Genomic DNA, 72,089 nt, shown 5'->3' with positions numbered 1-72,089 from the left:
CAACAAAGGAGCTTTAGTCCATGCTGGATGTTTTGAAGGGTGTATTTGTGAACTGGATCTCGGCATTCCCACTCGCTGCATTATCTGAAGACTGCTACCTTCAGGTGTCTAACGCCGGTCTGGAGCTTTGCCAATCAAGGTTCAAGAGTTTTATGAACTGCAGAGCACTTAACTTTCCACTAATGTACATTCTTTCCAAGTGAGGTGCACTAAAAACCCCATATAAAGCAGAGTTTGCCCCTCATGAACATTTATAGCAGTGGGTTTAGGCCATTCCCATGTACCTGCCATAGCTAGACTTTGAAATCCATCATGTATTTATAAATAAGTGGTATAGCAAGTTCTTCCTTGCTCTTTTTCTTTCTTCTTTTTAACTATTCTACTTTTAATATATATTAAAATATATTAAAATTTGAGGGGAACTGAAATACCAAACTGTTGTTGGACCAGATCCAAAGATGCATGTTCAACAGTGATTACTGGTGACCTGCATGCACGAATGACCCATCACAAATGATGCACCACTCTGAGAAATGTGCCTTGTTAGGTGCCTCCCCTTCATTACACCACTACACTGAAGGATGGGCAGGGAAAAGAAAGCCTTACTGAGGCCTATGGGACTCCATCATGGGCAGGTATTGTGCCCACAGGCAACTGGATCAAGCCACTACGGCAGAGGTGTTGAACTGCTTTCAGCCTGAGGACCGAATTCCATTTCAGAGAAGCTCTCGGAGCGGGGGGGGGGGATTACAGGGGTAAGAGGGTTGAAAGGCCCCAAAATACCAGCATATTTTAGAGTAAAGCTCTTATTGCCGTAACTAAGCCTTAGGAAAGGCATTGCCGCATTTCGGTCTTTTAGAATGGGGAACAAACTGCAGAAAAGCCAGGAAACCACCAACGGATCAGTGATCAGGGGAAAGGGTGTGTGGCTTTCTGGGGAACCCCAAAGGGTCAGTTTGGGACCCCAGGCTTGAGGCTCTGTACCCCCTGCCCTAAGGAAATTGTGGAGGTTTCCACTGAGAATGTTCAACGTTGTAACCACGACACTAAACACTTGGCAAATGTTTCCAGAAGCTATGGAGAGACATCAAATTAAAACTCTTCAAGTGAACATGCAGGCACTGATTTGCTGCCAATCCAATATAAATGGGAAATTTCACCATGGTGTAGTAAAAGCCAATTGACCTCTGATGAGCAGGCCCCAGCAGTGTGTCCTTTCTGGTGTTATGGAAGAGCATCTTTCATACTATCACACAACTAAGCTCTCCTCTTTTGTATCATATACTTAGTGCACCCAGAATAGTAAACAGATGGCCCTTTTCTGTGAATATGGAGTGGGCAGCTGGCAGAAATGTACTACTGTTTTTTCAAAGCTAGTATTTTTAACCTTTGCTATCATGCCAAAACATCCTATATCTGGAAATCATATAAGCTATTTTAAACAATCTTGTTGCCATATGTCTTGCTGATCAAAATGTTTCACATGATAATGATGTTTTTTACAATAACACTATGTGGCTTGGTTGGGCAACTGAAAAAGTCTAATTTACCCAAAATGGTACATGACATTTCTTTCTCTTAAAACTAAAAAAGGATGGGAAGGCCTAAAATAAAGCTTAGAAACAAGTATTTAAATTATTCCAGCTCAGCCATGCTGCTTCTAAAAGAGGTTTTGAATAATGAACCTTCCCTTTCTCCCAGGAGCTGCTTTTAACTTTTAAATGAAGCATGACTAAATTTGAGCAAAGAAGATTTGATGTTTCCAATTAGCTTGGAGAGTTGAAAATGGGTTCTGATGTTATCACAGTCAATGCTGTGAATGGGAACCACATCCTGATATGGTTTTCATAGTGGTAAAAAATTTAGAGGGGAAAACTCCCATAAGTGACTTAATATAATTGTGAATTCAGGCCTTCTTTTTCCTGAGGAACTTCTGCTCAGAATTGTACAGCAACACTAGATTGTTTGACTATGTATTTGCAGACAATTAGTTGGCAATAAATAATACACTCTATTAAAAGCCAGTCAGTGCCAGCTCTGTGATGTTTGGAGCCTTTAGGCATTGCAGCCTCATTAAGCCCTCATAATAGACCAAGCAAACCAAGAATTCTCTCTGTTACCTCTGACCTCCTTGGGTGTTCTGTCCAAAGTGGGAATGGCATTGCAGCTGGAGGAATGGACCCTTTCCCTGCCTTCAGACCTTAGTAATTGCCCATCCAGCCCCAACTGAGTCCTGAAAGGAAAGGCACACAGGTCACCCAGTCACACTCTTCCCTACTATGGTGAGATGTAGTTCTATTTAAATTATAGTTATTTCTAAATTTGCACCTATAATATAAATTTGCATATGCATCAGTTACGCAAATTGATGCCCTCTTTTGTGGTGATGAATGTCCTCTTTTTTGGCATTTGTACATGGCCACCCTAATCTGAATTTGTCGGAACAACAATATATTTTCCTTGGTTGAGTAATATGCTGGGTAAAGGCTCGGTTATATGGATTCATCATTCTAGATGTTCTCTAGCGTTCCCCAGTGAGTCGCCACTTCACACATTACATTTTAAAGTGTATGCCTAAGAATATCAGGGCAGCAGACTTGAAAGTATAACATGTGAAACTGACCCAGAATGTGGTTGCACATAGGTGTATCATACAGGTATATTCACCAGGGAACTGTGATTGGTGACAACACCCTGCTGAGTGTACACTAGGTGAGAATCCAAGGTTTGCCTCTGGGTAATATGTGAAATTATCCGAATGGGTATACCCCTTAATGGAAAACAATCAATGTCTACCAGTGTGATCAGAGAGCTGGATGATACAAATATACTGCCACCAAACTTCCACTTCTAGCCATTTCAAAAGGATGCTGTTGAGAAGAAATGGTCAACTTCTTAACATTCGTGGTAGTGGTGGTGTGTTCGTGGCAGGGGGCGGGATTGTGGTCGTGTTATGCATATTGTCTAGCTGCTTGCAGATTGGTTCATTGAAAGCAGTCATACAAATTTAGAGCTGAAATAAAATGTTGCACGATTTCAAAGTCTAGGCAATTTCAATATTCAGCTTTTACTTTTAGAATTTCAAGCTTTCCCAAATTTTGCTTTTTGTATTCAATTCAAGACCCACATTAAAAAACTTAAATATTAGGCCCAGCTCAGACAGTCAGTGGCTTCCACATGATCCTCACCAAGTCACTTGGCAGGCCCAAAACAATCATGTGGGAGCTGCTAAACACCTCAACTGGTTTTTAAACTCCCACTGATTTTAAGGCAATCATGCTAGTTAACAACTTGCTAAACTTAGTTGTTTACACCTTGCTCTCCCCCTGCGCACACCATGCTAAAATCCCTAATCTGAGAGCATTCTTAACTAGGAATAAGGGAACATATTTAAATCATAATGGGTTGGATCCAGATTTATGTTGGGTCAACTGTGCTGGTGGAAGTGGACTTCTCCACCCCCTTGTTCCCATGGGAGCCCCTTCAGCCCTCTGCAAATAATACATAGAGAGTCAGGAGACCCTGCTTAATGGGGTGAGCTGTGGTGTATGTGGGGATCTCAGGTAGAGGCAAGCAGAGCAGAGGGTCCCTTCCTCTCATGGAAGCAGATCCTGGATCCAAGCCAATATAAATATAAAAGTGGTAGAGGCAAATGTAGTGTAGGCGAGTTTGTTCTAGAATAAACCCAAAGCAAAACGTAAGAACATTGAAACAATAGAAGGATTTGTTAAAAAATATAGAGAAAAACATAATTCCCATTATCCCATTTCCCATGGAACAATCCCATTAACTCTACTCATTACTAAGTCCAGCTCATTCTCACAAATGAGAACTCATCAAACTAGCTGGAAATGGAGGCAGAGCTGATCTCAAGTCACACATTCCCCTTGAAAAAAAATATTGATTATCTCACCTCTCCCTATTCCCTGCCTATCCATGTTTACAAGAACTGCCAATTTTCTACCACATCAGTATATGAGAGATTTGGTCCTCCTTACCCAATTTACTCATTTGAGTGAGTTGCTTAAAGACTGTACTACTTACAACAGCAATGATCAACTGGTGGCCAATGGCTTGGATCTAGCCCCTGAAGCAATTTTATCTGGCTTTTGGTGGCCCTAATAAATTTTAAATCAAAGGCACATTAAAACATTTATTCTATTTTCTTGTCAGCTGCCCTCGGAACCATCTGGCCAAAGGGTGATTATAAATATATAAAATAGTATATAAATAAATACATTAAAAATGATATCAAATATTATTGGTACACATGAAGCTGATTATCCCTATCTGATTAGACTCCAGGCCAGGTTGTTTCCATATGGAAAGAGATCATGGAATTAGAGCCCATGCATTAGTGGAGGAGGCATTTGCGGTAGTGATATATCAGCGTATTTAAATCTGAAGATCTAACTGGATGAAATTATAAATACAGGGCTTTGTGGTACAGATGTGGGTGCACATCTTAGAATCTGAGCGGGGTGGATGTTAAAGTCACTGGGTAAGCCAATTATGGAAAACAGTAATTGAATGCAGTGTTGCAGTTAACCCTTACTCTCTCGTGCGTGTGCTATTTCTCTCTTTTAATGTGGCTTTCTTGCAGATGTATTGTGTCATCATTCATTAACTGTTCCTTCATATCAGTTGGCCATTTATGGCATTTATTTTTCCCCAGCAATAATAGTTTTATGTGGTCTGTAATATTTGAAGTCATTGTTTTCATGAATATTTCATGCAATGCAGGTATGCAAGGGGTGGGCTCAGAATATTGAAAGTACTTTGTATGGCCATATTTATGGCCAGTGAGGGCATTTTTGTTTTCTTCCAAAAGTGCCCCTGGGAATGTCACCACAACCACCATCACCACCATGTCTTTCTTTATATGCTGCTTTACCTAATTATCCTCAAAGTGGCTCAGAAGAACAGAATAGCATTGCTCCCAGTGGGCCATTTTTCTCCAGCCCAACAAGGGAGGATGCATTACATCCGTACTCCCTTCTAGTCCTGAAGAAGGCTGTTTGCCCTAAGCACACACAGTCTATGTAGTCATTAGACAAGACTCCACCCTCCAGTGTCCCTGGTTCAAGTTCTGAGGCCTGGTTTCTATGGAGATGGTAAACCTGTGTCTGGGCTGTACCACTTCAGAATGCAAATGGGGCTGTCGCATGATTGAATACTCCTCCATTTTCTGTTGTTGAAAAATCTTTGCACATAGTAAAGCAGCGTGCTAAGAAAACCAGTATGTGGAGGGATTTGGGGGGGGGAGGGGGGTATAAAAAAAGCATTTGATCATGAGAACCACTCCCAATCGCAGTCTAAAGCAGTGCAGCCCAGACACAGATTTACTAACTCACTGAGAATCTAGGCCTGACACATTCACACTGTACGTGCAAAAACATGCCAAGTTTTGTGAGTGTGTCTGTGTGCTTTTCTTAGAGGAACATTTCACTAGGTGTAAACTTGACAAGTTTTAGAGAATAGTACTAATCTCAATCCTCTGACTCCAGAAGTCATCCTTTGGAGCTACTCTGCCAACATAGTTTTTTTCTATATAATAGCAGTGATGGAATAGAACTATTGAATTATTGAACCCATTGCCCTACAAGAGTAGGAAACACTGTCTCAAGAGAGATGACACATCAGGTAGTAAACTGATAACATGGCTGCTCTTGGCCATGGGGTCAGTTCTAATATTTATTGTACACTGCATTTTCTGTAATATTTGGTTGCTTTATCTTCAGTAAACAAAACCTCCATGCTGTGAACATGTTTACTTTCCCTTTTCTCACCCTGTGTTGTCTAAAATGACCTCAAATTGCAGCAGGTTTGACTTTCAAGTGAATGTAAGAGCTCAGGAAGCAAAAGGAGGGCTTTCTTATAGGTTAAAATTTCACAGTACTTCCATAAACATTAATAAAGAGATTCATGGGGCTAAATCAATATGCGCCCTATGAATTCCCCACCCCTACCCCCTTAGATTGGACAAGGGAAGGAATCTTTGCCTTTAAGAGCCTTCGCAGAATAGAAGGCACTGATATAATGTATTAAATATAAACTTCTGTTTAGAAAGAAATTGAAAACAAAACACAGCCAAATGAAAGCTGCAACGGGGGGAAGAAAAATATAATTTAAGACGTGGAATAACGAGAACAATTTCCACCCATGAAATATCTTCTGATAACTCACAAACGGTAAAGCCATGAATTTATGCATAAGATACAATTCACAACAAAGAGATAATTCATATTCAAATCTCATGGTCCTCCATCACACGGCCCTCTGTTTATATGTAGATAGTCTTATGAGAAAATGACACCAGGCACTACCGAAATTATGAGACAGCAAGTCAAGCCTGAAGATAATAATTACTTCGTTCACACAAGCACAGTGAGACTCTTCAGCTCACGATCTTCATGGCCTGCACTAGCAAATGTACCATGTGAAAGCAGTAAATTAAAAGGACACCCTGCCTTTCCCCCCCTTCCGAAACACTTAATGAACTAATAACGGGTTGACAAAGGCTGGAGGAGAAAAGGGGCAGTGGAGGCTGGTGGAAAAGAAGAGGAGGGTGAAAGATCTCTTCTTAATTTACACTGGCAAAAATGGAAAGGGGCTTGCATATTCCTTCAGATAACTTTGGATGCAACTCTATGCATGTTTAGACATAAGAAAAGCTCTACTTCTCCCAGCATGCCCCAGCCTTGCTCAGTCTGCTGTCCTGGTGCCGCCAAAGGGCAGCTTGAAGGCCCAGCTCTTCCTTCTGATTCTTTACCATTAAACCAGACATGGACTGGACAGCCCTTCAAATAGGAGACATCTTCAGAATCAAGGACAGTCTTCTGGGAGCTCTTCAAATAGAGGACTGTCCTCTGTAAAAGAGCAGATGTGATGTGGGCACCTACATCTGGCTTGGCAATGGCACTTGGAGAAGGGCCTCTGGCAGCGGCCTCAAGGTCTGGGTAGCAATGTGTGTGAGGAGCTGATCCTCCAGGTAACCTGGCTCCAGCCCATTTAGGTGAAGGTTAAACCAACACTTTAAATTCAGCCTGAAAACAGACTGGTGGCCGGTGAGTTGGCAAAGCAGTGGCATCTGTTCCAAATGTCCAGTCCCAGTTAACAACCTTGCAGCCCTATTATAGGCTGACTGAATTTTGTTGGATTGTTTTCAAGGGCAGCCCCATGTACCATTACAGTACCATAAATGGGAGGTTACGAAGCATAAATTACTGTAGCCAGGCTATCTGTGTCCAGGTACTGTTGCAGCTGGTCTAAGTGAAGCTCATAAAAGGCACTCTGACCCACTGAGGTGTCCTGTGCCTCCAGCACCAATAATTCTGGATCAAACTGCCACAGTGACTCTGATCCTTTAAGAGAAGTGCAACCCCCTCCAGAACAGGTAGAATGCCACCCAACTGGGCAGACAGATCAACCACTAACAGTACTGCTGTCTTGTCTGAATGGAATCTCAGTTTATTGCTAGGCAACCTTTTTGGGCCTGTGGGCACATTTGGCAATTTGAGGAAACTCTCATGGCCACCACCACAAAATGGCTGTCATGGGAGGTGTGACTAATCATAAAGGACAAGTATCCTGTCCAAATGGCTGCGTACAAGGCAGAAGTGAGGTCTCAGAGCCCAGAGGCATTCATGGGAAATGAAGATAGCAGAAGCTGGAGGCCCCCACTTTGCTTAGAAGTGATATCAGCTGCCAGTAAGAACATGTGTTAATTTTTTAAAAAGTGGGAAGGTTAGCGCACCCTTGGTGGGCACCAAGAAGGTGGTTTGGGGACACAGTGATGCTCACGGGCACCATGTTGCGTACATTGCTCTACATCAAGTCCATTACTCCATCCAAGCACAGATACAGAACACCCACTGCCTCTCCTAGATTTGATGAAAAAGAGGAATAGAGTTGAATATCATCTACGTATTGATGGCATCTCATACTTGAAATCTCCAGATGACCTCAACCAGCAGTTTCATATAGATGTTAAGCAGCATGGCAGATAAGATGGAATTCTGCAGGACCCCAAAACAGCATCCAAGGGACCAAACAGAAATCCCCCAGCAGCACCTTCTGGTATCAACCATCCAAGTAGGAGCAGAACCATTGCCAACTCAGATACCAAGAAGGCTACCGTGGTTTAGAAAACCACTAAAATGTGTTAAGATTATTAAAAGGGTCACACTTGTGCTCTTTGTTGTTTTTCTCAACGGAGGTCATCTCACAGGGCAACCAAGACAGCCTCAGCTCCAAAATCAGGCCAGAATCCAGAGTGAAATAGATCTAGAAAATCAGCTTCATCCAAGAGTGTCTGGAGTTGCCCAGCAACCACCCACTAATTTATATGTACAGATGCAAATTTAGAAATAATTATTTCAATTTAAATAAAAATAAAGTGTATCTCACCATAGTGTGGAAATGTGACCCATATACCTTGCTCAGTCTGCTGTCCAGGTGCTGTTGATGGTAGGGATGGCATGGGCACCCGATTCTGTCCGGGAATCCAGCAGAACCCCCCCTGCCCACACCCATGAGCCCAGCTCACCGAGCCTTGTCCCTGCTCACCCCCTGCCCATGCTTGATGCATGGCCTGCATTCATGGCCTCATCAAGCTCCACAGTCACCATTTTTTGAAAAATAAAATGGTGATCACAAAATGCACGTATTTGTGTATGCGTGAAAATGCACAGTTTGCTAATGCATGTGTTTGCATTATGCGTATTTGCAAATATGTTCATTTTTGCAATCGCCATTTTATTTTTCAAAAAATGGTGACTAGGGAGCTCAACGAGGATGCTGGGGTGAGTGCAGGCCGCTCACCGAATGCAGTAGGGGCTTGAGTGCGGTCCAAGGACTGGTGAGAGGGGGCACGGGCTGGGCGGGCACCCAGAGAGCCTGGATTGGGGTGGGTTCACACGTCCCTAGTTGATGAGTAACTTCCTCCTGATGGTTCTTTATCTTTAAACTTGCATTGGACTGGGCAGCCCTTCAAATAGAGGACTGCCCTCTGTAAAGAGGACACATGGCCACCCTAGCAGATCCCAGTCAGAGGCAACTTCTGCCTTCCTGCTGTTTGTTTTGCTGCTTTTAGAAGTTCATACCGTTGACTTTATAGAGACACTTTACTCTGCAAGGACCCTAGGTCGACAGCATCCTATTTACTGGGACTCAATGGCTGCAAACTCGCTATGGCTTATTTATTGGTTTAGGAGGTCAATGGCAGTAAAATCTACAGCGGACTTTCAGTGCTAAAATATGCAATAAAGAAAGAGGCTTGAGGCAATCTAAGTTTTGGAAATGTTTACAAATACAGCTTCAAATAAAATACTTTCATAGAAAAGAGCATGAAGATTAGATAGACGGGAAACAATAAATTTAATCGTATTCACTTGGCTCTTGGTTTTGCTTTTTTGTTTTTCTTTTATCTATGCCATCGCTTCCACCACAGCCTGGAATTTTCTCTATCTTTCTCTATCTAAAATGACTCTGATTACATTTCTTTAAAATGCAGCATGGCAGAATTGTTTTCATTCATCATTTAAATGATGATCATTTCATTCATCACAGCATCTCTCGAGTTGTGGGTACGGGCCGGCAGGGCTCTTTCCCCTGTTTCTGTCAGTAAAAATTAAAGGAGGAGTGAAGAAACATTTAAATGGACATTAGGTAGTGGACTGGGGCAAGACAGTCAGTGAGAGCCAGAAAATGCCCCCCACCCACCCCAGTATGTGTCTATTTCTTTATGATCTCACAGTCTAACATTTGTTTAGGGTGTCATCCTGCATCCCAGCGTGCAAGCCTTTCTGACGAGCAGGCTGCAGAGTTGCTTCCCATAGGAACCTAGCAGGATTCTCCCTTCTTCCCTCCTACCACTGCTGTACCCAGTAAGTCATGCTACTAGATCGCAGCCAAGTACTTCCCATGAGTTGTCCTCAAGGTCCCAAATGAACAGGCTGCTGGATCCTCCTAGCTTCTACTCCCACAGTGGGCCCCAGCACAGCCAGGTATATGTACGCCTCTGGCTTACCTGTGGCAGCAGCAGTGGCAGGGAGGGTTCTGCTTAGTTTCTATGGGGAGATGCTCTATCATCTGCTTGCCATGCATGCAGACATGCTGGGGGAACAGGCCTGTTTATGTATGCTCTTCTAGAATATAAGATGCACTCAAAGGGCGCAGTCCTATGGGGATAGTTGGCCTCCTCCGAACTCGGAGGCGACCAACTTTCCAATGCAGGGTGGGCGGAGCGCAGAGCAGATTTTCTCCTCTGCACTCCAGCCACCCTGCATTTGTGGCTAGATGGCCAATTTCGGCTGTCTAGCTGGGATGCCTTGGAGCAGGGGGAGGGGGGGAGAGGCTGGACAGCACATAGGAAGCATCATAACAGCACTTCCACCATCCCCTCCCCTCTCTCCCCCAGGCGCACCCCCTTTTCCCCTGCTGCACACTGCTCTTGCAAGTGCAGAGCTGGGGACAAACTGCGCTGCCTACAAGGCAGGGAAAGGGGTGGGGAGTCGGTTTTCTGGGAACCAGCGAAGCACTGGATCTGAGCTTGGTTCTCAGAAAATGAAAAATCCTATGGCCGCCTAGCCTCTGTCTAGCAGCCATAGGATTGCACCTTAAATCATTTATAATAACATCAACCTTGTTAGCATTTATTTTTATTACACCTATAAAGGTGCAATCTTATGCATGTTGCCTGACTCTGTTAAATGCCATATTTAGGGTGCAATCCATGGCTGGCTGGGGAATGCTGGGAGTTGTAGGACTTTTTTTCTGTTTAAACATGCATAGGATTGCACCCTAAATATGACATTTAACAGATCCATTTTTCTCTAAAACCCATGTTTTCTGTAGTAAGGAGAAGGACTTCCCTACTCTAGGTTTTATCCTATTTAACGTTTCACACAACTGTATAAATCTAACCATATTTTAAAATGCTCACCACTTTTTTTTAAACCCCTTGTGCCACTCTAATATAAGTAGTCAATTTACAGAGCAATTGTATGTGTGTCTACTCGGAAGAAAACCTATTCCAGCTAAATCAAGGGGACTCAAATTAGCATCACGATGTAGATGAACATCCAGACTGCATCCACATCTGTATTAACTACATGCTTTGAGGCCTGGATTGGGATCTTCCTACCTTGATTGTGATGAATATGTGCTAGTTGAAAGACAAATGGAACAGTTCCATTTGAAGCTATTCCAAAGTAGGAATTAAGGTACTCCATTAAGTAGGAATTATCTGAGGTTAAAAATAGCATATCAGTTATAGCATGTTAAATACACAAAAAAAGGAAAACAATTATATAGTTCTCCCAAAACTTTCTAGACTTTCTTCCCAACAGCCCTTTGAGGTAGGTCAAGCTGAGAGATAGTAACTAACCTATTAAGCTTCATAGCAGGGATCTGAATCCAAGCCCAGCTTAAATCCATTACACTGCACTGACTCTTTGGATCACGATGTAACTCCACCACAGAACAGATCTTACCATTGCTCAATCTTGAGCAAGGGCAAGGTTTATTTCTTCCAGGGTTTAGGTTGCCATTTGTTCCCATGCCATGGCTGAACCCTGGAACCCATGCCATGGCTGAACCCTGGTAGTAAGAAAGGGACCCTAGGTAGGTGCAAAGTGCATTTCCTTCACCATTCACAGGATTAGGAGAAAGCCTTCTAGAGCAGAGAGTGGTATTTCCAGAAAGATGAGCCCCAGTATCTCTTTTTCTAGAAACCAAGAACTGGGCAAGGCCTCTGTTTTGCTTCTTAATTATACATGAACTTTGGAATAGAAGGATCACTTCCCATGTAAATTACTGTTTCTACATCTCATTATAATGCTTTAGAGTATAATACTGAAATAATAAGACAACAATTACCCTCTGTGCACATGGTAGTTCGATAATTATTACAGGATTAATTGATCTCATTTGAATGCAGGCATATTTGGTTATGTTACGTGTGCTCTGGGTGATAAAGCGATGCCCAGTGTGTTGATGTGTCTCTTCTGATCCACATCACCTGAACACTAACTACTGTCTTGATTTTGTTTGTCTAGCCCAAACTAGATTTATAATGCATGGAATAGAAAGAATAACTGTTTAGATAATTGGGCATCAGGGATCCTTGGAATTCTTTATTATGCGCAAGAGCCCAAATAACATCTGTTCCTACATTCCTGTTATTCGAGGTTGCTTTGTAGTTCTCATGTCTTAAGGGACCGCCAAACTGTGAAAGAAAGAAATTCAGTTGAAAATTCACATTGTGGAACAACCTTTTATACCAATTTAATGTGAAGTGGTCAGAATTAGATTGAAAGGGCTATAATTAGGGATGTGCTGAATATACTTCAGTTTTGATTTTCAAGTGAAAAACTACTTCAGTGTGGTAGAGTCTTTTCCTGAAAAAAAAAGTTGTTCAAATACTCACTTTTTGATTCTATCCCCCAATATTTATTCAGCTGCTGTTGTTCAGCACCATTTTTCCCTCTGGCTGATGCATCCTTTTTCTTCCTGGATTAGTTCCATGGGTGATCCTAGCTAATCAGAGACCCTGGCACTGCCTAGCCAATCAGCTCTGGCTATGTGATGACTCCATTGAGGAAAATTAAAGCTAACTGAGACTGAGTTTGAGCAATGCAAATAAACAGGTGGATATTTTTTCAAGGAGTGCCAAAAATGTCAAATCAGAAAGTAATTTTTAACTCTTCCAAAAATGTTCAGCTCAGCCATACTCTTAATAAAATTAGCAACATGGTTCTGGTTTTATGCAAAAGGTTCAGTTTAAACAGGGGAGTTTGGTGGCTCCAATTTCGGTGGGGCAGCGATTCCATCCTGGGTTTTAGTTACAACCAGCCATAAGTCTAAAGGAGCTATCCAAGGTAGTAAACCCGATACCCAAAATGGGACCAGCACCTTGGGCAGCTCCTTTAGATGTTTATGGTTTAAACATAAGCATGCTGTACCATATTGGTTTTCTCACATTGGTTATTTCATAGCAGCAACAGGAAGTTATCATGTTTACTCATCATTATGGTAAAAGGAAAAAAGTGCGGAGAATACCAAATCCACCTGGTATATGCTCTCTCCAGAGAGAGAGAGAAGTTTAAGGACCAGTTTTCAAAAATAGCAGATGAGGGAAACCTGTGCCAGGACTGTACCACTGCAGGTGGGGGCTCACATAATGGAATGGCCCCGCACATATAGAACATTTGCATGTCAAGGAAGAAGTCTTGCACAGAGGCTTTTTTCACTGTCATCTCCAAGTTTGGTAGAACATTTCAGTAAGGTGTCCTCAGTAGGTCCCATCCTTGGGTGGACTCACCTCTTCCTCACCGCTGTTGCCTCTGCCTGTTCACTTCCCCTTTGGCCACAATCTGCAGAGCCACTGAGACAGAAAGGTCAAAGCGAATGGAGGCGGCTGCTCCTTCTGCTTTCTCCTGTCACTGCTAACTTGCTTGGAGGGGACAGGTGACCAGGCAACGACAGCTAGATGGAGGAGCAGCAGATCCAGGATGCTGCAGGACTTGGCAGTGGGCCCCTGGTCGAGGTGGGCCTCGTCATCTAGCCTGTGAGGTTTGTGATATGTATATGTGTCTATATCTTCAAGAAGCCTGCAAGTGTTAGTTTCTCTTTCTTTTCTGGCGGCGCTGTGTGTGTGTGGGTGTCTTTTTTCTTCTTTGTGCAGGCCTTGGAGCTGAGGCAGGCTGAATCTACACATAGCAGTTATACCGTTATCATAACTAATGACGCCCATTGGTGTCATGTGTATGAATAGTTATGATAATGCTATGCTAACGGTATAACTGCTGTGTGTAGATTCAGCCACTGCCTGCTGTGTGGCTGCTCAGGAGTTAGTTTTCTCAAGTATATAATAATAAGGAGTGGTGTTGTGAGAGTTCCTGGGTCTGAAGTGTGTTGCCTGCATAAATATCCCCTGATATTTATACCCCTGCATAAATACCCCTGGATATTTATTGCCCTGTTCATAGGTGGTCAAAATGGGAGCATTTATTGTTGGCAGACGGGTGGCATTGGTGGTTTCTCTCTCCTCCCAATTTTCTTTTTAAAGCTTTTGTCGCTCCCTGTGGTGGCAGCTGCAGAATTCACAGTTAAGGATGTACAAAACCACTTACCTGTTTCGTAAGTGGCATCCATGGTGTGGGGGGGGAGGCACTCCATCCCTCCCCCCGAAATCCTCCCTGGCTGGCTCTGCTCCACGGCGACTCCGCAGAGCCACCGGCCGGGTGCATCCGCAGCAGGGCATCCGGCTGCGGCAGGTCTGCGGACGCAAATGGCGGCCGGAATAGTGGCCGCCATTTGTGTCCCTTCGCTGAGCCATGATAGGCTACGTATATATTTACATAGCCTATCACAGCAAAAGTGGGGATGCAAACGGCGGCCGCTACACCATTGGCGTCCCTGTCTTTTGCCGTGATAGGCTACGTAAATATATACGTAGCCTTGCCTATCACGGCAAAAGAAAAGACAGGGACGCCAATGGCGTAGCGGCTGCCATTTGCGTTCCTGCCTTTTGCTGTGATAGGCTACGTAAGTATTTACGTAGCCTACCACGGCCTCCGCAGGGACGCAAATGGCGTCCCTGCGTTAGCTGTGATAGGCTACGTAAATACTTATGTAGCCTATCACGCCATTCAAAGGAAGGCGAATGGCAGCCGCAGACGCGGCCGCCATTCGCGGAGCACTGGATGGCCGACACCAGGGGAGGTGGCAGGGGTGGCAGGGGGGGTTGCTTCATTCCGCCATGGATTCCAGGGGGCCTGGAATCCGTGGCGGAATTCTCTATCATCCCTACACAGTGACTGTTGCCCACCAGCCATTGTTCTCTCTCAGAATGCTCCTGGAGCGATAATACACCTTGACATAAGGTCATTCCAGGGGCATTGTGGGAGAGAATAAGGAGCTCTGCCACAGGGCCAAGACAGATATTACTTTAAATCCTTATCTAGCACCTACATTTTTTTTCATTTTTGCCCTGAAGTAGGCAAAGGGGCCCTGCTCTGGATCAGGCCCATGGCAAAGAAAAAGGATAAAGCCCCCTCCTAGGATCCTGATTGAGGTTGGGCCACTTGTGCCTACTTTAGAGCAAAAATTGGGAGGGGGAATGACATAGCTGCTAGATACTGATTTAAAGTAATGTCTGTTTTAGTCCACAGTCACCACAGATAGCAGCGGAAAGTTTTTTAAAAGAGAAAGAAACTACTGATACTGCCCAGCTGCCAATGGTAGGCACACACCCTTCAAAACTCTTTAATAATTACCCTCCCCACCATCTCATTCCAACCCCCATTTTCAGGTTCCTCTTTTGGTACCTGAAAAAAAGAAAAGAAAGAAAATTCAGCCCTTTTGAAAACTTCTGAGACAGGGGTGATGTGAGGAGATATGAATGTTCCAACAGGGTTGTTAGGTCTGTGATGGCTCTTTCCCACATAGAAGTCATGACTTGATGTTTCAGTCATCAAGTGATGAATTTGTGTGTGTGCACCTGCCCTCTGTGTGTACATTCTTTCAAATCAGCTGACCATCTTCTGTGGAATGTGCATTTCAGGGCCATCATGTTATGTTTCTGGGGTTAACACTTTGACCTGATTCAGACACTCAGGCAGCAACAGGTTTTGAAGAGCTGGAGTATGCTCCACTATGTACATAGCAAAATTTCTGATGCTGGGCACTCTGTCAAGAAGCCCAATCATACGGCTGCTTGACTTGAGCAATTCTTCACCCACAAAAAAGGGAAAGAGAAAATCATCCAGTTCAAGCTTTCTCAAGTAAAGTGTGATGCATGTTACTCTAAGAGTGTGGTGGGTGGGAGGGACACCCTCCTCCTCTTCCACGCAAAGACTGTCACCCCCTCCCCCGATAAGTGTGTGAACGTTGCTGAGCATAGGAAATCAAGGACTTAAAAGTGTATGCAAACTCTGAGCTGAAGTTGATTTGCTCCCAGAAGAAGAGCATAATGTAAAATACGATTCTTCAGATGATCTCTGCATTTCCGCTACTTTAAAAACAACCAAACATAGCAATGCTACATCTGTAATGGATGTTAATTTTGGGAGGGTGGTTGTTATGTTTGCTGTTTTGTAAAGTAAACCAGATACCCGCAGACCATAGGAGAGAAGGAAAAAATAAAGAAGACAAAAATATATACAGCTTTAATCCTGCTTGGGTTGGCAATCTGAAAAGCTCTAAATAATTTAACAAAAGATTTAGCTTCTAACAGCCTGAAAATGACACGTACAGAAGGAACCTTCAAAGAGGTGAGAAAGCTTGCGATGAAAAGTAAAAAAATTGCATCCAGTCTCATTCCTTTTGTCCCAAACAGGGCTTTATTGGCCCATCCTCAAAACCAATCTCTGTCAAAACCAAGAAATGATAATAAAAAAACTCCACCCTTATAAACATTGCTTCATGCCAAACGTGGGTAAACCCATTGTTCCCACCACTGAAAATTCAAGCAACCTGCAACAACAGACAGAGAGATGTGAGAGTTTCAGCAAAGAGACATCACTCTCTTTGTCATCCCAATCTCACCCTTACACATTCGAAATGAATAAAGATGGGCAAAGTGCCAGAGTTCTGATTCTCTGAGCAGTTCTGAGAGCACCAGATATTGGATCGCTGGATCAGGAGAGGTCCCTCTCATTTCCAAAAGGAGGCAGCCAGATGACCAAGCCCTTTTGTTTGTGCTCAGCATCTGGTAATCTAAAATTCATACAGCCTATGGACATGGAGGTTTCACTGAGCTATAGGCCTATTTTTGAAGCTGTTTCTGAGCATGAAGGCAGTGATACAAACCAGTGCTGTGCCCAAAATTTCTCCCACATTTGTTTTCAACCATCCTCATTCAATTTGATAGAAAAGAAATAGCCTTTAAAAAGAGATTCAAAGGAGGAGAAATTTCAGAGAAATTCTCATGGGTTGGATTGCTTACCTTGCTTATGAGGAGTGTGCATGAGTGTGCTGTCTGTCATGGTACAGCAATCTCTGTGACAGCCAGTAGCCTCTTTGGCTTCTCACACTTCAGTTAAAGCTGTCATGAGGAAGACATCATGAGGCAATTCCTCCCATGGGGCTTTTTCAGTTCAAAAAGTGTAGGTGATCTGGGAGGCTGAAGAGCAGTGGAAAGATGTATAATAGAGAGAGAAAACATGCAGCTCCTTTGACCACCTTGCAGTGATTAGGTAAGCTCAAAACTACCACCAAAAGAAATTCAAAATTAAGCCTCAAAAAAGTGGAAGCCTCAACACAGTTGATGCTGTTGCCTCCTAGAGAAGCAGTGCAATAAAGCAAAAATTCTTAGGAAAAAAGAAAAAGGCTGGGCTACAAGCTCCGCCAATAGCGAGCCCCATCTGTGAGAAACTGCTGGAGGATTTCTCCTCCCCAAGGAGAAATTCAGTGAAATTGTCCCCCCAATTTCTCCACCCAGAAATAGACTGGAGAATTTTGAGAGGCCCTTTGTGCACAGCAGATACAAACATGCATCTGGATGAATATCCCCAACTGCATCATTATGCTCATGTGGGCCTCACTGCAGTGCAAGGATGTGCACTGTTGATGTGCATCCATGTCTGGATGGCAGAGTTACCCATGAGCTGCACCAGAGGCATTAAATTGGAAGAAACCCTGTTGAAAAGAAAGGAGTCTTGATTGTGCACATGAAGCACTCAAAACACACAAAAAAAGGGTGGTGTTTTAGTGCACATGATTGCACATGTGACCTGGCATACCTGGAGGGAGAGGGGAAATCATGCAAATGAATGGAAGGAATGGGACAAAAGCAAGCTGTATACTGACCATATCTGCAATTAATTATACAAAATCTCTCTGAGCCGCTGGGAGGCAAGTAGAGTGAGTGCAGCCAATCTGCTTAAAAGGGGATGGAAACATGGGGAAAGTCCATCCCCCCCTCCCTATATATCTATTACTACTAGAGCTGTGCAGCGCTTTGGGCCAAAGCCTGAGCTCCGAGTCGAAGCAGCGCACTTCCAGCCACTTTGGGCCACCTCCAAGGTGAAGCGGAGGGGGCCCAAAGCAGCCCGAAGCGAAGCGGGTTGTTCTGAAGTGCTTTGGTGCACTTCAGAGCAGTCTGGAAGGCCAGCTGCCACTGCTGCTGCCCAGCCCCCAGCTCCTTACCTGGGTCATCCGGATGCACACCAGCAGCTGTCTTCTTGTTCGGAGGGGGGAGCCATCTTTAAAATGGTGACTCCCTGTATTTCTGGAAATACAGAGTCACCATTTTAAAAATGTCTCCCCCCACCAGAAGAAGACGGCTGCCGGAGTGCATCCAGAGGGCCTAGGAGCTGGCAGCGGCAGCAGCTCCCCTGGTGGCACCAGCAGCGATGCCTCCCCTGGCGTGGCTCCCCCGGTGGTGGTCCCCATGGAACAAGGGCCCAGGTAAGGAACTAGGGGCTGGGTGGCATGTTGGTGGGGGGGTGAAGCAGGATTTGGATGTCCAAATCCTGCTTCAGCTTCATAGGCCGAAGGAAGTCAGCCCCCACCCCTGAATCAGCCCGAGCCAAATCAGGCCCATCTTGGAAGCCACGAAACGGCCTCTGAGTCGGATTGGGAGTCCATGCACAGCCCCAGTTACGACTTATAATCCCTTCTGTTGTAGCACTGCAGATCTAGGGATGTCAGAAAATTCCGCCACGGATCTCAGTGAGGCTGAATGCCAGTGCATTCGGCCCCCCGAAATCCGGGGCAGAATGAAGCCCCCTGCCCCACCACCCTGTGAAAGGAGCACGAAACGGAGCACTTACGTGGAGCCGTTTGCACTGCTTTGCGAATGGCGGCCGCGTCTGCAGCCACCATTCGCTTCCCCATTTCTGCAGTGATAGGTTACGTAAATACTTACGTAGCCTATCACGGCTAACGCACGGACGCCATTTGCATCCCTGCGGAGGCCGTGATAGGCTACGTAAATATTTACATAGCCTATCACAGCAAAAAAAGGGAATGCAAATGGCAGCCGCCACAGCCGCCGCCATTTGTGCCCCTGTTTTTTTGCTGTGATAGGCTATGTAAATATTTAAGCCATGTAAATATTTATGTAGCCTATCACAGCAAAAAAAACAGGAACGCAAATGGCAGCTACCGTACCTGCCGCTATTTGCATCCGCAGGCTCTGCACGCCTGCGAATGCACCCGGCCGGCGGCTCCGCGGAGTTGCCGTGGAGCGGAGCTGGCCGGGTTAGGATTTCATGAATCACCCCCTTCGAAAAGGTAAGTGACTTTTGCACATCCCTACAGTGCTGCAACAACAGCAGATCCCCTGGACTGATGCCATCAGGGAAGGGTGCCACTCAGGGGCAGAGCACCTGCTTTGTGAAGGCCCCAAGTCAGTGGAGGCTGGAGGCTCTGATGTCCGTGGGGCAGTGAATCCACTCGGGGTTTCAATCAGAACTCCAAGGGAGCTATACGAGGTGTTGAACCCATTTGGAGGATAGGGTTCAGCACTTTGGATAGATCCCTTAGAGTTCTGCCTGAAACCTTGAGCAGATTCACCACCCCACGGACATCAGAGCCTCCAGCCTCCACTGTCCCAGGTTCAGTCCCTGGGATTCCCAAGCAGGGCTTGGGGAGACCCCTCTCTGAAACCCTGGAGCTGCCAGTCAGTGTAGATAATACTGAGTTAGATGAACCAGTGGTCTGCCTCCCTAAAGTGCTCCATCTCCTGCTCCTCCTTCTCACCACCACTGTTGCTTGGACCAGAACAAGAGGCAGGTGGCAACAGAGAGGAGGAGGCGCCTGCCCAGGCCCCTGCTGGGGAGTGGCAGGTGCCTAACCAGGCATTCCAGTGATTCTGAGTAAAATGCAGAACACCTCCGTCTATGCAGAGGGAGCGGGGAATCAATGAGCAGAAAGCTAAGCAACCCTAAATTCATACAACTTTTGATCAAACAACTTCTTGTAATAGTTATTTACGGTATTTCACAGCTCACTGTTAACCCGTGTCATAAAATATAATGATGACTTGGACAGCACAAACGTCGGAGCTCTTTTTAATTTTCATTCCACTGCCTTTTTAACACTTGTATTTTCATTTCCAGAAATGTGTCATAAATTGCCAGAAAAAAATTAGAATTAATTTGTGTAGCAAAATCTGAACAGTTTTTATTTCTTGCCAATTTGCTTTCAGTCTTTACCATGTAAGGATTTTTTTTTTTAAAGCAGCCTCCCACCCTGTGAAAATGACGTATTATGAGCTGTGATCTTAAGAACTCTTACTTGGAAGTAAATTTTTACTGAATTCAAAGTGAGATTTGAGGTCCACTTCTCTCTCTTTCACACAAAACGCACCAGCAGCAGTATGGCGATCAGCCTTCTCCAACCGGGTGCCCTCCAGATGTCTTGGACTACAACTCCCATCATCCCCAAACAATGGCCTTGTCTCCTGGGGATTTGCTGGCTGATGTAGATAATGCATGAGGCCTGATGGGAGAGCAAGCTTCAGGCTTGTGCAAACCACCACCAGCAGCATGTAGAGCATCATGTGTGTGGTCTGGCCCAAGGGTTTTGCTGCCCTAGGTGAATTCAAATCCCCCCTCCACACACATACATATTGTCTCTTATCCTATGCTGAGCAATGTAACAGTTAAATCACAATTAATTGATCAGGTAGTGGTCATGATCCCCTTCATGGATCACTGCCTTGTTGTGGCGAAGGGGCTTGCATAACTCAGTGAAGCCATAAGCTATGCAGTGCAGGGCCACCCAAGACAGACAGGTCATGGTGGAGAGTCCTGACAAAATGTGGTCCACTGGAAAAGGAAATGGCAACCCACTCCAGTATTCTTGCCAAGAAAACCCCATGGAACCTATCACAAGGCTAAAAGATATGACGCCGGATGATGAGCCCCTCAGGTCGGAAGGTGTCCAATATGCTACTGGGGAAGAGCAGAGGGAATTTGCAAGTAGTGCCAGAAAGAGTGAAGCGGCTGGGCCAAAGCCAAAAGGACACTCAGCTGTGGAGGTGTCTGGTGGTGAAAAGAAAGTCCGATGCTGTAAAGAACAATATTGTTTAGGAACCTGGAATGTAAGATCAATGAACCAAGGTAAGCTGGAGGTGGTCAAACATGAGATGGCAAGATTGAACATCGACATCTTGGGAATCAGCGAACTAAAATGGACAGGCATGGGCAAATCTAATTCAGATGACCATCATATCTACTACTGTGGGCAAGAATCCCTTAGAAGAAATGGAGTAGCACTCATAGTCAACAAAAGGATGGGAAAAGCAGTACTGGGGTACAATCTCAAAAATGATAGAATGATCTCAGTACGAATCCAAGGCAAACTATTCAACATCACAGTAATTCAAGTCTATGCCCCAACCACTGAGGCTGAAGAAGCTGAGGTTGATCGGTTCTATGAAGACCTACGACACCTTCTAGAACTAGCCCCACCCCAAAAGATGTTTGCGTTGTCCTTATTTTCGCCGTCGTCTACGAAAATCTTAACGTAGACTACAGCGACCAAATAAGGAATGCAAATGGCGGCTCCCTATGGGGGCCGCCATTAGCCGTACGCGTTTTTTTTTTTCTTTCAAAGTCACCCGTCATAGGCTATGTGACGATTAACGTAGCCTATCACAGCTGACTTTGCAAATCTAGCCGTGATAGGCTACGTTAATCGTTACGTAGCCTATCACAGGGGTGTGTGGTTTTTTTTTACTTTTCTTGTAATGGCGGCGGCGGCCGGTCGAAAGACCAGCTGCCGCCCCTGCCCCTGACGAAGACCTGCTGAACCGCCGCCGGGACCCGCCGCCGGGAGGGACATTCGTGAAAGGTAAGTCCCATCCCGGGGGGGGGGCGGGGGGCAGAGAATTTCTCCCCAAACAACCTTCGGAGGACCGAATGCGTTGGCACTCGGCCCCCCGAAGTTTCGGGGAGAAATTCTCCCCCATCCCTAGTTAAAGTACTGCACTCAATATGCCAATAAATTTGGAACACTCAACAATGGCCACAAGACTGGAAAAGGTCAGTTTACATTCCAATTCCAAAGAAGGGCAATGCCAAAGAGTGTTCAAACTACCGCACAATTGCGCTCATTTCACATGCCAGCAAGGTTATGCTCAAAATCCTACAAGCTAGGCTTCAGCAGCATGTGAACTGAGAACTACCAGAAGTACAAGCTGGGTTTCGAAGAGGCAGAGGAACTAGAGATCAAATCGCCAACATTCGCTGGATCATGGAGAAAGCAAGAGAATTCCAGAAAAACGTCTATTTCTGCTTCGTTGACTATGCTAAAACCTTTGATTGTGTGGATCACAACAAACTGTGGAAAATTCTTCAAGAGATGGGAGCACCAGACCATCTTACCTGTCTCCTGAGAAACCTTTATGAGGGTCAAGAAGCAACAGTACGAACCGGACATGGAACAACCGGTTCAAAATTGGGAAAGCAGTACAACAAGGCTGTATATTGTCGTCCTGCTTATTAAATTTATATGCAGAGTACATCATGAGAAATGCCGGGTTGGATGAATCACAGGTCGGAATTAAGATTGCTAGGAGAATTATCAACAACCTCAGATATGCAGATGATACCACCCTAATGGCAGAAAGCGAAGAGGATCTAAAGAGCCTCTTGTTGAGGGTGAAAGTGGAGAGTGCAAAAGCTGGTTTGAAACTCAACATTAAAAAAACGAAGATCATGGTATCTGGCCCCATCACTTCCTGGCATATAGAAGGGGAAGAAATGGAAGCAGTGACAGATTTTATTTTCTTGGGCTCCAAGATCACCGCAGACGGTGACTGTAGCCATGAAATTAAAAGACACTTGCTCCTTGGGAGAAAAGCTATGGCACACCTAGACAGCATAGTAAGAAGCAGAGACATCACCTTGCCGACAAAGGTTCATATAATCAAAGCTATGGTTTTCCCAGTAGTAACATATAGCTGTGAGAGCTGGACTATAAGGAAGACTGAGCACCGAAGAACTGATGCCTTCCAACTGTGGTGCTGGAGAAGACTCTTATGAGTCCCCTGGACTGCAAGGAGGTCAAATCAGTCAATCCTAAAGGAAATCAACCCTGAGTGCTCACTGGAAGGACAGATACTGAAGCTTTAGCTCAAAGATGTTGGCCACCTAATGTGAAGAGAAAACTCCCTGGAAAAGACCCTGATGCTGGGAAAGATTGAAGGCAAAAGGGGAAGGGGACGGCAGAGGATGAGATGGCTAGATAGCATCACTGATGCAATGAATATGGACTTGAGCACACTCCAGGAGAGAGCGGAGGACAGGAAGGCCTGGTGTGCTATGGTCCATGGGGTCATGAAGAGTTGGACACGACTTAACAACTGAACAACAACAGTGGTCATGATATTCTTTTCTCACTCTTATTGTGTATGCTTGTCACTACTTTACAGATGTGTTTATAGGGATCAGGAGCTGATGGAGATCAGAAGGGTCTGTGTCACTGGAAAGCAGGAGACATTAGGGATGGCGGAGAATTTCTCCACAAATCTCGGGGAGGCCGAATGCCAACACATTCGGCCCCCCGAAATTGGCGGTGAAATTCTCCGCCACCCCCCCCCCCGGGATGGAACTTACCTCCCTCGAATGTCCCTCTCGGCGGCAGGTCCTGGCCGCGGTTCGGCGGGGGCGGGGGCGGCGGCCGGTCTTCCGATCGGCTGCTGCCGCCGCCATTACAAAATAAAGTAAAAAACAAACAAACATGATAGGCTACGTAACGATTTACGTAGCCTATCAAGGCTAGATTTCCAAAGTCAGCCGTGATAGGCTACGTAAATCGTTATGTAGCCTATCACGGGTGACTTTGAAAAAAAAAAGCGCGTACGCAAATGGCGGCGCCCATGGGCGCCGCCATTTGCGTTCCTTATTTGGGCCTGGGTAGTCTACGTAAAGATTTACGTAGACTATGGCGAAAATAAGGGCAACGCTATTTGCGTTGCCCTTATTTTCACCGTAGTCTACGTAAATCTTTACGTAGACTACCCGGGCCCAAATAAGGAATGCAAATGGTGGTGCCCATGGGCGCCGCCATTTGCGTACGTGCTTTTTTTTCCCCAAAGTCACCCGTGATAGGCTACGTAATGATCTACGTAGCCTATCACGGCTGACTTTGGAAATCTAGCTGTGATAGGCTACGTAAATCGTTACGTAGCCTATCACGGGTGTGTGTTGGTGTTTTTTTTACATTTTCTTTTTTATTTTGCGGCCAGGGAGACGTGGCGCTTCTCCCCGGCCTGAATTTCGGCCGGGCGAGGCAGGGCGCCTCCCCCCCCCCGGCCTGAACTTCGGGGGGAGAACCGAAGTGCCTCCCCCCATCGCGAAGCAAGCTGCGGGACCAGGTAAGTGACTTTCGTACATCCCTAGGAGACATTACCCAGTCCACCACCTGCTAAGATGGCCCTGTGTGTTTCCTCCCGAAGTGCAGCCACTGTCTCTTTCCTTCTCCCTGCTCCCTTTCTCTCTCCCTAAGGCATTTTCATAGTGGAGGCAGGCACCCCTGGAATTTGGGTGCCCCATGCAGTCACTTAGCTAGTCCCTGTGGTTGGGCCAGCCCAGTGCGATTGGCACATATGTGCATGCACATATCTGTACACATATACACTACTTTAATAAAATACCATATTTAAATTCACAAAAATATAACATCATCCATTCATTAGTAGGTTTGCCAACTTCTTATTTACGTTTAAAAAACACACACACCAAAAACACACACCTGCTGGTCACTTCTGTGAGACCATGCCAGGAAGAGCCAGGGTGGGTCATAGGAAGAGTGAGGACAGAATTTGGCAATCAAAAATAGAACAGATGTGGTTTATGGATAGAATTTGAAAGACTTTGGTGGGCCATGGGTGGATCCTCGTAAAATGATATCTGGAGTTTAATGGCTCTTCAAGCCCCAATACTGGTTCCCTGACGGAACCCCACTGTTTGGCAACCCTGTCCATTGTTATCATATTGGTCCATATGAGGATGATGTTTGGATCAATATCTTGCTGACAATTTGTATTCGAATACTGAATAAATCTGAAGATTTATTTTGTTACTTTTTCCATATCCAGGCCAGGTTTATCTATTTCAGCTAACTCCCATAACCTTATTAACTAACAATATATAAATGAGATTATCTCTTACTTAAGTTGATAGTCATAATCAATGCAGTATCTAGTGCTTTAACTTTATTTTTTACGATTTTTAGTTGATCAAAAGGCAATTTATAGCTCTAAGAGTTATATCTTAGAAGTTATAACTCGGGGAAGCAGAGTAGCAACTTGTGAGCCACCAAGACAACAGTGAGCAGCCCGTCGGACATATATTTTGGCCTACCAGTACTTGACAAACTCAGGCATCTTCTGCTTTTTCAGATGATGCCTGTGGCCTATGGGTGTAGGCTCAGTCCACAGCTGGGTTGATTAGATCAGGTCAGCTCTATAGGAAGGCCATCTGTTTCTTAGGAGTGAGTGACCAGATCAAACCAGCAAGGGAGTTTTGCATGGGAATTTAGCAGGGAAGTTTGAATGGAAGTCCAGGGAGACAGTATTCATCTGGAGATCCTAGCACCATGGACACCAAGCGAGCTGTTGTGGTGACCTGCAGAGTATGTGCCATGTTTGTCCTCCTTCCTGAAGACAATGTGCCATGATCTACACCTGCAGCAAGTGGAAGCTGTTAGCTCTGCTGGAAAAAAAGGTTGTTGTTGTTCAGTCGTTCAGTCGTGTCCGACTCTTCGTGACCCCATGGACCATAGCACGCCAGGCCTTCCTGTCCTGCGGTCTCTCCCGGAGCATGCTCAAGTCCATATTCATTGCATCGGTGATGCTATCTAGCCATCTCATCCTCTGCCGTCCCCTTCTCCTTTTGCCTTCAATCTTTCCCAGCATCAGGGTCTTTTCCAGTGAGTTGGAAACGAAGGTGGAGGGATACAAAGCATGCATGTCTACACTTCAGCTCACAAGAAAGGATGCAAGGTTTTAGATGAGAGACAGGATGCACTCTTGGCAGAGCACCAGGAGGAGAAAGATTTCAAGGAGGAGAAAGAGACAAGTGCGTGGAAGAATGTCACATACATGATGAGAAGAATACCAATATCATGCATGATACCAATTTCATGCTCTTCCTATAGAAGGAGATCCTGGGCCATCTGAAGAAGGATCACCACAATGGAGCATTAAGGAGGACACTCAGCTTCCCCCACCCCAAATAGGAGAAATTTAATCACCCCTCTCAGAAGATGTGTGCTGTTGGTGGTCAGAGACTCTGTACTGGGACAGAGGCAGCTGCATGCAGACCTGAAATGTCATCTCAGGAGATGTGTAGCCTTCTGGCAGCATGTATCCAAGATGTGATGCAGAGGTTGCCATGACTCATCAGACTCACTGACTGCTACTCCCTCCTGCTGATTCATGTGGGAACAAATGATACAGCTCAAAGAAATGTTGAATGGATCTCCAAAGACTATGAGGCTATGGTTAGAGAAGGCATCAGAAAGGGGAGGTGCTTGCTGCACTGCCAAGCAAGTTCACAAGAGACAGTGAACAGGTTTGGCTCAGCCCTATCTACAGAGAAATCCCACATGCTTCTGCCAACGCTGCAAGGCAAGATGCTTCCACTGGACAACAAAGCCTGATCACGCCAAGGGCGAGGTCCTGATCACCTTGGCAGTGCACTGTGATCAGAAAGGGAAACAGAAAGGGAGGTTGCTGGGGCAATGTGGATGATCTAGCACCAGGGTAGAATCAATCTGGTGCCCTCCAGATGTTTGAACTACAACTTCCATCATTCAGCTCCAGCCAGCATAGCCAATGGTCAGGGGTTATGAGAGCTGTAGTCTGAAACTTCTGGAGAGCACGGGCCACCTACCCCTGCCCTCGCACATATCCCCAGGAGAGATGGAATGGAAGAGAAGTTCCATTGATCTAAGGATGGAGACATGGTCCATGCTTCTGCAAGAGGGGGTTGCCCTTTGAGGTGGCATTGGGATCATGGGTGGCTTGCAAAGCCATACTGTCAAAGAGGATTTGGTCCAGGCTTGGCTCAGGGTGGGAGGGCAACCCTGGGGTGCATGAGAAGGCAGCCTTGAGTGACTCAACCCCGCTGCCACTCCTTATCTGATGCCAAAACTGCAGCATACACAACCTGCTTTTGAGAGCAGGAAGTTTGACCTGTTGACAACCTACTCTTTAATGAAACAAGCATTTTGTGTCAATTGATCTGTCCTTGGGAATAAGGAGCCATAAACAATAGAGATTGATTGTTTGAGGCTTAAAAGTTAGAGTATATTTTGTTAAATATACTTGTGAAATTCATAATTTTCAGAACATCCATGGGTATGAAGCATCAGCCTACATACTGAACAGTTGTTTTAAAAGGCTCTCTGGTGTTATTAAAGTAGGTCTTGGCATAGAACATAAAAAATAGTTACAACTTAACAAGATGTTTTCTTGAATAGGTTAACATACCGTACTTTTAAATATTATAAGACTTATTAAAGTTTAGTGCAAAGAAAATGAAATATATACACACTGCCTTTCCCTAATTATGTAACTTCAAGATTTTTAATTTTGATATATTTACTCTCTGTTAATATATTCTTAGAATAAAATTTCCTACTTTGGCATGCCATGACCAGTTTAAGCAGAATCAACTGATGAAGCTTTTCTTGGACTTCATGCTTTAGTTTGGGGACTGCCTATTTGAATGTTATCCCATGAAAACTTCAACCTAGCCTTCTCCCTGACATGCCATTTTTCTATGGAAAGAGAAGGTGGTTGTTTTTTCATGGAGAAAGCATTCAAATCGATGACCCACAGCTGCAGCCTGAAGTGGCAGACTCCAGGAAAAGTTTTGCCATGATTCTGCTGAATTTTTACTGGCTGCAAGTTCCACCCACTCAAATAAACTTGCTGTATTTTGTCCTCAGATATTTGGTTGCTACTCTGCTTGATTGCTGCTTGAATATTTATTTCAAAAGGCAGCCAAGTATAGGAGTTCATGAAAGGTTTAAAATTCAACTTAAAATGCTAGCTGTGTACTCATATGATTTTATTCTTTAAACATTAAAAATATCTATATATATTCAAAATTCTCACATTTTTGCTATTCATATTTTGAATTTAAAAATTCAAATGTTCTAATGTAACATTTTTACTACAAAATCTGACTACTGTATACTTGTTGACATCTGATCTCATGGTTGTTTTGACATGGATAGGCATCCAAAATAAAATCTCACAAGCTACCAAATGCTTTGAAATACTAATCACCAATGCATGTCATCTACCAAATACTGTCAGTTACCAACCTCAGAGGGTATTTCAGGGGCCATAGGAAATCTCAGATCTCCCCCTCCGAGGCTGCAGAGAGAGCTCCAATCTCAGCTCCCATCCCCCATCCCCAGTTCCTGCGGAAAGGGTCACATCACTCACCACCCCGATGTTGGAGCTCCGATGTTGGGAGAGTTGAAAATGGGGTGAAATGCTCTGACCTTGAAACATTCTGACTCTACAGGTAGGATTACCTTGTAAATGCCAGATCATTTCAGTATTAGATACTGTCAGATTATAAATACGATTGTATTTCAAATATCAAATACTATCAAGTACTGTCAAATACTATATGCCTTTACATATCAACTATCCAGTACAGTCAAATGACAAAAAATGAGATCAAATCTCAGTGAATATTAGGGAAACATCTGAGTATTCAGTGAATACTGGTGAATAAAAGACATAAATTTAGAGAATTATCGGAAGCAATTTGATTTTAGTTCTACTGGGACTATAGCATATAACTAGAGATGGGGATGAAATTCGTTTGGTTAAGATTTTAATACAGACTGACCTAAATCAATCCCAAACTAATACACAAACTGGAATACAATTATCCTTTGGGTTTTGCTCTTCTCTGAATTTTGCAATGCACTTCTCTGATCAAAAAATACATACAAAATGCATACATTAGGGGAACAAAAGTGTGTACATTAGGGAAAATAGCATAGAAAAAGGCAAATATTTGGGGAAAGTGCTTGCAAAAAAGGCATATGAATTTTCATACAGACTTAAAAAAATTACAACCCACTATGGAAGCAGGATGGAACAAACTTATACTTGAAAAAAATGTGAATGTTATAAAAAGTGAAACAAAACATTCATCCATCCCTATATCTAACTCATTTCTGTGGCAAAATCCGGCTTAGGGTGGATTCCTATTCACAATTTCCATGCCTATGTTCATTTGTATTTTTTTTTTCCTTGCAAGGCCCACACCACACATTTGTTTGCACATCTGCATTTGAAATTGTTAACCACCTAAGCGCCAAACTACACTATGCTAATCCCGTACCATGTCGGTGAGGTTTGTATTTATTCCGTTTAGATATGCATGATGTCAATGGAGGCCTCCCCCCGCCTTTTTTTTAAACTGCCCCCCCACCCCCGAAGGCAGAAATTCAAGAAAAAATGGGGAGGAGATTTACTCTTCCCCTCCCAGTGTGCAATGGACCAAATCCAAATCAGACATACTCACACTACAGTAAATATTTTTTTAAAAAAAACTAGCCTCCCAATACACACTCTGCAAGTAGCATAATCTGTAATTTGGCTCTTAGAATTAAATGGTGAGGATAGAATGCCACAGGGGTGTCACTAATAATGATCTTCTCCCATATAACTGCTCCCCGCGGCACTTTAAGATCTACTGATGAGGCCTTGCTCTCTTGACACCATCCTTTGTGAATGCAAGTTAATCCACAAGCAGCAGCATCTTTTCAGTAATTGTCCCAATGTTATGGAATGACTTCCCCTAGACAGAAGCCGCTGCCCTAATTTCATGCCGCCCTTGGTCTAATCTCAAAAGTTCTCTGCACGTGATCAGTGCAGGCCTCTAGCATGAGTGATCTACCACTTCCTGGCAGCCTACTGGGTGAGGAAGAAGAGGGAGGGAGATGTTGGATCTGTTTTACTGATTTTTTTTAATTTGTTGTATTTTATGCTGTAAACCACTTTGTCAACAATTGTAAAAAAGAAAAGAAAAGAAAAGTGGTATACCAATGTTGTGATGCATTTTCATGTACTTACATTTGTACCCTGTCCAAGCAGCATGGGACAGTATACATAGCATTGTCCCATTTGATTCTCACAGCAAGCCTCTGAAGACAGACAAGCTGAGAGATAACATGCCCTAAGCTGAGTAGGGATTCGAATCAAAGTCTACCGAGGCCAAGCATGCCATCCACTATAACACAGTGGTTCTATATATATTATATATAGAATATGTTGGTGTTGAGGTTTTTATTTTCTCCCATGAGTATTATTTTGTAATTTGTATTTCTTTTCTTTTTACCCCAATTCCGAATACAAAACTTTGGGGATAGAGTTGACTGGCTAAAAAAGTAGGCTTTATATATAGGATGCAGTTGTTTTAAGTCACAAGAGTTTTATTTTTTTAATTTTTTTTAGTACAACTACAGGAGACATCTGAGGATGTCTTTATAATGAGCTCTGTGTTAATTTTAAGAAATCAATGTGATGTGCTGCTTGCAGATTATAATGTAATTCTGTAATACAAATTAGATCAGCTTTGAATGCCTTTGAAATGTAGTGTGTTAAAAATGGTATGTACAGGTTAAAAGTTACAGATTCCAAACAACCAGGATTTTCATGAAATTATCACACGTGCTTTGATAGAGTCCTAGAATGATTCAAAAGAGTAACTTTTGTATGAAGCCGTCTCGGTTTCTTTGATAGACACCTTGATCTTTATGCTGTCATCTATTAATTATATTACAGATAAGGTAAATAAAAAGTGTTGGAATATTGAGATCACAACCTTCTTTTTTCCTGTGAAGACTAAAGGTATAGGCTTCTATGAAGTCAGCAAGCAATGCGGGATGATAAAGGTATTCTTCCATTGACAAGCAATGTTTATTTTGATACATGAGAGAAAGAGATCTTGAGTTCAATAGCTAAGAGCACAGCAGACAGGGTAGAACATTGGTTTACGGAATCAGCAGAAGCCAGTGGTCAAGCTTTTGCTGGACTGTACCACATCAATTTGCATGTTGGAAGGCTTCCTTCATATTGAAAAACACACAAAACAATCCCTTCATGTAGAAAATAGCACATTAGGGCGAAAGCTTGACTAAATCCTCCTCTCTGACATACCAAATTTGCAGGTGTAAGGGGGGGTGTGGATGAGGGAGCTCTCAAATCTGTCCTTCCCTCCTGCTGTGTAGCATGAAATGGAACAGTTCCTGAAAAAAAACTAGCCATTTGAATTTGCTGACTCTATCAACTAGCCCTCAAATGTGCTGTACAGTGAGGTTGGTGGCAGATAGAAATGGCAGAGGCTTTGCAAGGCTTAAGCAGGGGTGATGCTCAACTCATCTAGAAAGATGAGAGCCGAGGTATCAGATACCAGAAACTGATCATTGGTTTTGAGCCAATGTAATTGTCATGGCTTCCCCCAAAGATTGCTGGGGACTGGTGAGTCCCTATTAGAGATCCTTAGTTCTGCTCGTGGAACTATGGTTCTTGGAATCCCCTGGTTGAGAAGACATTATGGTTAACCCAGTTTAGGTCTGTAGTAAAACATCTCAGTAGCAGCCGGAACATATGATTTTAGTTTGAGAAGCCCAGACTCAAATCCCCACTGAGCTACAAAGCTTATTAAGTGGGTTTGTGCTCAATAACCCAGCCTTTTTGAATGTTTACACATTTGAGCCATAATAATTTCTTCTCCTATCTTACCAAATCAACTCATCACAGGTTTCCTTGGGGAAGAACCATCAGAGAGCCAGTAGTGATTAGAGAGTTGGACTGGGACAGGGGAGACCTGGGATTAAGTCCCCACTCAGCTATGAAGCTCACTGGGTGACTGACTCTTGGCTCAACCTACCTCACAGAGTTGTAGTGAGGATAAAATGGACTGGAGGAGGATCATGTGGGCTTCTTGGAGGAAAAGGTGGGATATAAATGTAACTAACTAATTAACCCCCTTCATGGATCACTGCCTTGTTGTGGCAAAGGGGCTTGCGTAACTCAGTGAAGCCATAAGCTATGCCGTGCAGGGCCACCCAAGATGGACAGGTCATGGCAGAGAGTTCTGACAAAATGTGGTCCACTGGAGAAGGAAATGGCAACCCACTCCAGGATTCTTGCCAAGAAAACCCCATGGAACGTATCACAAGGCTAAAAGATATGACGCCGGAAGATGAGCCCCTCAGGTCAGAAGGTGTCCAATATACTACTGGGGAAGAGCAGAGGGAATTTGCAAGTAGCACCAGAAAGAGTGAAGCGGCTGGGCCAAAGCCGAAAGGACACTCAGCTGTGGATGTGTCTGGTGGTGAAAAGAAAATCCGATGCTGTAAAGAACAATATTGTTTAGGCACCTGGAATGTCAGATCAATGAACCAAGGTAAGCTGGAGGTGGTCAAACATGAGATGGCAAGATTGAACATCGACATCTTGGGAATCAGCGAACTAAAATGGACAGGCATGGGCGAATTTAATTCAGGTGACCATCATATCTACTATTGTGGGCAAGAATCCCTTAGAAGAAATGGAGTAGCACTCATAGTCAACAAAAGGGTGGGAAAAGCAGTACTGGGGTACAATCTCAAAAATGATAGAATGATCTCAGTACGAATCCAAGGCAAACCATTCAACATCACAGTAATTCAAGTCTATGCCCCAACCACTGGGGCCGAAGAAGCTGAGGTTGATCGGTTCTATGAAGACCTACAACACCTTCTAGAACTAACACCAAAAAAAGATGTCCTCTTCATCATAGGGGATTGGAATGCTAAAGTAGGAAGTCAAGAAATCACCGGGATAACAGGCAGGCATGGCCTTGGTGTACAAAATGAAGCAGGACAAAAGCTAATAGAGTTTTGCCAAGAGAACATGCTGATCATAGCAAACACTCTTTTCCAACAGCACAAGAGGCGACTCTACACATGGACGTCACCAGATGGTCAATATCGAAATCAGATTGATTATGTCCTTTGCAGCCAAAGATGGAGAAGCTCCATACAGTCAGTAAAAACAAGACCTGGAGCTGACTGTGGCACAGATCATGAGCTGCTTCTTGCAAAATTTCGGCTTAAATTGAAGAACGTCGGGAAAACCACTAAACCGTTCAGGTATGACCTAAATCATATCCCTGATGAATATACAGTGGAGGTGAGGAATAGATTTCAGGGATTAGACCTGATAGACAGAGTGCCTGAGGAACTATGGACGGAGGTCCGTAACATTGTTCAGGAGGCAGCAACGAAATCCGTCCCAAAGAAAAAGAAATGCAAGAAAGCCAAGTGGCTGTCTGAGGAGGATTTACAAGTAGCTGAGGAAAGAAGGGAAGCGAAAAGCAAGGGAGAAAGGGGAAGATATACCCAACTGAATGCAGAGTTCCAGAGAATAGCAAGGAGAGACAAGAAGGCCTTCTTAAATGAACAATGCAAGGAAATCGAGGAAAACAACAGAATGGGAAAGACTAGAGATCTCTTCAAGAAAATTGGAGATCTGAAGGGAACGTTTTGTGCAAAGACGGGCATGATAAAGGACAAAGAAGGCAGGGACCTAACAGAAGCAGATGAGATTAAGAAGAGGTGGAAAGAATACACGGAAGAACTATACCGGAAAGTTCTTAATGTCCCTGATAGCCATGATAGTGCGGTCACTGAACTTGAGCCGGACATCCTCGAGAGTGAAGTCAAGTGGGCCTTAGGAAGCATTAGTAACAACAAAGCTAGCGGAGATGACAGTATTCCAGCCGAGCTATTTAAAATCCTAAAAGATGATGCTGTTAAAGTGCTGCATTCAATATGCCAACAAATCTGGAACACTCAACAGTGGCCACAAGACTGGAAAAGGTCAGTTTACATTCCAATTCCAAAGAAGGGCAACGCCAAAGAGTGTTCAAACTACCGCACAATTGCGCTCATTTCACATGCCAGCAAGGTGATGCTCAAAATCCTACAAGCTAGGCTTCAGCAGTATGCGAACCGAGAACTACCGGAAGTACAAGCTGGGTTTAGAAGAGGCAGAGGAACTAGAGATCAAATCGCCAACATTCGCTGCATCATGGAGAAAGCAAGAGAATTCCAGAAAAACGTCTATTTCTGCTTCATTGACTACGCTAAAGCCTTTGATTGTGTGGATCACAACAAACTGTGGCAAATTCTTAAAGTGATGGGAGTACCAGACCACCTTACCTGTCTCCTGAGAAACCTGTATGAGGGTCAAGAAGCAACAGTAAGAACCAGACATGGAACAACCGATTGGTTCAAAATTGGGAAAGGAGTACGACAAGGCTGCATATTGTCACCCTGCTTATTTAACTTATATGCAGAGTACATCATGAGAAATGCCGGGTTGGATGAATCAGAGGTCGGAATTAAGATTGCCGGGAGAATTATCAACAACCTCCGATATGCAGACGATACCACCCTAATGGCAGAAAGCGAAGAGGATCTCAAGAGCCTCTTGTTGAGGGTGAAAGAGGAGAGTGCAAAAGCTGGTTTGAAACTCAACATTAAAAAAACTAAGATCATGGCATCTGGCCCCATTACTTCCTGGCATATAGAAGGGGAAGAAATGGAAGCAGTGACAGATTTTACTTTCTTGGGCTCCAAGATCACCGCAGACGGTGACTGTAGCCATGAAATTAAAAGACGCTTGCTCCTTGGGAGGAAAGCTATGGCAAACCTAGACAGCATAGTAAGAAGCAGAGACATCACCTTGCCGACAAAGGTCCATCTAATCAAAGCTATGGTTTTCCCAGTAGTAATGTATGGCTGTGAGAGCTGGACTATAAGGAAGGCTGAGCGCCGAAGAATTGATGCTTTCGAACTGTGGTGCTGGAGAAGACTCTTACGAGTGCCCTGGACTGCAAGGAGGTCAAATCAGTCCATCCTAAAGGAAATCAACCCTGACTGCTCATTGGAAGGACAGATAATGAAGCTGAAGCTCCAATATTTTGGCCACCTAATGCGAAGAGAAAACTCCCTGGAAAAGACCCTGATGCTGGGAAAGACTGAAGGCAAAAGGAGAAGGGGACGGCAGAGGATGAGATGGCTAGATAGCATCACGGATGCAATGAATATGAACTTGAGCATGCTCCGGGAGAGAGCGCAGGACAGGAAGGCCTGGCGTGCTATGGTCCATGGGGTCACGAAGAGTCGGACACGACTGAACGACTGAACAACAACAACAACTAATTAACTAACTAACTAGCTAACTAAATAGAAAGGAAGGATTAAACTGACATGAAAGCCATGTTCAGCACTCAGACAATAAAAAGGCTCTTCTAAAGAGGACTGGGTTGTTGTTTTTTTAATTACTAGCTCCCTAAAGGACACAAAACAATTGTCTAGTTGGTATATAGAATTCCTGAGCTCACCCTGAAAAGTTTTGAAGTGAACATGTGCAAAACTACCAAGGGTGCTTGAAAAATGGTCCTCTTTGCCACCTCTATCTCCCCCTGCCTCAAAGCTCCCCATTAATTTATTTTTCAGCAGAGGGGAGACAGCGGTGGCTTTGGGAACTCCAGTCTCGTCTTTTCATGCCAAGGACAGGAGTGGGCCTACAAGTCCCAGCATCCTCAGTGGGAAATTGAAATTGTGTGCACTGGTCCACCGGGGAAAAGGCCCCCAGCAGCCTTTTTATTGGCAGGAACAATGCACTTCTTCTTCTTCTGGTGCCGTCTCCTATCAGAGGTTAGCTATCATTACAGCTATTTTTGTTTTTGATGCCGCTGCTCTGAATAGTTGTATAGAAGTACAGCTCAACCTTTCCCTCCGATTCCGTAACCATGATGTTCCTCCTCTTCCTATTGATCTTTTTCCTTCCATTTTCCCCTCATATAATGGGTTGGAGTATGGCGTATTTTTTCACCTCAGATAATATGACCAAGGAACAGTGCACACAGTGTCATTTTCCTACCCGAGATACTGGCACTTGTCAGCCCAGTCCATTCTCTGGTGTAAGAACGTGCTGCTCCAGGGACTAAGGCTCTGAAAGCTGCCAGTGCTCCAAAGCAGGGAGCCAGGAGGTACGGGGAACAGGGGGGTGGCTGTTAGTATCAGGGCTACCTGGCACAGCTCTGTTCACCCGGCTTTTTGCAGGTTGCTCATAGGGCTGTGCCCGCCCTGATCCTGCTCTCAAGTACTCAGTTGGGTGCTCGCATTTGCAGATGCCCTGAACTGAATGCTCGGCAATCTCCTTTGGCTAGACAAGCCACACAAAGCAGGGGATTCCACAGGATAGCAGCATTCACAAGCTACCAGCATTTCACGTATGGAAATACAGACATGCTGTTAACACCCTTATTGCATCTCATGCCAAGGATGGGTGCCCAAATCTCTCTCTCTCTCACACACACTCACACACACACACACACATTGCTGTTCTCCGGTATTCATTTACTTTGCAATGGCATGTCGTCCGCTGATTTAAAGAAGCCAAGGCAATGTTTGTTTTTTGGATTAAAGGTACCTGAGGAGGAGAGAAAAAGCCCCTATTGTCCTCAACAGTGCTATCAGGAGTTCAAAATATACCTCAGCAGCTGCAGCATGAGAAAAGACCAGTTGGGCACTGCATGGCGCTTTAGCGTTCCTGCACATGCATTTCTATGAAGGTGTGCTGGAGACATGTTCAGTCCATCTCACTCCGAGTCTGAACCATGAGAGGCCTGCACGGGAAGGGGAAGAATCCCAAAGAGCGGCAACTCGAGCAACTCACATTAATGACTTTAATCAGGGAGGCATCGCGCAAAGGCCAAAAAGAAAGATCATGAGATTTGCCAGGCTCAGATACTGGGGGGAAAAGGGACCCTCCCTGCTGAATTTGGAAAGGTGAAGCATATCACACCTGAAAACCTCTGCTTCTAGTAACCCCCAAAGCCCTTCGGAAGCAATTTCTATGTTCTTTAATGAATGGAAGGGAGAGTGAGGCCGTGCAGAATAGCTCCATCCCCAGCATCCCTGCCAGCTTCACCATGGGCCTTCACACACTGAGTGGAAGGTCTGAAGGGGGAGCGTATGTCTGAATACCCATGGACTCTGCCATATGGTCAGGAACTTGTGCAAGATTCCTGATTGCATGGAGGAACCTATGTGCATTCAGACAAATGCACATAGATTCCCCCTTCAGATCTTCTGCTCGACATGTGAAGGTCAAGACTGGAACTGACAAAGATGCTGTGGGCAGGGCCAGTGTGCATGCCTCCCCCATGCGTTAATTCATGGAATAGTAACTCCTTACATGCTTGAGGGTTTCGTCCAGTGATCCTAACTAATGGAAAAAGACATTCCTTCTGGTAATGGGGGCAGGACTGTACAGGGTTGTAAAGATTGAAAACCGTCATTTTGAACTGAGCCCAGAAGTACACGTGCATATACATCCGCGAGTGTGTGTGCATGCGTATGAGACAGAGAGATTTATGTAGCATCTGTGTAAGGACCAAAACTTTTTAAATGCCATCAGTCTAAAGTTGTAATAGAATCAGAATCCTTGCCTATTATTTTCTCTACTAAGTTTAGCTGTAGTCCACAACTGACTTACTCCAGAGTAGCACTATTACAAGCAGCGGGACAGTTCCAGAATCAGTCAGAGGGTATGGACTGTGGCCATTTTTGTTTATTTATTTTGTCAACTATAGTAAAGATATATGCTTTCCCCACCCCCACCCCGCATAAATTTATTTTTTCACAAACTGTGGAATGCAGTTAGGTAACTTGTTATCTAAAATCTAAATCTAACTCTTGCTAACTCTAAGAGCTAACTCTTGCTCTGGTTTTGAGAACAACAACAAAAAACTTTTAGAACACTGAATGCTGAAAGCAGTGCAAATTATGGAAATCTTTTTATTAATTTGTTTTTTTAAAGTTGCATAAACAATGTAGGAAGGTCTGAATTTAGCCACGATTAGGTGATGCAATAGCTTTGCACATGGTGAAGAGACTTCAATGAAAAGGGAGGGGCGGGCTGTGAATGGAATCATTTCAATACAAGCCTTTTTTTGGGGGAGGGATTTTTTTTATTGTATTGATTGCCCAGCTTGTATTGGGAGAAAGAGGGGCACACTCTCCTAGACTTCCTTTCTTTCTCCAGGTAAATTTCTGTTCTGCTCTTTGTTGGGCATGTGGAACCACATGTGCTTAAAGAGCAGCATGACTGCATGAGAATTCATTCTAAGTTCCTTGCTTGGGCACTGATTTGCAAGTAAAGCTGCTGAAGAATGGGGAGGGAAGGGGGGATGGGCACCAACTCCTCCTCACAAGGAGAACCATTTGGGTGTGGGGGGAACGGGATTGAAGTTCTTCCCCCATCTGTGTTCAAGACATCATTCCCCAGTGGTGGATCTACTGACAAGAAGCACGGCTGCGTCAAAGGTAAACTGCAGTCTTTCCCCAGAAACCAGGAAAGAAGCTGACCTTCTCCTTCCTTTCTTGCTTTTGATGCAGCTGCCCTCCTTGTCCACCAGCAAAGAAAGATCTGGTGCTAGAGAGGTGGTGGCAGGAGAGAGTGGCTTCCATCCTTCCCTGAAAATGGCTCAGCTTGGAAGGAAGGAAGAGGAAGGAAGGAGGTGCAAAGCATTTTCATGCCCAAGGGAGAAAAAATCCAAATGGGGCCCTCCTTTGGTGGTAAAATGTGGCTGCCAGTTCCCCTAAGGGTCAGGCTGTGAGACGGAGAGGACAGAGCCTGGGAGCCAAAGTGCAACGCCTCACAGATTTGAGGTGCAGCCTGATGGGGTACAGTAGAGCCTGGTGGGGGCAGGAAACAACTCTTTGTGGGTCAAGGGCCAATGGCTCTGTGGCTCAAGATGGAGCCTGATGAACCTGTCCTGAGGGGACGAAGTCCTCAAGCCAAGCCTGGCCTTCAGTTCCATCCCTGCAACCTGAGCTTTTAGTTCTTCCTCTGGAGATCTTGAGAAAGAGGCTAAAAATACTACTAAAACCTCAGGCGTCAGTCAACCTTATAGTAATGATAATATATAACAAATAATTGACAATTTGCTGCTCTTTAATGATTTCCTAAGCCTGCCATTAAAGTCAGTCCATCATCTCACCATCTCCAATGGGAGTGGAGTGGAGTGCTGGCATTGCCCCTTCCTTCCCCATCAGTGGGACAGAACAATCTTCTTTGAGGCATCTTGGGGGACATTGCAGAGACTGAAAATTCCCTCTTTAATGAGGAACTTACATTTCCCACAACCAACTGGGAAGTGGAGCACTAAGCAGTGACTCCGTGCGGGATTTGGTACGAATGGCACCAGCTGTTCCCCGGATACATCCTGGGAAACAAGCTGGTGCAAACACACCCTGAGATGTAACAAAGCCCACACAGGATTTTGGTTTGTCACGTCTTATTTTCACATGCAGCCAAATGAACGGCTGAGGACATAATGAGTTGCACCCTTGGCAGCCACATTGGTTTCCTGGCCACATTTGGTGGCACAAGTGTGAGTCAATGTTTAAATCCACTAACCTGCATGCTTCTGGCTGATACCTTCTGTCAGCTTTGCACAAAATATTCGCTGGGGTTTATTTTTAACCCACTTGAGAGGAGAAAAAATGCAAGGCATAAATTAAGACGATGGAGTTTCACACATTAACAGTCTGTGCTTAGTGTTAGTAAATCTTTTAATTTAATGTCTGTTTGAGTATTCAACCCCCAAATGCCAATTTTATATTCAGCTCCTCTTCCATTCACGCAGCTCCTGCTTTCTCTCTGTTGGATGTAGGAAGGCACAAGTGTGAAACTCCCACAATCCTTAGAAAATGCTGGCCTTAAAAAGTTACTTTTCATCTCTTGCTTTTAAAAAGAAACAAGTATAAGGGGGAGAAAATGCCCCTGAATTGACCTTGTGTTGAAAGTCAATACTGGTGTTATTGCCTTGGTGTGGAGGGGAGGCGGACAGGGAGGGGGGAATGGCAGAGTTGGGACCATATCTACCGGATTAGAAGACCGAAGCCAAGATACAGTGTCTGAGCCCAGGGAGAGATTCAGAGCTTTGCTTGTATTGACAGATGATTAGAGGACTTTGACTTCTCATGCATTTAGAAAGGTCAATCACTCTGTGATAACAGAGACTGGCACCTCAGACCCCAGCTCCCTATTCCAGATTCGGAGTATTTGGCAAAGGCCTACCGTGTATAAGACTACGTAGGCTAGCCAGCTGACACCCCAGGCCTCGGCCTCCAATCACAAAGCTTCCTAAAGGCCATTTGCTTATATGCCTCATAATTATGTTTAACTGTTAAAGCCATTTGCTTACTGTTCTTCCTGTGAATCCCAGTTTCAGCAGAGTGCAATAACTTCGCCATTTTATTCTCTCCATTTCAAATTCATTAATGATGTTTCACACTCTGCGGCTCTTGTTGTTACTGTTGTTGTTTTAAGGGAGTTAACAAGTATATCATAAAGTTCAGGAAGCCTCTTTACAAATCAAAGAGGATTTAAAAAGGCTGAGCTTTAGCTAGATCAGGGGTGGGCAACTTCAGAGGCTCTGGGGGCTAATTCCACCTCCCCAAAACCCCCAGGGCTCACACCCCCACTGTGCATGCCATTGCTGAATTTTGGCAGCAGCAGCGCTAGCGTTAAAACAATAGTATAACTGGTCTAAGAGGCCAAATTTACCTTTAAACCAAAGCTTTAAAGCTAAATTTGGGCCTTTAAGGCTACGGTCATAGATGGTTTTGCTGTTGCTGCCTCTGCCATGGCAGCAAATTCAGCAGTGGGGGAGTTCAGGGCTGCACTTCAGGCCAGGGGGACACATGTGGCCCACAGACTGAGTGTTGCCCACCCCTGGCCTAGTAGCAGCTCATAATGCTACTCCTAAATGCTCAGTTATGAGTAGCTCATAATACTACTCCTAAATGCTCAAAGTGTTTTACGTACATTACCTCAGGAATCCTTAAACAGCCCTGTAAGGAAGGTGTATGTTATTTATGTCCCAACTTTCTGGCATAGAGCTGAGGGCAGTGTTCACAGGGTTCCCATCCATGCACTGACCAAACTAGACATGCTTAGCTTCAGCGAGCACTGTGCTGAAAATTTCTCCCACATTAACTTCGACCATTCTCATTCAATTTGATAGAAAAGAAATTGCTTTCGTAAAGAAATTGAAAAGCGAAGACATTTCGGAGAACTTCTCATGGGTTGGGCTCAGGGTTCTTGTGCTTACCTTCCATATGAGTGTGTAGGAGTGTTCTGTCTGTCATTGTACAATCACCTCTCTGCGCCTCCAATAGAGACAAGATGTATGTATCTGCAATTCACACTCAGAAATTTAACATCTGGAAGATCCTGATGAAGGTGCTGAAACCTAAAGAACGACAGTTAGAGCTGAGCCAAAATGTCTTAGACGTTTTCTCAGAAAAGTCCTGAGATTTTTCTTTTCTTACCTCACCCCACCCCTAGAAATAAAAGGCCACTTTGCAGAATTTCCCCAAATGTCTTCCCCATTGTTTGGTGAGTTTTGCTCCCCCACCCACCCCCGGATCGATGCTAGGAATGGGGGATTGTGGACAATGCAAAATGGGAGCCAGGCTGCAAACACAGTTATTGTGTTATTGCCCCCCCCCTCCAGTTTCTCTGCCCACAAATAGCATGGAAAATTTTAAAAGGTCTACGGCAGCTCTGATAGGCTACGTAAGAATTTATGTAGCCTATCACGGCTAACCCCCCCCCCAAAAAAACCCCAGCGTATGCAAATGGCGGCAGCTACGGTGGCCGCCATTTGCATTCCCTATTTTTCGCTGTTCTAGCCTATGTAAATATTTGCGTAGGCTCTTAAGGCGAATAAAAGGGGAATGCAAATAGCATGTGTTCCTCTTTTTTTCACCGTAAGAACCCACGTAAATATTTACGTAGGCTTTTACGGCGAAAAAAAAAGAAACGCAAATAGCGCCCACTACTCTATTTGCACTTCCCTTTTTTTTCGCCGTAATTGCCTACGTAAATATTTACGTAGGATAAAACGGCGAAAAATAGGGAATGCAAATGGCGGCCGCCATAGCGGCCGCCATTTGCGTACGCCGTTTTTTTTTTTGCCTGCCGTGATAGGCTACGTAAATACTTATGTAGCCTATCATGGCAGCCTGGAAGGATTAGGGATGTACGAAAGTCACTTACCTTTTCGAAGGGTGGCATTCGCGGTGCGGGGGAGGCGCTCCGTCCCTCCCCCCAAAATTCTGGCCGGGGGGGAGGCGCTCCGTCCCTGCCCCCCGAATTTCTGGCCAGGGGGAAGGCGCTCCCCCCCTCCCCCCCGAATCCTGGCCAGCTGGCTCCACAAATGGCGGCTGATTTAAAAGAAAAAAGAAAAACCGCGCGTACACAAGTGGCGGCGCCCATGGGCGCTGCCATTTGCGTTCCTTATTTTGGCACGTCTTAGTCTACGTAAACATTTACATAGACTAAGACGGCGAAAATAAGGGGACCGCAAATAGCGTAGCGTCTACGCACAGTTTTTTTCTTTTTAAATCAGCTGTGATAGGCTACGTAAAGATTTATGTTTTTTTTAAAATCTAGCCATGATAGGCTACATAAATCTTTACGTAGCCTATCACGTTTTTTTGTTTTTGTTTTTTTAAAACTGGAAATGGCAGTGGCGGCAGCCAGTTGGAAGACCGGCCGCCGCAGCCGCCACCGCCGAACCACCGCTGAACCGCCGCCAGAACCGTCGCTGCCGCCAGGAAGATTCGCCGAAGGTAAGTCCCGTCCTGGGGGGGGCGCAGACCATTCCGCTACCGATTTCAGTGCATTCGGCCTCCCCGAGATTCGTGGCGAAATTCTCTGACATCCCTAGGAAGGATGCAAATGGCGGCAGCTATGGCGGCCGCCATTTGCAACTGCAGCAGCCCATCCGCGGCCGGAAGTCCGGCTGTGGACGGCCCTGACTGGCTGCTCTGCAGAGCCGCTGTGGAGCAGAGCTGGCTGGGCAGGATTCTGGGGGGGAGGACCGGATCACCTCCCCCCCCATCGAGGATTCCGGGGGGAGGGACAGAGCGCCTCCCCCACCCAGCGGATGCCCTAACTGGAACCAGGTAAGTGTTTCGTACATCCCTATGATAAACTGCAAAAGAGGATGAGTTACATCCAAGTAGGGATGCTTAGTTTTAGAGGAGAGGCTTGAGGGTTGCTGTCGACCACTCCCACTCCCCACTCCCACCCTCAATGAATATTTACAACAACAGGCAGAGGAATTCCCCTGACCCCTCTGCTCCTGTACTCAGCAAGGTGCAATTTGAAGTTACTTCTGGATAGACAGGACTCTGCTCTCCCTGAGCCCCCCCTTCCCTTCTGCAAATCAGCGCTGCTCCAGCAACCCTCAGTGAGGGCAGTTCAGCTCACACAGACCCCCAAAGCACTGTGAAAGCACCGCAATGGGATAATCCATCAGAAAAGCAGTCTCAGAAACACCAAAGTGTAGAGCTAGAAACAGCGCACTGGCTAAAGAGAAGGGCGTGCATCATTGGACTCTATCAACTTCAGGGTGCAGTAGGACTGGCATAAAAGCCCCATGTAGATCCAGCTGTACACTCAGGATTGTGGCCTCAGTGTCTGTCAAGACTTTGAATAATAAGCAGGAACACGGCCTATAAATGTTCCTGAGCTGGCTCAACTGTCCATCAGATGGGTAGCCAGGCAGACAGCACAGCACACTGGACCCTGGCTGGTCACTCTATGGGGGCCAGTATGGAATATTGTATGCTAGCTCTGACTGGCTGTTAGTCTGGTGTTGTTTCCTCCCCAGGGGTGTGGCTTGTGAGTGCTGATTTCACTTGATTCTGTTTGGCTTTTGCTGGCAAATGCTTTTCCGTCTCAGCGTTTGCAGAAGGAACAGAACGGTCATTCGAAAATGCCGCCCATGTGATGAAAATGGGAAAGTGCACAGAAGATCCACCTCAGCTCAAGGTTGGGGCTGCTGACCAAGGTAAGATCAACAGTTTTTAGGCGGCTCACATGCTGAAACTGCTTCATAACTGTTTCCGCTTGCAAGGAGATTGAATGGGTCACAACCGATTGTGTGTAGTTCAGTTGAACTTAGTGAAGCCGGAGGGACACTGCAGCTGACTATCCGTGCCATTCTCCCTAAGCTTTGGGAAGGGTAACTTCCCACTCCACTCTGGTCTTAGATGTAGGGATGGACGAAAGTCACTTACCTGATCTTGAAGCTTGCTTCGCGGTGGGGGGGAGGCGCTCCGTCCCTCCCCCCGAAATTCTGGGCGGGGGGGACGCGCCCTGTCCCTCCCTGCCAAAATTCTGGCCGGGGGGAGGCGCCCCATCCCTCCCCACCGAAATTCTGGCCGGGGGGGAGCGCCCCGCTTCTCCGGCTGCGAAAGTTCTTCTCCTGCCGGGACGCAAATGGTGGCGGCCATAGCCGCCGCCGTTCGCGTCCCTGGCCTGCAGTCAGCCGTGATAGGCTACGTAAAGATTTACGTAGCCTATCACGGTGTTTTTTGAAAATCTAGTCGTGATAGGCTACGTAAATCTTTACGTAGCCTATCACGTTTGTTGTTGTTGTTGCTTTTTTACTTGGAAATGGCGGCGGCAGCAGCCGGTCAGAAGACCGGCCCCTGCCGAACTGCCGCCAGGAGCCGCCGCCGCCAGGGACATTCGCCGAAGGTAAGTCCCATCCTGGGGGGGGGGGTGGCGGGGGGGGGTGGCAGACCGTTTCTCCACCAATTTCGGGAAGATTCTCCCGGAGATTCGTGGAGAAATTCTCCGACATCCCTACTTAGATGATGAATATATGCCAGCCTTTCCAAGCTGGTGCCCTTCAGATTTGTTGGACTATGACTGTGGTCATCCCCCAGCCAGCCATGCTGGCTGAGGGATGCTGGGAGTTGTAGCTCAACAGTTTTTTCTTTAAATGGAATAGTTTTTTGAATACTCATGAGATTACACTGAAAACACTGGATACGCATGAGGTTTTTGACATGGTAAGTGGATTTTTGAAGGGTGCAAAACAACAACAACAACACCCACCCTTCAACATCCCCCACCCACCTTGGTGGTCTTTTGCATTTTTTCACACTTATTCAAAGCTCTGATATGTGACTGCTTTGACACTATTTCCTTCTTCTTCACTGTGGGATCCTAACCAGGCATGACAGTAAATGTGATGACATGATCACAGTGCCGCACAGTCAATCGCATCCGGCTACTTGATAATGTCACTGAGGGCAGATGAAGTCCTCCCATTCTCCTCAGTCTGGAGGAGAACACATCCCTGATGCGTGGACAGCACTGCAGCAACTCCCACCTTGCCATGCTGCATTGGCAATTTTCTTGCCACCAGCACTGCGTAATAACGACCATTACCTTAATCAAGCTGTAGCTGTGTGGAGTTATGCACAAACCATTAGTTGGGGCAAAATGTGAGCAGACGAAACTGCCTTATACCGAGTCAGAGCACTGATTCATCGAGCATGGTATGGTCGACACCGACTTGCAAAGGTCCTTCTTCCAGAGTTTTAGGCAGGGTTCTTTCCTAGCCCTACCTGGAGAAGCCGGGACTGAGCCTGGGATCGTCTGCATGCAAAGCTTGGGCTCTACCACTGGACGATGGCCCCTCCCATGTGGATTGGATGCACGTTCTGATGCTCATCGAAACGCACATCCATTAAAAGCAATATAGTGTGGATTTAGAATAATAAATTATTAATTATTAATAATAATAAGTAAGTAAGTAAATATAATTATTAATAAAATTATTATAATTATAATTATAATAAATAAAAATAATAACAATATTAATAATATTGCTAATAATATTAGTGATAATTAATAATACTGACTAAATAGCATTATTAATAATTAATTGTTAAATATTGATTTTTAATTTTTAATACAGCGTGGATTTTCTGATGTTCAGCCAAATGTACATCGCTAAAAGTAATACAGTGTGGATTTATAATATCCACATCTGGATGTGCCTGTGCATGATGCCCTTGGCACTGCCTTACTGTTATTGGGATGCACGTCCGCCGCCCCCATATTCATTCCCAACTGAAAGATGCACTAGGGGCTCCTTCACACAGAGTTTGTTTAGCGTGATTGTCATCCGTCAGTCATGGTTTTTCCGGTGCGGTTTACATAACACAACATTGTTGCCTTGCAGCTGTTGTCCCGCTTCTCCCCACCCCCCATCCCCCATTTCCCTGTGTTAATTCTTCACGGGGAAAATGCAGTATTTTCTCAGGTAGCACCATCAAACCACCACCTCCTGCCCAAGTACTTCTGCCATGGAACAATGAGCTGCTTTTGTGTGGGCGGCTGTTGGGGTGCGGTTATCATGATGACACCTGTGACCACAATGGGGCGGGGCTGCTGCGCCTGCACCCTTTCACCTGCAGGGCACAACGTGGTGGGAGTCTGTAAGCCCGGCAGAGCAGCTTTGCTGCCTCTCCTCCATTTCTCCTTCTTTTCTGCTCCCACCGCCATCCCAGCAGCACTTTACAACTAGGGATGTACAAATCCCCTACCTGCCAGTCTGGGGCAGGGGGGTGTCCGCAGGGGGGGGGGAGGTGATCCGTTCCTCTCCCCGGAATCCTCGCCGGCTGGCTCCAGTCCGCGGCAACTCTGCAGAGCCACCGGCTGGCTCCGTACAGCAAGCGATACAGCTGCCATTGCCGTGCCGAATCTCTGAGCACTCACTGCAGGAAGGGATCCAGACACAAATGGTGTCTGCTACGCCATTTGCGTCCCTGTTTTTTCACACGACAGGCTATGCTAATATCTACATAAATACAAATGCATAGCCTATCGCATGAAAAAACAGGGATGCAAATGGCGTAGGGAACACCATTTGAGGCCGTAAAGCTGTTAGATTGACCTAAATGCAGCCATTTACAGCTGCATTTAGCTTAATCTCAGACCTTTATGGCCACAAATGGCATAGCAGACGCCATTTGCGTCTGGATCCCTTCCTGCAGTGAGTGCTCAGCAATATGGCATGGCAATGGTGGCCATATCACTTGCTGTACGGAGCCGGCCAGCGAGGAGGATCCAGCTCCTCACGGGTCTGGCGGGAGGTGGAGGTAGGTGGACCCATTCCACCATGGACTCCGGAGGGCAGATTCAAAAGGATCTGGCCTCAATGGAGTCCGTGGCGGAATTCTCGGACATCCCTATTTACAACGGGATCCGGGGATCGCTCTGCTCTGGAAGCGCTGCCCGGAAAACATCTAACCCTTCCTCTTCAATCCCCATGTACACACAAATGAGAGAAGTGTAACCCCTTTCCATTCAATCCCCTCTCCCAGTGTATACACAAATGAGAAACGCGTCACTGCTTGCTTTTGCAAGGACAATACTGATTCGTGCACATGGGTCGGGGGGAGGACTTCTGAAGTTGTGTCGTTTCAGTGCTTCACAATAGGATCTGGGGATCGCTCTGCTCTGCCAGTGCTGTCTGGAAAACGTTTAACCCTTTTTATTCAATCTCCTTGTACACACAAATGAGAGAAATGTAATTCCTTGCATGGGGGGGGGGGTGGAACAGACCTCCGACACTGTGGAAGTACTGTGGAATACAGTGGCCAAGGTAGGGATTGGAAGTGAAAAGGGGAGGCAAGGAAGTTGAAATGAAAAAGTTCGTGCCAAGTAGGGATGGCAGAGAATTCCGCCACGGATTTCAGTGAGGCCGAATTCACTGGCATTCGGCCCCCCAAAATCCGTGGCAGAATGGCCTGCCACCCCCCCCCCCATGGATTCCCCCCAGGATGAGGCTTACCCGGGGCGGATGTTCCGGATGGCAGCGGCTCCGGCGGCAGCAGCAGCAGCTGGTCTTTCGACCACCTGCCGAGGCCGCCATTTGCATCTTGGTCTTTGCCGTGATAGGCTACGTAAGTATTTACGTAAGTATCATGGCAACCTCCCCCCCAAAAAACAGCATACGCAAATGGCAGCAGCTACAGCGGACGCCATTTGCATTCCCTATTTTTCGCCGTTTTAGCCTACATAAATATTTACGTAAGCTATTACACCAAAAAATAAAGGAACGCAAATAGTGCCCACTACGCTATTTGTGTTCCCCCTTTTTTTCGCCATAATAGCCTATGTAAATATTTACGTATGATAAAACGGTGAAAAATAGGGAACGCAAATGGCGGCCGCCGTAGCTGCCGCCATTTGTGTACGCTGTTTTGTTTTTTGGGGGGTTGCCATGATAGGCTATGTAAATACTTACGTAGCCTATCACGGCAGCCTGGCTGGACACAAATGGCGGCCGCTACAGCAGCCGCCATTTGCGTCCACAGCAGCCCATCCGCGGCCAGAAATCCGGCTGCGGACGGCCCTGGCCGGCTGCTCCGTGGAGCCGCTGCAGAGTGGAGCCAGCCGGGCAGGATTCCGGGGGGGAGGACCGGATCGCCTCCCCCCCCATCAAGGATTCTGGGGGGAGGGAAGGAGCGCCTCCCCCCCCATCAAGGATTCTGGGGGGAGGGACGGAGCGCCTCCCCCCCCACCGAGAAAAATTCCGCAAAAAGGTAAGTGACTTTCGTACATCCCTAGCAAGAGGGGGAGCGGATACCCAAGAGCTGCTGACATCCCAAAATGTCATGCCAGGCTCCACCCACCAGTGTAAATGGCAGGTAGCGCTATGTAGTAAAGAAAAACCAGCTGTGTGAAGAGCCGATTTACAATACCACAAAGAATCCAGATGAAGGAGTGGTAAATCGCAGGATAAAAGCCTCGTGTGGAGAAGCCCTGTATCTGCGGAGATAGCACCAAGGCCGTTTTCTCAGCAAAAGGGATGTGCTCCTCCTGCTTCCTGACAACTGTCCCCTAATTACAAACAAGGTGCAAAAAAAAAAAAAAAATCCCTGAAAAGGAAAGGGGGCTCTGTGTGCATGTAGAAATTGAAAGTGTTTGCAAAACATGTTCCCCTTTTCTTTCTTTTTGGCTCAGGACTAATTTGAGATCTTTCCCAGCCTCTTCAAAAACAGGTGGATGACGCAAAGTGGTATATGCAGGGATGGGCAGATCAGTCTATTTCTGGTCCATGTCAGTGTCACATGATCATTCATACCTCTGGTCTAGTTTCTGCATTAATCAGGTAAAAAGTCCACACAGAATTTTGCATTTCGACATATATTTTAAGGTGGAACCCTATCAGGTTGTCACCTGCTAGCTGGAAGCCTCCAATCTCGGAGGCTTCAGAGTACCTTAAAGACAAATTCCTCAAGCTTCCCTAAGTATACACCTTTGCAGTGTAGAGCTATAGCTCAAGTCTACATCCTGCATACCAAGTCCTATTGCCATTTCTTAATCTGCAGAGCCAGGGCGGTGTAGTGGCTGGAGTGTTGGACTGAGAGCCAGGAGATCCGGGTTCTAGTCCCCACTCGGCCATGGAAGCTCACTGGGTGACTTTGGGCCAGTCACAGACTCTCAGCCCAACCCAGCTCACAGGGTTGTTGTTGTGAGGATAAACTGGAGGAGGAGAGGGATTAGGTATGCCGCCTTGGGTTCCTTAAGGAAGAAAAAAGGCAGAATATAAATGCAGTGAATGAATGAATGAATGAATGAGCAGGTAATAAATAAATAAAGCGAAAATTTCAAATGTGAGTTAACCATGGACTCACGGTTCTCTCTCTCTCTCTCTCTCTCTCTCTCTTTCTCTCTCTCTCTCTCTCTCTCTCTCGGTGATTGGTAAGTTTGCAGCCTGAGTCTGCAATCCTACACACACTTACTTGGAAGCAAGTTCCACTGAAGGCAATGGGGCTAACTTCTGAGAAGACATGTATAGGATTGCACAATTTGTGTCTTGTTATTTGATTGCTTTCCTTTCAATCTACCTTCCTAAGCGGGTCATGATACTACCTCTCTTTTCCTGTTTCTTCTGGAAACGGTACAGTGTATTTATCTTGCATATTCATTCATTCATTCATTCCATTTATATCCTTCCTTTTTTCGTCCTCAAGGAACCCAAGGCGGCATACATAATCCTCCTCCTCTCCACTTTGGCCTCACACTAACAATCCTGTGAGGTAGGTTGGGCTGAGAGTCTGTGACTGGCCCAAAGTCACCCAGTGAGCTTCCATGGCCGAGTGGGGACTAGAACCTGGATCTCCTGGCTCTCAGTCCAACACTGTCGCCACTATACCACGCTAGCTCTCTGGAGCACATATTGCCTGCTCCTCTTAAAAATCATTGCATGCATTAGGCTTCTTTTCAAATTTGTCATGCAGAATTACATCCTGAATGTAGGCCTTCTGCGTTATTTTATGTAATGGCATGTTATGTTACTTTATTTTTGTCCTCTCTTAACATTCAAGAGAAAGATCAAACTGCAAACAAACAGAACATGCTCAACAGGCCAGGTAAGCCCTGACCTTGCTCAGTGAACAAATCTGGCATTTACCTCCAAATGGAAAAAAGAAAATACGGATGTGATTACTTGCAGTCGGGGGTGCCAAAACTTTATTGGTTAGAATACAATTAACCAAATTCATCTGATTAGACATATGAATTGCTGGCAAACCGGCTAAATCGATTGGCACATCCCTTTCACTACTTTAGGATCTCCAATTTGGATTCACTTCATCAAGAGAGGTTGCTCTCCAGCCCTGTTTATCATAAGATGTGCCAGTTGACAGTCACCAGCAATTATGGTAGACCAATAAACTATCTGGGGCTAGCCCCAGGGATCATATTACTCCTATATGGAAAGATCTTCACTGGTTGCCTATTTGTTTCAGAACCCATCTCAGTATGTTGGTTTTGGTAAGCCTTAAATGACTGAGTCCTGCTTGCTGGATGGAGCTTGAAACTCCCTGTCCCCTTTGAAATGCTCAGGGAGCCCTAATGCATGGTTCCCTGAGAACTGACCTTCCCCTGCTCCTGCACTGCCTCGCAGGCAGCTTGGAACAGCCCTGTGCTCGGAAGAGGAGCATGGAGCAGCAAAAACAGGGTGTTCCGGGGCAGGGAAGGCAGAAATGCTGGGATGACACATCCTATGTGTCGTCCAGCAGCCGCTTTCCCCGATCCATCTTCCCGTGGCTAGACAGCCAAAATTGGCTGTCTAGCTGCAAATGCAGGGCGACCGAAGCACAGCGGGGACAATCCCCTCCGCACTTCTCCTGCCATGCATTGGATAGACAGTTACCTCTGAGTTCAAAGGCAGCCGCCTATCCCGATAGGATTGCGCCCTAATTTGTTGCTCTATGTATATCTCATCTTTCTACAAATATCGCCTAAGGTGGCTAACAAGAATGATAATAAAAATACAATAAAACAGTTTTATTTTAAAAAATCTGTAACAGTAAGATTAAAAAAAAGAGCAGATAAAACCAGTGGAGAATCAGGAGAATCAATCAGCAATAATGGTGGCCATGTTAGAACATGTTTAGATAAAAACAAATTTGAGTCAGATCAACAGGCCAACATCCTGTCTAAATAAAGCCCTAAATTAGGGGATTTAAAAATATATACTGAGGACCAGTTTCCCTTGGGGAAAATCTCTCACGGACCACATACCATGGGTGGGCATGGCCAGAGTTGTGGGTGGGGTGATGCCAAAATTGGGCCACCCATTTTCTTTTTGTCCTTCCCTCCCATGACAACACTTCCCTCTCTTCCCCCTTCTCCCTCTCTCCCCTTCTCTCTCTCTCTTCTCAGTCTCCTCTGCTCATTTTGTGTTTCCCCTTCTCTTTCTCCTCTTCTCTCGCTGTCTCTCTCTCTCTCTGCTTATGCCCCACTGAAAATCCCTTCTGTGCAACAATTAGGCTTTGAAATAAAAAGATACCATTTGTGTAATCTCAGGTGGGGTAAGGGGGAGATTTGGGGGATGCCCACAGAGCACAGAAAGAGGAGTGTTAAACCTTCCTTTCCCAGCTGCCCCCCCCAACTCCTCTGTGCGGCAATTAAGGCTTAGGAAGCCTGACTGCTGTGGAGTGGGGAGCGCTGAGGAGGGGAAAGCGTGGGCCAGATCCAGAAGTGTCTGGAGATGGTGGTTTCCCAGCCCTGCCCTAAATGTTCTGGATTCGGAGTATTTAAAGACACGCTTCCTCCTGAGTATTCCCTGCTGTGTGCCTCAAGCAGCCCTGCTTATTAAGGATGTACACTGGGGGGAGGGGGGTCTCTTTGGAACCTGCTTTCATGCTTTAGATGGAAGATCACTTTAGTCTGGCACGTTGGGAGGTCATCTCATTCCGCTTTGGAACTGAATTTCCTATGCCTCCCTATTGAGTATTATGTGGAAATCAACAAATGGCTTCAACCTTTTTATGGTTTGACAGAATTGGCGGCGGCGGCGGTGGTGGTGGTGGTGGGTATCATTTTTTTTTTAACAGACTTTAGACTGACTGTGCCCCTCCAAAGTGGGTCCAGATCTCCAGGAGCATCCCAGTTTGCTTTAGGCTGCTTCAGAGAAGACTTGCTTCCCTTCAGTTAAAGTCCAAATCTCTCCTAAATGGCCCACTTGGACACACCCCTCCTGCTTATTGTGCCTGATCCAGAGCCTTTCTGGGTGCTGCTGCTGGCACTGACTTCTTCACAAGGGATGTCCACCTGGCTTTTTCCCTTCAGAAAAAAATCTGTTAAAGCATTTTATTATGTTGATTGAGGGGAGCCTGTCACTGCTGAGCTCAAGTTGATTTTATTAATCTGATGGTTGGATCCGTACATGGATTCTTTAGCATTTATGTGATTAATATTTTTATGTATGTGTTTTTGGTTTTGTTTTATCTGACGTCTTGGTATTTTATTGTGTTTGTAAGCTTCTGCAAGAAGAATCCATTAGGTTAGTCCAAAAGATAATTTTTTTCCAAATAATAAACAAACCATGGAATGGCTTCCTTCTGGGGGTTGTTTGAGCCAATTTTCATGTGTGGGGGGGTGTATGTCAGCAGAGCATGGAAACGTTTCTCTTTCAGAAAGTATTTGGAGTTCTTGAAGACTGATTGAAATCTGTGGGTTGGATTACAGACCGCTGCGGCATGTTGCATGGCAGTCGTTCCAAAGGCAAATCACATGACAAAGAGAAACCACAGAAGTACTGGCGGTCCATGTCATGTCGGAGAAGCTGAGGTGGGGGCAGCAGATCTGGGGTTGTTATAAGTCAGCGGTGTAGGACCCCACGCCAGGGGGCCAAATCTGGCCTGCTGGAGTCCCCATATGGCTCAGATGGCCACCCTCCTTCCCTTGGCCCCACTGCTTTCCCCCAAATGGTGATCATGTGGTGGTTTCCCAGGTTTCATGCAGTTTTTTCCCCATCCTAAAATGTTGAAATGCCCCTCCTAATGCTTAGTGAGTGGCAGTAGGAGCTTTCACGCTAAGCTAGGGTGGCATTTTGGCCCTGCTCCCGTTGCCTTCAGCCCCGTCCCCCACTGGAACGTGGCTCCCAAAAGGCCTTCTCCAAAGGGACATCCTGTCCTCAGGCCAAAAGAGTTCATGATCCCTGTTATAAGTCAAGAAGCAGATCATTTATAACTCTTGGTGGTACCATGTTTAGTGACGGCGGTGGCTTAGTGGTTAAGACGCTGAACTGCAGACTGGAAGGTCGGCAGGTCAGCAGTTCGAGACCCGAGTGCTGCGTGACGGAGTGAGCTCCCGTCTTCAGTCCCAGCTTCTGCCAACCTAGCAGTTCGAAAGCAAGAAATTGCAAGTAGATAAATAGGTACCGCCTCGGCGGGAAAGGTAACAGTGTTCCGTGCACCTCGGTGTTCAGTCATGCCGGCCACATGACCACGGAAGCGTCTTCGGACAGCGCTGGCTCTTCAGCTTAGAAACAGATGAGCACCGCACCCTAGAGTCGGAAACGACTGGTTGGGGACACCTTTACCTTTACCTTTTTAGTGTGATCCTAAGCATATTCTCTTACAGTAGTGTGTGAGATAGGGGATAGCGCTTGCTAATGTGGTTTTAAAGGGAAAGAAACTTCAAAAAATACACAGAATCGGTAGAGATGGATGAGAGCCCCCCCTCCCCCGGTCCAGGTTCTCCGGGTGCCCACCTAGCCCCTGCCCCCGCTTGCTGGCCCCCCAGGCTGTACTCAAGCCCCCCTCTGCACTCAGTAAGCAGCCTGCAACTTACCCAGGACCACATGCTTCTGTCCTGATCGCCATGTTTTTAAGAAACATCCTGATCGGCAGCCCATGCCCATAGACATATATGCAAAGTAGCGCTGTGAATCTAGAGTATATGGGTGACTCACAGTGCTTTTTGTGTATAAGTCTATTTAGGAATGGCAGATAATTCCAACACGGATTCCAGCGAGGCTGGATTCTAAAGAATCTGTGGTGGAATTCTCTGCCATCCCTACATAGACTTATACACAAAAAGCACTGTGAGTCACTCATATACTCTAGATTCTCTGCCATCCCAGAATCCGTGGTGGAACGGCCTCCTGCCCCCGCCCCCCCCCGCGGAATCCCCCAGGACGGCACTTACCTGGGGCGGATGCAGCAGATGCGGCAGATGCGGCGGCGGCGGTTCCAGCGGCGGCTGTGGTGGCTCCAGTGGCGGCGGCTCCAGCAGCAGGTCTCCTGGCCGGCCGCAGCTGGGCTGCTGCGGCTGCCATTGCCATCCCTGCAGCAGTGATAGGCTATGTAAGAATTTACGTAGCCTATCACGTCTAACCTCCCCCCCCAAAAAAAGCAGCATACGGAAATGGTGGCGGCAACAGCGGCTGCCATTTGCGTTCCCTTTTTTTCGCCGTTCTAGCCTACGTAAATATTTACGTAGGCTAGAACAGCGAAAAATGGGAACGCAAATGGCGGCCGCCATAGCCGCCGCCATTTGCGTATGCTGCTTTTTTTGGGGGGGGGAGGTTAGCCGTGATAGGCTACGTAAATTCTTTAGGGATGTACGAATCCCTTACCTTGTTCCGGTGGCGGTGTCTGCTGGAGGCGGGGAGGCGCTCTGTCCCTGCCCCTGGAATCATCGATGGGGGGGGAGGCAATCCGGTCCTCCCCCCCAGAATCCTCGAAGGCCAGCTCTGCTCCGCAGCAGCTCCGTGGAGCAGCCGGCCAGGCCAGGGCCGTCCGCAGCCGGATTTCCGGCCCTGGACTGGCTGGTGCTGGGAAAAAAAAACAAAACACACAAAAAAAAACAGCGTATGCAAATGGTGGCGGCTATGGCAGCCACCATTTGCGTTCCTTATTTTTCGCCATTTTAGCCTACGTAAATATTTATGTAGGCTAAAATGGCGAATCAAAAAGGAACGCAAATAGCGCCCACTACGCTATCTGCATTCCCCTTTTTTTTCGCTGTAATAGTCTACGTAAATATTTACGTAAAAAAATATTTACGTAGACTAAAATGGCGAAAAAAGGAACACAAATGGCGGCCGCCGTAACCGCTGCCATTTGCGTACACCGTTGTTGTTTTTTTACCCAGACGTGGTAGGTAAAATCTTTACATAGCCTATCATGTCTGGGTAAAAAAAAAAAAAGACCAGACTGCAAATGGCGGCCGTGGCAGCCTGTCGAAAGACCAGCTGCTGCCACCGCCGCCGCCACTGGAGCCGCCGCTGTCCGGAACATCCGCCCCAGGTAAGTCTTGTCCCGGGGGGGATCCAGGGGGGCAGGGGGGTAGGCCATTCTACCATGGATTTTGGGGGGCCAAATGCCAGTGTAGTTGACCTCACTGAAATCCGAGGCAGAATTCTCCGCCATCCCTAAAATTCTTACGTAGCCTATCACGGCAGCCTGGCTGGATGCAAATGGCGGCCGCTACAGCGGCCGCCATTTGCATCCGCACCAGCCCATCTACAGCCGGAAATCCGGCTGTGGATGGCCCTGGCCTGGCTGGCTGCTCCGCAAAGCCGGTGTGGAGCACAGCCGGCTGGGCAGGATACCGGGGGGGAGGACCGGATTGCCTCCCCCCACCCGTCGAGGATTCCGGGAGGAGGAATGGAGTGCCTCCCCCCCCCCACCACCGCAACTGACATCCGTGAACAGGTAAGTTAGTTTCGTATATCCCTAAGTCTATGTGCCCACATAGACTTTTAACATGGCAATCGGGACAGGGACAGATGGGCCAGGGTAAGTTGCGGGCTGCTTACCGAATGCAGGAGAGCAGTCCAGAGACTGGGCAAGCAGGGGCAGGGAGGCTTGGTGGGCACAGCTTGGGGGGCACAGGTCGTCCAACAGATTTGCAGACCGAAACGGGTGCCCGCACCATCCCTAGGAATCAGGCTTAGGTTGGGGAAGCAAGTGTCTCCTCAGAAGTAACTCCTACTGTGGTCAAGGAGGCTTGTCCCCTAAATATCGATGCTGCATTTCTTTACTGCTTGCTTTGTTGCTGTAAGGAAGTAATTAATGTGAAACTTTGCTCCGTCACATTATGGGAGCTTCAGGGGAAGTAGAGCCTGGATGGGGGAGAGAGGAGCCTCTCTTATTGGTTGAGAGGCCCTGCCAGTCTAATGACATTCACTCCAACCCCCAACCCCACCCAGAAGAGTGTTCCTGTGAGGGGACTTAGAATGGTGCACTGCACTCATTCGTGGAGCCTTGCATGGACCAAAGCCAGTTCCTTGAAAAATCCGGGTAAGCTACCATTCACTTCTCCTTTCATTGTTGTGGAGACACCCCCCATGTCCTGCTTTGAACTTCCCAGAGGCATGCAGCTGGCTACTGTTGGAAACAGAATGCTGGACTAGATGAACCTTTGATCCTTCCTACATATATGCTAGGAAAACTCCCTGCATTTTCAAGGGAATTTAGCATGAAATTGTTCTCCACCATAATGCCAGCATTTCATTTTGGAATGTAGCATAAATTGCTGCAGCTGAATTGCAATGTTAGTATTTGAATGTTCCTGCTTGCACTGAGACAGAGATCCTATGCACACAAATGCGATGGAAAAGATCCCTTGCACTCCATCTGATCTTATATCAAGGATCACAGTGCATATGTGAATAGCTTTTTATATCTGTAAACATTGGGTTTCACCCAAAATATCAGAACTCATAGAATTTTTTTGAATGTACAGGATGCTCTGACTCGGTAGATTAAGTGCAGATTAAGTCTAGATGCTCTGCCTCAGTAGATTAAGTCTAGCAGGTTTTTTACACCTTTGCCCAGGGAGTTCTGTGCTTAAATCCCCTAGTCCCCTTTGCAGAGCTAGTCCCTGAAAGACCCCTGCCTGAGACCGGAGAAAAAATGGAGCAGCATCAGAATATGAAAAGTGGAGGCTGGTGGCTCCTATTTCAGTGGGGCAGTGGATCCACGCTGGGTTTTAGTCAGAACCAATCAGAACTCTAAAGGAGTTCTCCAAGATGCTGAACCCCTTTGGGGATAGGGTTCAGCACTTTCAGCCTCCACTGAATACAAAGCAGCAAAGCCCCAAAATTGGCTTATTGTTAGGGTATTGCCTTAATCAGCAGAATTGATTCTGAGAGGTGAGACGATGGCAGATCCAGTGGGATTATGTATGTGGAAGGGGGGGGGGCGGTATCTTGCACTTCACCTCTGGATGCAAACTCTCTTGGGCTGGCCCAGGGTGCTGAGATAGAGGAAACATTACTAAAAGGTATAAAATGTCAAGAGATACGAAATGCCTGACACGTTTTGGTATACATGCACCTTCCTCAGCGGCACAGGGATATAACTTGTTATGAGACTTCAATAGGATATGGTGTCTTACAGAACAGTAGCTTTAAAGGCTGTAAGCCCTTTGAAACAAAGCAGAGGCATTTTCAGAGGGGAATGATTTAGTTGTTTGCCAGTACCTACAAAGTTTTAAATGTGTATAGGCCTAAGATCTAAAATACATTTGAAATGTGTTTTATATATGTTAACCTCTAATGAGGAAGAGGAGGAGGAGGAGGAGGAGGAGGAGGAGGAGGAGGAGGAGGAGAAGAAGAAGAAGAAGAAGAAGAAGAAGAAGAAGAAGAAGAAGAAGAAGAAGAAGAAGAAGAAGAAGAAAATCCACTCAGTCTAGGGATGGACGAAAGTCCCTTACCTGGTCCCGCAGCTGTTTTTGGTGGAGGGGGGAGGTGCTCCAGTTCTCCCCCCGAAATTCTTGGCATGTGGGGAGGCGCCCCACCCCTCCTGGCTGAAATTCAGGCCGGGGGGGAGGCGCCCCATCCCTCCCCGCCGAAATTCTGGCCGGGGGGAGCGCCCTGCCTCTCCGGCTGCGAAAGAAAAAAGTTAAGTAAAAAAAAAAAATGTGATAGGTTACGTAACGATTTACGTAGCCTATCACGGCTAGATTTTCAGTCAGCCGTGATAGGCTACGTAAATCTTTATGTAGCCTATCACGGCTGACTTTGGGGGGGGAAGTGCATATGCAAATGGCGGCGCCCATGGGCGCCGCCATTTGCATTCCTTATTTGGGCACGGGTAGTCTACGTAAAGATTTATGTAGACTACGGCGAAAATAAGGGCAATGCTATTTGCGTTGCCCTTATTTTCGCCGTAGTCTATGTAAATCTTTACCTAGACTACCTGTGCCCAAATAAGGAACGCAAATGGCAGCGCCTGTGGGCGCCGCCATTTGCGTACGTGCTTTTTTTTCCCCCAAAGTCAGCTGTGATAGGCTACGTAAAGATTTACGTAGCCTATCATGGCTGACTTTGAAAATCTAGCTGTGATAGGCTACGTAAATCGTTACGTAGCCTACCACTTTTCTTTTTTTACTTTACTGGGAAATGGTGGCGGTGGCAGCCGGTTGGAAGACTGGCCGCCGCCGCCGAACCGCCGCCGAACCGCTGCCGAACCGCCGCCGAACCGCCGCTGGGACCCGCCGCCGAGAGGGACATTCGCACGAGGTAATTTCTTTCTGCTCTTTCCCGCAAGACTGATCCCAAGCCTTTGGGTCCTTTTGATGAGATCTTTGAGCCCTCTGTTTGTTGGACAGTCTTCGGAGTGTTCTGTCTCACTGCTGGCTAGATTTGATGAATACTGTTGTTTTAGTATTGTTTGGGTTTTCTATTGTTTCATTTGTGAACTGCTTTGTGATTTGTTATGGAGAGTGGCTGTGACGTCCACACCTCCCTTTTACCCAGGCTCTTCTCTGTCATCCCATCACACTTAGGATAATAAGCCTAAGGAGTGGGATGTCACTGGCAAATCATCTGTACCCACGGACTTAGCTAACGTTTTACCCAGCCACAAACAACGCTAAATGTGTAGGATTTAATCACTGTTACTGTTATTTCTAATTTGGGAAGTGGGTGCTGGCTAATATGGGCTCATGTATGAGGCAGCGTAAATGAAGACCAAGCTGGCACCTGGATTTTAACCCAGACAAATAAAATAGAGATATATTATTTACAAAATGTTGTTACAGTGTTGTGGATGTTACTATTATTTGCACAGATGTTGTTAATTAATTTAACCCTGCCTTACTATTGCTTCGTCCCCATTCAAGTTGGTGCTCCACCAAATTCCCAACCTCCATCCCAAAACCAACCCTAAACTGAAAAAAAACCCTCCTCCCCCCAGGTAGAACTAAAACAGCCAATCACACAAGCCCCATCCTGCCCATAGTTAACCTTTTCTCACCTGTACATTCATTTCCTGCAAAACTAAATACATTAATATTAATACAATAAAATAGATTAACATAACAAGCAGGTGATTCTATCATAAAAGCAGGTGATTTTGTAACAGCAGCATATACATTAGATAGATAGATAGATAGATAGATAGATAGATAGATAGATAGATAGATAGATGGATGGATGGATGGATGGAGGGAGGGAGGGAGGGAGGGAGGGAGGGGGAGAGAGAGAGAGAGGACTTCAGAGTAGTGATGCATAAGATTTCACTTCACATGGCACACTAAGGGTGCAATCCTATTGGGACAGGCAGCCACCTCCGAACTTGGAGGCAACCGCCTATCCAACCAATACACGGCAGGAGAAGCACAACGGGACCATCCCCTCTGTGGTTCAGCCACCCTGCATTCATGGCTAGACAGCCGATTTTGGGAAGTTGGAGCAGGGGGCAGGGAGACACCTGATGATGCAGAGGGAGCGTCGGAACAGCATTTCTGCCCTCTCCGCTCCAGCACGCCCCCCAGAATGCCCGTTTTCGCTGCTCCACGCTCCTCTTCCAAGCACAGCGCTGTTCCATGCTGCCTACAAGGCAGTGCGGGAGGGAGTGGAGGTTGGTTCTCAGGAAACCGACCTATCCTATGTAGGGATGTACGAATCCCTTACCTGGCTCCGTGCCAGGGCATCCACGGTGGAGGGGAGGCACTCCATCCCTCCCACCGGAATCCTCCTAGGCTGACTCCGCTCTGCAGCAGTTCCACAGAGCTGCCGGCTGGGGATGGCCGCAGCCAGAGTTCCAGCTGCAGCCGGGCTGCTGTGGCCGCAAATGGCAGCTGTCGTGGTGGCCGCCATTTGCGTCCTTGCAAGCAGCCGTGATAGGCTATGTAAGTATTTATGTAGCCTATCACGGCAAAAAGCAGGGACGCAAATGGCAGCTGCTACACCATTTGCGCCCCTGCTCTTTGCTGTGATAGGCTACGTAAATATTTACGTAGCCTATCACAGTAAAGGCAGCCGACCAGCCAGAGCCGCCGCCGCCGCCGCATCCGCCCCAGGTAAGTTCCGTCCCGGGGGGATTCTGCGAGGTGGGGGAGGCCATTCTGCCACGGATTCTTTAGAATCCAGCCTCACTGGAATCCGTGGCGGAATTCTCTGAGATCCCTAATCCTATCGCCATCTAGCCACTGACTAGTGGTCACAGGATTGCGCCCTTAGTCTATTTGAACTTTCCCAAAGTTGCCCACTTTAAATTTGAAAGTGTTGACGCTAAGACGGGCAGGGAGGAGGTGGGATTTGTGCATTGCTTCAGGCAGTAGAAGTCTCGGGCTGGGCAGAGTGGCACCATTGTGGATTTTCATTGGTCCACGGTCTGCAGTCTGACATAACAAAGTGTATTCAGCCATCAAAAATGACTGATGAGAGAAGAGAAAATTCGAAAAATGGGACATTGGACAAGAGCAGCTTCTGAGCAGAAGTCGTCTAAACGAGCAGTGACGACTTTGGGTTTCAGCATTGGAGGCCTTAAAGGTGGATAGTCATTCTTCACATACCTCCATGCAAGTTCCCCTGGGAGGCAGAGGTGTAGAATTTGGAGCCTGCTCTTGATGTAGAAATGGCTGGATACAGCACTGCTTTTTCCAACAGCCTTCTTTCACTTCCTCATTATTACACTGTGAATGTTTATTTTTTTCCCTTTTTTCCTTTATTTCATTGCTCAGATGGGGATACTACACTTAACATACTGATACCTGGAGCGGATGTTCTCTGTTCCAGAGCCCATGAAGTTAACTTGGGCAGAGACCTTGAGTGCAACAAGTAAGAGCTTATGCACTGTTGACTAGGCAGTGGTAGGACAGACTCCTAATGTTTAAACTGGCCAGCTAATAGCAAGGCAAGGCCCCATATGCTTGCCAATCACAGGGACTGATGTTGTAGATGCCTATTCTCTCTAGGGCTGAGCATACATGGTCCTAGTTATCTATAGGGATGGGTGAGAAATGTGTTGAGTTCACATTTTAATGCAAACTTAACAAATTTGCACTTCCTGAACTTGCACATGAACTGGAGCACAGTTGCATGATGATACCACGGTTTACCACTTTTTGATGCAGTTTGCAAATTTAAAAAAATGTGCACAGAAATGCACATTGTATTCCCTGTATAACAGGGAAAAGTGCATGCAAAGTACTAGTGAAAATAACTTGGGAAAAATGACGGTGTTTTGAAAATTATGTACAAAAATGCGTATATTAGAAGAAATGTGCACAAAAATCCATACGAACGTTCATGCTAACTTTTTAAGAAAAAGCATTCTGAACGGATGCAGAAATGAGAATGTATTTAATGTTGGAAAAATTAGGAACTGACTCGAATCGAACTTGGCAGATCCGTTGATCCCTGAAGTCCTAGCTGCAGGGCACAACAATGTTCAACCTCTGGATCTCCTGGATTGGAACCAGGATTTGTGTTCTGTTGATGGAAGGTGCCTCTGCCTGATTTGGGGGGATCCCCCGCCCACGCCACAGCCTGTCCCATTCAGCAGTATCCCACGACCCTCTGTGTAGCATTTCCAGGGGGCTGGAGTAGTTGCTGTGGGGAGGGCAGGGTGTGTGTGTCTTCTGCCAGCCCAGTTGCACATACCTACATCTGGATCTAACACCCAGACCCCAGCATGGGAAGAAACCACAGCTAGTAGCTGACCTGCGCCAATCAGCTACACACCCATTCCCAGTTTCGCAGGGTGGCCCTTGAGAACCCCAGGAAAAAGCTCTCTAGAAACAAAAGGTATGCTTCCTGCCATAGAAGCCTTATTCCTAGAGCGTCCCAGGAAGCACTGCTCAAAGGCACTTGCCTGCTTCCTAGGGCGCTCTAGGAACCATAGGGCCCATTACTTTAGCTTTTTTTCTTGTTTTTTTCTGGACAGGTCCCAGAATGTGGGATATCAGGATCCTTCAGCAAAAGACTGGATTGGAGGAGGGAGGAGGGCCAGGAGCCAGAATTCCTGGATGGCTGGGTGGTTTGAGAACCGAGGCTTCTGGGAAGAGTATTGGTTTTATCTGATGAAAGCAGGTGCCAGGTCTCTGAAACGCTCTTGGGCTTGAGAGAGAGAATGGTGTGTGTGTGTGAGAGAGAGAGAGAGAGAGAGAGACAGAGAGAGAGAGAGAGAGAGAGAGAGAGAGATGGGGGTGTGCAAGAGTGGTGTGCATGTATAAATGAGTGGTGTGTTTGTGGGTGTGAGTTGTATGTGAATGTGGGTGTTTGTGCGTGCGCACCCATGTGCAGCCCCTGCCACCCCAGCAGTCACCTGATTTATTTCTTTAAAAATGTCCTGGCTGCCTTTCAGGACGGAAGCCCTCGCAAGGTGGCTTACAGCAATTAAATACATAAAACAGTTAAAATATTAAAAGCAATAAAAAATAAATACAACAACAAAAGCCAACAATAACACCAGCAACTAGGGATGTCAGAGAATTCCACGACGGATCTCGTTGAGGCTGAATGCCAGTGCATTTGGCCCCCCGAAATCTGTCGCGGAACGAAGCCCCTGCCCCCTCCAACCCATGAAAGGCGTGCAGGACAAAGTCCCCGCCACCCCCACCCTACGAAAGGTGCGTGAAACGGAGCACTTACCTGCTCCTGTCCGCGCTGCTTTGCGAATGGTGGCCATCCCGCGGCCGCCATTCGTTTCCTCCTCTTCATAGCTGTGATAGGCTACGTAAGTATTTACGTAGCCTATCACGGCAGGGGGGGACCCAGCGTACGCAAATGGCGGTGGCTACCGCCATTTGCGTATGCTGGGTTTTTTTCCCCCCTGCCATGATAAGCTACGTAAGTGTTTACGTAGCCTATCACGGCTCAATCCAGGGACACAAATGGCAGCGGCTACAGCAGCCACCATTTGCATCCCTGCTGGGCTGCCCAGAGGCCGGATGTCTGGCTGCGGGTGGCTGGAGCCGGCCGGGCAGGATTCCGGGGGGAGGGATGGAGCACCTTCCCCCCCCATCGAGGATTCCGGGGGGAGGGATGGAGCACCTCCCCCCCATCGAGGATTCCGGGGGGAGGGACGGAGCGCCTCCCCCTCACTGTGGATTGCCTGGCACGGAGCCAGGTAGGTGTTTCGTACATCCCTACCAGCAACAACAATGGCAGTAACAGCTACAATAGCAGTCATATCAAGAGAAGGCCAAGGTAGAGCAATACATTTTCAAGGCCTTCTTAAAAGTCTGCAATGACGCAGCATGGCGGACCTCCAATGGCAACTTGTACAAAGGTGTGGGGTCACTGCAGAGAAGGCCCTCTCATGTGTGATCACCCACCTGACTGCTCTCAGGGATGGGCAAATGAGAAGGGCCTCTCTGATCTTAAAGTGCAGGCAGGCTGATATGGGTGAAGGAGGTCCTTCACGTAACTTGGTCCCAAACCATTCAAGGCTTTAAGGGTCAAAACCAGCACTTTCAATTGTGCTCGGAAACACACCAGTAAACAGTGCAGCTGGCGCAGTATAGGCATTATGTGATCAAATCACCTCACCCCCACCAATACTCAGGTGGACGCATTCCGCACGAGCTGGAGTTTCTGAACCATCTTCAAAGGCAGCCCCACATACAGCACATTACAGTATTCCAGCCTGGATGTCACTAGTGCGTGGATAACTGAGGCAAGGTCCGTCCTCTCCAAATAGGGCCACAACAGCCTAAGCTGGTAAAATGAACTCCTGGACATCGCAACCACCTGGGCTTCCCCAGTTAGCTCACAGTCCAGGAGGACTCCTAGACTGTGCACTTGGTCTTTCAGGGGGAGCGCAACCCCATGTAAGACCAGTTGTAAACCTCCATCCAAAGTAGTTGGTTTCCCAACCCACCGTACCTCTGTCTTGTCTGGATTAAGTTTCAGCTTCTTCACCCTCATCCATCCCTCAGGGCCAAAAAGACCGTGCACCTCTGATTTAGATGAATCATAGTGGAGCCCTTGAAAGCAACCCCTGTGCTTAAACAGAGTTGTCACTAGGAAGGTTGTGCTCTTTTCCCAAGAATGAGTCTGTGTGTGCCTGGAAATCGTTCACTTACATGAAGTTAATGAGCAGCTTGCAAAGATAATTTAAAAAGCATGGCGTAAGAGACACATTTCTGCTTTTCCAACACTACAAACTTTTTGTCTTTTTAATTCCAGAGGGGTAGTTGTGTTAGTCTGATACAGCAAAAACAACAAAGAGTCTTGTGGCACCTTAAAAACTAACATATTGATTGTAACAAAAGCTTTCATGGGCCAGAGCCCACTTCAGCAAATGCACAAAGTGTTGTGCTCAGTTGGCAGATATATTCACATAAGCTTATGCCATAATGCATTTGTTAGTCTCTAAGGTGCACCAGGACTCTCTGTTGTTGTTTTTAAGGTTCTTGGCAAAAGAAAGCTAAAGGGGACCCCTCCTTTGCCCTCACATCTTGCATGCCCTTGTTGTTAAACTGCTAAAGTGTACATTAAAAAAAACCCTCATGTACATAAATGCACATTTTGCCCTGCTACTAGACTGTTTCCTTCTTCTCCTTTTGATTTGACTAGAGGAATGCCTCACTATTCAGAGAAATAAACCCAAAATTTCTGTTAACCCCAAAAGTGTGTTAGTCTGTGTGTATATATTGGAATTTGGAAGTTGGAAGGGACCTCAAAGGTTATATAGTCCAGGGGTGGGACACCTCGGGCCCATGGGCCAAATTTGGTCCATGGAGGTTCTCAATCCAGCACAAGAGCCCCACTCCTTTTTCTGGGCTCTGCCCCCTCCCTAACATCATTCCCACCCATTTTATTTTTCTCTGTGCCTCTCTCTATGTGGAAAAAGGGACTAGGCCGGGGCTTAGAGGAAATTGTGGAAGAATTAGAGGCGTAGAGGAGCCCCCCCCAAACACAAGCTGAATCGCTTTGCGTGTCATGCGCCATCTCAATCAGAATGACAAACAGCATGTGCTTGGAGGAGCTCTTGCAAGTGTCGACAGAGTCCCTTCACATCCTATGCGCCATGATCCCAATCGGGATGATGAGCAGTGCGCAAAGCCAGTGTGCGATTTTGCCAGGGCTCGAAGGAGTGGCTCCTCAAAGTACTGGCTGGGTTCCTTTCCCTGTGCCTCTATGCCTCTATCTGCTCTGTGCCTCTGTCTGCACAGAGGCAAGCAAAGTGTGCAGGGCTGGGGACAGATGATGTCAGGGGAGGGGGGGGCTTTGGGGGCAGGGCCCGGCCACCCTGACATCATCCAGCCTGTCGGATTGGTCTGGGTGGAAATCCAGCCCCTGGATCAAAACAGTTCCCTGATACAGTCCAACCTCCTGCAAATGCAGGAAATCCGCTGCTATACCACTACGCGCACACACGCTAGCAATCATTATGAAAGGAATTAAAAACAGAACTGCCCAATATCACAATGCCATTATAAAAATCTATGATGTGATCACACTTGGAATACTGTGTACAGTCTTGACCACTGCTCCTCAAAAAGGATAGCTGGAGAAGTTGAAGAAAATAGCAACCAAAATGATTGAGGGGCTGGAGCAGCTCTCCTACGAGGAAACGTCACAACGTCTGGGGCTTCTTAGCTTAGGAAAATGACGAGTGAGGGGAGACAAGATAGAGGTGTACAAAACTATGCATGGTGTGGAGAATGAGGACAGGGAGACTCCCCCCCCCCCCTCAGTACTAGAACCCAGAGGGGTCATCCCATGGAGCTGATTGGTGGGCGATTCAGGACACATAAAAGGAAGTATTTCTTCTCACAGCACATAGTTAAACTGCAGAACTTCCCACAAGATGTAGTGATGGGCACAAACTTGAGCTTTAAAAGGCGATTAGAGAAATCCTTGGTCATGATATGCCTCTCAGTGCCAGTTGATGGGGTACAAGACCACAGGATGCTGTTGTGCTCGTGGCCTTCCCAGAAGCATTTAGTTGGCCACTGTGCAAACAGAATGCTGAACTAGGTAAGTGTTTGGCTGAAATTTGAAATATCGTAGTGTAAACAATGTGTTTGTTTCTCTGGAGAATTTACTGGCCCTGTGTTGCCATCTTCTAAGACATTTTGGCTCAGCTCTAGTTGTCATTCTTTAGGTTTCAGCACCTTCATCAGGATCTTTCAAATGTTACATTTCTGAGGGGGAATTGCAGATATATCTTGTCTCTTTTAGGGATGTCAGAGAATTCCGCGACGGATCTCGGTGAGGCTGAATGCCAGTGCATTCAGCCCCCCAAAATCCATCGCAAAACGGCCTGCCACCCCCCTGCCCCCATGGATCCCCCCTGGGATGAGACTTACCTGGGGCGGATGTTTCGGGCGGTGGTGGCTTCGGCGGCGGCAGCGGCGGTGGGTCTTCCGACCGGCTGCCGCCACCACCATTTGCAGTCTGTGTTTTTTCTCCCCCCCCCCCAGACATGATAGGCTATGTAAAGACTTGCGTAGCCTATCCCGTCTGGGTAAAAAAAAAAAAAAACATGTACGCAAATGGCAGCGGCTATGGCCGCTGCCATTTGTGTTCCTTATTTTTCGCCGTCTTAGTCTACGTAAATATTTACGTAGACTAAGATGAAGACAAGAAAGGGGAACGCAAATAGCGCCCAGTACGCTATTTGCATTCCCCTTTATTTTCTTCGTCTTAGTCTACATAAATATTTACGTAGACTAAGATGGCAAAAAATAAGGAATGCAAATGGTGGCGGCCGTAGCCGCCACCATTTGCATATGTGTTTTTGTTTTTGTTTTTTTACCCAGAGCCCTCCGTGGCTGGAAATCCGGCTGCGGACGGCCCTGGCCTGGGCCTGGCCGGCTGCTCCACAGAGCCACTGTGGAGCACAGCCGGCCGTCGAGGATTCCGGGGGGGAGGACCGGATTGCCCCCCCCTCGAGGATTCCGGGGAGAGGGACGGAACACCTCCCCCCCCACCTTGAACAGAATCCGCGAAAAGGTAAGTGACTTTCGTACATCCCCAGTCTCTATTGGAGGCGCAGAGAGATGATTGTACAATGACAGACAGAACACTCCTACACACTCATATGGAAGGTAAGCACAAGAACCTTGAGCCCAACCCATGAGAAGTTCTCTGAAATGTCTTCGCTTTTCAATTTCTTTTTGAAAGCAATTTCTATTCTATCAAATTGAATATGAATGGTCGAAAATAATGTGGGAGAAATTTTCAGCACAGCACTACTAGGAACAGCAGTGGAGTAAACCAACAACTTTCAGACATTATTGTACTGAGGACTATCATGCTGGTTTGCTTGTTCTTGGCAGATCACTACATTTTCATACATTAGATTGGAACCAATGCACGGATGTTTTTGTAGGGATGCACGAAAGTCACTTACCTGGTCTCGCAGCTTGCTTCGCGGTGGAGGGGAGGCGCTTCGCTGCTCCCCCCGAAGTTCAGGCCGTTGCCCTATTTTCGTTGCCCTTATTTTCGCCGTAGTCTACGTAAATCTTTACGTAGACTACAGCGACCAAATAAGGAACACGAATGGCGGCTCCCTATGGGGGCCGCCATTTGCGTACACGCTTTTTTTTTTTTTCAAAGTTACCCGTGATAGGCTACGTGACGATTAACGTAGCCTATCACGGCTGACTTTGAAGATCTAGCCGTGATAGGCTACGTTAATCGTTACGTAGCGTATCACAGGGGCGTTGTTTTTTTTTTTACTTTTCTTGTAATGGCGGTGGCGGCAGCCGGTCGAAAGACCGGCTGCCGCCCCCACCCCTGACGAAGACCTGCCGAACCGCCGCCGGGAACCACTGCCGGGAGGGACATTTGTGAAAGGTAAGTCCCATCCCGGGGGGGGGGTCGGAGGGGTGGAGAATTTCTCCCCGAACAACCTTCGGAGGACCGAATGCGTTGGCACTCAGCCCCCCGAAGTTTCGGGGAGAAATTCTCCCCCATCCCTATGTTTTAGTGGCTAATTTATTTGAAAAAAAAACCCTTCTATATTTCAGTGACTGACAGCATCTTGGCTGACAAATATCTCAGTGACACAAAATCTGTGCAAAGCTCACGACAGCTACCCACTGCTTAATAGTGCTTTTCTATGTCCATGTTTCTCAATTATGGATGCAAAGCGACGGCTTGGCAAAAAATATATTGACTAGGAATAGTTAACACAAACAGTTACTTAATACATATAACATTTAAAGAACACCCCCCGAACAACAGTCAAGGCTGCAATCCTATATGTATGTATCTGGTAGGAAGTCCCATTGAAGTCACTGTGGCTTACTTCTGAATAGTCATGATGTATAAGATTGCACTGTAAGGAGCACTTAAGTAGAAGCTATTTAAGAAATGTTAACGGCAAATGTGGAAAAGGGGCAAGAGCAGCCAAAGAAGTGACTTGGGCTACCGGGAAAGTGAATGGAGATGAAAGCAGAGACACTGCTTACCCCTGCCTCTACCTCCCTGTCCATCCTTTGTTGTTTCCCCTGTGTTGAAGTTTAGATTGTAAGCTCCTTGGGGCAGGTACTTGTCTTCTTGTAGTCTGTAAAGTGCTATGCACACTGATGGTGCTATAACAATACCAACAACAAAAACAACATAATGACTTAGCAGAGATCCTTGAAGGTGAAAGCATGGAGGGAGAATGTGACTAAGGGCATTTCTATAGAGCTGTGCTGCATCGAAGAGCAATTTTGACTGGAAAAATGGGGCTGAAACTTCTTCTACCCTTTTGCATGTCTACCTGTGTCAGCATCAACCCTGCGTCAGCCAGATGGGCAATTAATAAATTTAATAAATTGATAAATAAATAAATAGCTAGCATCGCCGGTGTTGGAGCCACCGGCCTCCAAAAAATTAAGAAGAAAGAAGAAGAAAAAAGGACGTAGCATCACACTGGGGGTGGGGAGCAAATTGTGTGTGAGGAGGCAGCTGCCACGACAAGTTCTATTGTTGCCACCACTAAGAACATAACGTAAGAAGAGCCACACTGGATCAGACCCAGGGTCCATCTAGCCCAGCATTCTGTTCACAGTGGCCATGCAGCTGTTGACCAGGAACCCAAAAGGAAGATATGAGTGCAACAGCACCCTCCCACCCACATTCCCAGCAACTGATGTACATAGGCATACTGACTCTGATCCTGGAGGTAGCACATAGCCATCAGGACTAGCAGCCATTGATCACCTTTTCCTCCAGGAATTTGTCCAACCCCCTTTTTAGAGCCATCCAAATTGGTGGCCATCACTACATCTGTGGTAGCGAATGCCATAGTTTAACTATGTGCCATGTGAAGAAGTACTTCCTTTTATCTGTCCTGAATCTCCCACCAATCAGATTCATGGGATGACCCCGGGTTCTAGTAGTTTGAGAGAGGGAGAAAATGTCTCACTATCCACATTCTCCACACCACACATAATTTTGTACACCTCTATCATGTCTCCCCTTTCCCTCCTTTTTTCCCAGCTAAACGATCCCAGCTGTTGTAACCTTCTCTCATAGGGGAGATGGTCCAACCCCTTGAGATCATTTTAGTTGCCCTTTTCTGCACCTTTTCCAGCTCTAGAGTATCTTTTTTTAGGTGTGGTGACTAGAACTGGACACAGTATTCCAAGTGTGGTCACACCATAGATGTGTATAGGGGCAGTATGATAGTGGCAGTTTTATTCTCAATTCCTTTTCTAATTATGCCTAACATGGAGTTTGCCTTTTTTACAGTGGCCGCATACAGGGTTGACATCTTCATTGAGCTGTCCACCACAACCTCGAGATCTCTTTCCTGGTCGGTCACCGCTAGCTCAGATCCCATGAGGCTATACTTTTCATTTGGATTTTTTGCCCCAACATGTATCACTTTATACTTGCTTACACTGAACCGTGTTTGCCATTTGGATGCCCATTCTCCCACTTTGGAGAGATCCCTTTGGAGCTCTTCACAATCCCTTTTTGTTTTAAGTACCCTAAATAATTTCGTGTCATCGGCAAACTTGGCCACTTCACCGCTCTCTCCTAATTCCAGATCATTTATGAACAGGTTGAAAAGCATTGGTCCTCACACAGATCCCTGTGGGACCCCACTATTTACTTCCCTCCACTGGGAGAATTTATCATTTATTCCTACTCTCTGCTTTCTGTTGTTTAACCAGTTGCTGATCCATAAGAGGATCTGTCCTCTTATTCCATGACTGCTAAGTTTTCTCAGGAGTCTTTGGTGAGGGACTTCATCAAAAGCCTTTTGGAACTCCAAGTAAACAATGTCTACTAGTATGTTTTGCCCCCAAATGTCATTCTTCTTGAAAAAGAAAATACTGAAAATACAAAAAAAAATACAGGGGTGTGGGTGCATTTTGGTCCAATCCAAGAAAAACTGCTTTAACAGATGTTTCCCCCTTCCCAAGAAGCCACAGGAACTGCAGCTTTGTGGGGAAGCAAGGGTTTTCTAGAACTCTCAGCACCGTCGCTAATTACTGTGCAATCCTATTGAAAAAATCCAATTTTTTTCTGTCTAAACATGCATAGGATTGTGCCCGAAATTACAATTCCCAGAGTTGTTGATGAGAAACCATTGCAGTTAAACTCATCTATAGCTGACCTAAGTGTGTAGCATAGATATACCATGAAACTGCAATAGGAAATGAGCAATTAATGTATTTTAATACATTTTCTAGTTCTTAAAAAAAAAAAATACTCCAGTGCATTTATATGGGTATTTTACAGAGTATCCACAGCACTTACTGGTTGTTGGTACACCTTGAAATAATGAAAATAATACATGGAACCCTTCATTTTTATAACCTCAATGATTGTTTGTGTATTTATTTGAAAGGAACAATGAACAAAGCAACAGGTTCTAGAGAAGCAAAGTCTCAGGATCATTAGTTGTGTCTTGGAGAGGCACCATAGATCAGCAAGCAAGAAAGATGTAACACAGGTACAGTTGCATGAGTCCTTCCCATTGCTGCTGCCACCATTTATATCATTTATACAGCACCACAGAGTGCTTTGCAAGTTTGCATCAGTTCTGTCAGTAATCCATACAACGCCCCAGCCAAATTAGGTCAGTATTGTTATGCCCATCCATTTTGCAGATGGGAGGCCTGAGGCTGAAAAATAATGACTTACCTAAGGTCACCTGGTAAGTCTATAGCAATAGTGAAATTCTGAATCTGGGTCTTCCCCTTGGTTTCTTACATTGTTGATGGTACATCTGCATGGTGCTTTTTCAGGACCAGATATACAAAGCCTCTCTGCTCAAACAAAATATAAACCATTTCTACTGCAAGAAATATCAGGGGGAAAATTGAAAGAAACAAATCAGCTTAAAAGAGAAAGAAGGAGGTGGATAAGAATAATACTCTTCAAGTATTTAACATTTGCCATGAAGAGAAAAGAGAACATTTGTTTCCTCTTAGCTGTATGGATAGGAAATTGGATGTTTAAGTTGCAGTATGGTAAATATTAGGAGGAGAAAGAATCTTAGAATACGATCCAGGCAAGGCTAAATGATTTCAAGTCACGTTGAATTCGGTGACAGAATGATGCATGTGCTGAAAACCTTCCCACAGAAATCAAGAGGGTTGGCATTTGACAGGGTCTCCAAACTCTGGTCAATTGACCACTCCAGTCTTGGTCAAATGTCAAATCATCATCAATTATTGACAGCGTTTGTTTATTAAAACATGAAAT

At 46.2% G+C, this 72,089-nt stretch overlaps 1 protein-coding gene across 1 annotated transcript; it reads left to right on the top strand.

Moving 5' to 3' along the window:
- The first annotated feature begins 43,829 nt into the window (after positions 1 to 43,829).
- Positions 43,830 to 62,838, top strand: LOC146347452 (uncharacterized). The gene is made up of 4 exons (XM_084848156.1): positions 43,830 to 43,931; positions 50,278 to 50,322; positions 61,163 to 61,259; positions 62,368 to 62,838. Exons 1-4 carry the CDS (start codon positions 43,871 to 43,873, stop codon positions 62,543 to 62,545), a joined length of 381 nt encoding a protein of 126 aa, XP_084704282.1. The 5' UTR covers positions 43,830 to 43,870; the 3' UTR covers positions 62,546 to 62,838.
- The last annotated feature ends 9,251 nt before the right edge of the window (positions 62,839 to 72,089 follow it).

This window comes from Heloderma suspectum, chromosome 4 (genome assembly GCF_057233095.1).
Source record: "Heloderma suspectum isolate Gila_16-S chromosome 4, 16-S_ref, whole genome shotgun sequence".
NCBI classification, from domain to species: Eukaryota; Metazoa; Chordata; class Lepidosauria; order Squamata; family Helodermatidae; genus Heloderma; species Heloderma suspectum.
Note: the sequence above shows the minus strand (reverse complement) of the source record. Positions and strands in the feature narration are given on the sequence as shown.

Coding starts and splice junctions, on each gene's coding strand:
- LOC146347452 (XM_084848156.1), top strand. CDS start 43,871: ATGAAAATGGGAAAGTGCACAGAAGATCCACCTCAGCTCAAGGTTGGG. Junction 43,932..50,277: donor GGTTGGGGCTGCTGACCAAG/GTAAGATCAACA, acceptor TTAACATTCAAG/AGAAAGATCAAACTGCAAAC. Junction 50,323..61,162: donor GAACATGCTCAACAGGCCAG/GTAAGCCCTGAC, acceptor TTCATTGCTCAG/ATGGGGATACTACACTTAAC.